Genomic DNA, 72,089 nt, shown 5'->3' with positions numbered 1-72,089 from the left:
GACTCATGCAGAACTAATTTTCAGTTACACAAATTAGAGAGGGAGAAAAGGGAAAAAAAAACCCTTAAATGTTGTTCATTTCTTTTGGCCATTTCTTTGATCCATGTTTTTTATCTGAGAGGAAAGTGGTGTGTCTAATAGGGAACTGTAATATATTATGAAACAGTGAGACTTAAAAATCTTGTTAGGCAATCACTACTTCAGCAGAATGAAATGCTATTGCAACTGGAGGAAAATTATACACCAATTATTTATCCAGTCAAGAAAAATTATGCCCCATAACATCAAAGGCTTCCATTTGTGAAATAATAGAAAGAGGGTGATTCCTATTCTTTTAGCAAGCCAGGGAATTTTTATTCATCTGAAATGCAGCAAGCCAAGGGTTTGGGACCTTATTTAAGATTATAATCCCACAGCATCACATGTAGCCTACGTGACTGGTTCTAGGAACAGTCATGAAAAAAATAGCTGTGTAATGTTTATGCAGATTTAAATGAGTTATTATAAGTAATTAACTCATCCTGTTTCTTATTATCCTTTAAATAATGTTTTCCTCATTATTGGAAAAATATTTTTTCAGGCTGCCTATTCCCAGTTCATATATTTGTTTGTTTTCTGTACTTTTCCTAATCTTCAAGAATTCTCCTTATTTTGATAAACTTTGGAACTCTCCCCTAATATTTACCCTTGCATTGGTTTCTTTTTTTGAAAATTCCTCAACATTTGTATCTAACCCGAACAAAGATTCAGAGCAAAGTGACTGAGATGGTGGCAATTTTAAACGTCTTTTTTTTAACAGTAGGTAGGATTAACAGTCTTCTGTATGTATCAGGTTTACTGAATCTTGAAAATTAAGTCTTCTCTGTTTTATCTTTGGCACAAGTTTCAAGGGAATGAATATGCAGAGTTAGCACGTCAGAAATGTTAAAATCTGAATCATCTCTTATTCCAACAAGTACTTTATGCAAAAGGCTAGGACATGAGAAAATGGTTTAACAAGGAAAGGTTACCTGGAAATGAAGTAACCTTGAAGAGCTCTTCCAGCAAAAAAGCCTGGGAATGTGTAACGGGGAGGAGAGGGGAATTCTTTCCAAGCACAGAAAACCCACAAAGACTCCCAAGGGAAAAATCGAATTAGTGAAAGGCACTGTATTGAATGTATTAGCTGTCTTGTAAAAGTGCTCTCTTTTTATGTCTTGTTTTGCTTTGTTTTGTTTTTGACAGAAAGCCTGTGTAAAGCTTGCAGTGCTTTGTGTTTGTCTACACCATGTTTGGTGCATGACAGCCACTGCATGCCCTTGCAAGTATAACTTGTGAACTAGGATGTAATCCTAGCCAATGTGGGAGCCTAGGAAAAAAAAAAAATAGTAGTTCCAGGCTCTGAGCAACTCTGTTAGAGATTCATACTGAGAGCTTACCCCTAAATTCCCTAAATTCCTCTGGCTGTACAAACTAAGGGCAACTGGGATTCAGTTGATATTCCTTTAATGTAATGGGTGTCCAACAGGGGCAGTTCAGTCAGGTATGTCACATGGAGTCTAAAACACTTTAAGCAAACTAATTTTTTAGCTCTGGATGCAGGTAGGTAGGATATAGGCGTTATTTCACAAGATGGGGTTTTTATCTGTAATAATTTGACATCTTACATCTGCCATTCTAATCCTCCATTTCTTATATATGTCTGAAACAAAAACAACTGATGGTAAAGAAAAACTGAGATTTATTTTCAGAATTTCCAGAAAAGAAGTATTATTTTTAAATGATTGGGCTGGAATAAGAAATGGATTCTACATGAAGACAGCATCAAAAGAAAATCTTGTTTCATTACTTAGTTCCTCCAGCAGTCTTCCTCCCTTCCCTAATGAAATGGAACAGTCTATGCCTTTATCAGTTCTTCCATTTAATCTCGTTAATACAGTCTGTTAAGACTCTACTTTTGCAACAGCACAGGTGTAACCGTTAATAAGTAGGGTAGTAGGAAGAATACTGTTCTGCTCCTAGGAGTCTTATTTATTTACGACAAGATGTGTGATATTCAACGTAGAATAAAAACTGATGCAACTGGTGAGTTGAATCATTTTTCTTCTTCACTTCCTTAACAATATGAGGTATTCCAATGAAGAATAAATAGGGAAATACTAATCATGCTGTACCAAATCTATCCTTGAGACAACCGCACTTGGAGTTTTACTAAAGATTAATTCTTCCTACTGTGTAAAAAGATGGCAGATTAAATTGGTAAGTAAGTAGACAGTTGGGAAGTATAACATTTTTCAGACAGCAACAGATGCAAATCCAAGAATATCTCCAGCTGATTTGATTGCTTTTCAGAAGATGGGGCAAAGATTTTAAATAAAAATGTGCAAAAGTGAAAATCGATAGTGATGATCAAAAATATGACCAAATTCAAAAAGCTCTAAGAAGGGAACAACAGAAGGATTTCAGAATCATTTCAGGCTGAAATCACTTTTATTATTTGTTTGTTGTTGCCTATGTCTCCTCTCATTTTGCCTTGTAGGAGTTATATTGTGCCTAACAAATGGGGTAAGGTATTGTAAGGAAAGTGATCCAGGAAAGTGGATGGGAAGTTATTCCATTAACTGTGATGACAGTTACATAAAGTCCCAGACAATGCAAGTTAGATCCTCTTTTTTGCTGCACTGCTATAATTCTACTTGAGTGTGTTGAATTACTCCAGATTTACTTAGTGCAACTCAGAACCAAAATCTGTACCAGCAGAAACACATTTCCCCATCCCTTCTTTCCCTTGGGCAGCCAGCTTGATTATTTTCTATATTAAAAGGAAAAAGAAAAAAAAAAAAAAAAAAAAAAAGAAAAAAAAAAGCAACTCCCATTTTTAAGAAGGCTTGTGCTACTGAATCATGCTCATTAACAAAGATAAAGGCATAAACTATGCTTATGTATTCTTCCCTCTCAACTTTTCCTTGAGCATTACAGTAAGTTATTTTGGCAAGAAGCTTTAAGCTGTAAAACATTTAACATTAAAAGCTGCATTAATTAGTGGTTTATCAGCACTGCAAATATACAATATATTTAGCTTACTAAAATGCTTTGGGTTTTTAAGTTGCATTATGCCCTGTCATTCACCAAAGCATTGTTACTCAAAGTATATGGTTGTAATAGTCAAATCAGCTAAAATTTTCCTGACGATACCTTGCATAAGACAGTCAGAAAAGAGTATAATTAAGCATTTTTAATTGTAATGGACAAATAGATTTACAGAGATTCCAGGAATGAGAAATATTCCAAAAAATATGCGTGTTGAGGGTCGGGAGGGGAAAACGCAGTGATGTTGACAAGAATTTTGCTTATCAATGTGCAAAATACACCTTTGTACTCCCCTATTATGCCATTCCCACACCTTCGTTCATGGTCCACACTCTGTGGTTCTTGATATTCTGTGTGCAGGACTTCCTGAAAGTCCTTTGACTTTTCTGTAATTAAATGTATGTATTCAGATGACTCAGTGTATATTCTTCACTGGTTAGTGCTGTGCCACCTTTTGTGCTTAATTTTCAGTATTAAATAAAAGAAAACTCCCAGGACTAAACTTCCAGAAATGTAACTACTGTGACATTTGCTTGCTACAATAAGTGATACAACTGTAAAAATTCATACTGGGGATGTAATATTTGGGGGAATTTGAGGATATGATCAATTAATGTAATTAAATGTTTAAACAGTCTTGCAGGCATGCATATTCAAATAAATGTAAAGAGGGGTGTTTTGCTAATAACAGTGATGTGGTATAGGTAATCAGTTATGTTAGTCTGACAAATAAGGTATTGGGCTAATTGATAAAACAAAAGAAACATTATTTAATCCTATATGTGATTTCCACAGCAGAATATTTACCATATGAAACATAACCTTGTTATACACCATTGTTAGATGTGAAAGTTTTTTTCTATATCTTCTCTATAACATAATATATGTAGCAGAGAGAGAAAAGTTGGAAAATAATGTTTTTCAAAGTTTGCAAAAGCCATTAGTAACCACTGAGTATGCTTTAACATTGTCTTTAAGTCATTTTAAGTCACATTTTCATAACTTGTAAAGTAAGATGCCATCTTTGGGTACAGTATCCTGAGAGGTAATGTTTAAGGTAGCTGTAACAATGGTTAAGAAGAAAATCACACTTGAACGTGCACACAGGATACAAAATTATTAGACTTCTTATGTATAGTACCATATGTATTGATTTCTGGACTTTGAAGTGGTTTTCTGTTCCTACTATGGTTGACATTTTAGACATAGCTTTTTCCTACGAAGTCTTAAAATTGGCACTAGTCGTTCCTGTTGGGTGTGTATTAGGTTGGGACTTTTTCAGCTCTCAATGTCCCTTCTTTCCTTTTCCAATATTTTGTTTATAAAAAGTAGAACATACTGAGACCTCAATAAAAATCAGTATGGATTTCCACAGAAATGGAAGAATATAAAAGATGAATATCCAGTTATTAGAATGGTGAGCTCACTTACTTATATGAAGGTAAAGTACTTTTTCATTCTAAGTATAACTTAGTGATTTTCCTATCGTATTTTAAATTGTATTTATTTCTATCAGGGTATAACTTACTTATTTTCAAAAGCAAAGATTTAGATGATTTGATTCTTCTGTTATCTCACATGTTTCCAAAAGAAGAAAGCATTAATAGCATAAATACTCTCTGAGTATTTAATAATTTGCAGACAATTTTTGCATGAAGTATAAATACTGAAAAAAATAAATATTTGAGAGGTGGGACAATAGAAGAAGGTTCTGACCCAGTTGTTACTTCCTCCGAAGCTTCATTCTTTGTAGGTCCAGCAACTCTATTTTGTGTGTATCCACAGATTGAACAAACTTCCTAAATCCTTAATCATTCACAGTGCACTGTAACATTGCACTGCTAACCCCCATCCCACATGATGTTGTTTCTTATGGCTGTCCATCCCAGGTGTTTATGCAGCCTTTCTTCCCTTTATCAGAGCAAGTGCTTGAGAAGCAGTTCAGAAAATAAACAGTTGTAGAAGAGGAGTTAAATAGGATTATACTTGAAGCCTCCGGTTATACAGAGGCTGGCTTCAGGCCCTGTTCAGTTAGTGGCATCTGAGTTATGAACACTCGAATTGCTGAGTGTCAGCTTGTTCTGTGTGGAGGCCTGAACTGTGCAATGGTCCTCATTTCCGTTGATGATTTTGCATGGCTTCACATTCTGGCTTTGAGTGTTACTGGAAGCGTAGGAAACTGGGGACATTTGAACAACACAATGCAGGTGGAGAGGAGGAGAGGAGGGGTGCAAAGATTGTGAGTGTGCTGCAGCTGCAGTCCAGTAGCAAAGAGCTGGAGAAGAGGCTGCTGCCACAGACAGAGCTAAGAAAAAACACTACACCTTCCGTCCACTGCAAGCTGAAGTAAGTTTTAAGTTCATTTCCACCCCACTCCAGCAAGCAGTAACACTGGCTGGGTGTGAGGAAAGATAAGGTCATGTGTGATCCCACAGCCTTGAAACCAAAAGGTCTTCAGACCTTGTTCCTGCAACATCTCTCTTTGTGCTACCGGGCTTTGTAACTGTACAGCAATGATCTATGCATATCTAACATAAAGAATTCCCATTAAGGTGCTGAATACTATATGACAATTTCAGCCAGTTCTCAACAGGCAAAATGGACTGTAAATATCTATCATGCCATCTGGGCTCTTCACTTGCAAAGTTCATTAGTCCGTTTATCCAGAAGAAAAAAAAAAAATAGCCATGGATTGTTGTCTATCAGAAAACAGTAATTCAGAAAAACTGGGTACACTCTGAGCAGTTTTCTGAGTAAAGACAAGTTAGGAGGGAAAAGAATTTGTCCTGCTAAATGCCTGCTATATTATAAACCATTTAAATGAAACATCCACAAATTATGACAAATAGGTTGGCAGAGTAAATACTAAACATACTTCTCATAGGAAAGAACTTTGCATGTGCAATGTATTTTCTGTATAGGCTGCTATTTTTTGAGCAAGTGCACAGTTACTGTGTAGAGAATTGCATAGAAAACATGGTCATCACTGCTTAAATAGCCATCCTGACCAGCTTATATAAACACTAGCTAAAGCTGCTAGAGATTATATGCAGAACATTGGATCTGATGAGCTCAAATATAAGATAGCTTGGGTAGTATAATATTTGGGATTACCATAATAATCTCTTTAGGGAAAGTGTGCAGTATCAGCAGAACCATTGCTTGAGTCTTTGAGGGAAGTAGAAACTGTACAGTAATAATTCTGCATTTATTATACACTTAAATCTTTCCCTGTGAATAAAGCAAGTTTCTGAGCTCTTTATGGGGCCCAGGCTAAGGCTTTGAGAATTTAATTAAATATCTCTGATTTGAACTCACCTATGGAGCCCAAATCATCGGTTTGGCAACCTGTTTTTGTTGTGTGGTAACTTGTTTTACTGTAGCACCATCCTTTGAAGTTACACACATAATTTCCATGCATATGAGTTACCAGGGAAAAGAGTTCATAGATTAATATAGAGAAGTCCATGCTGAGAGGCAATAAAAAAAGAATGCTTCTACACAGATTTACAGAGTGCTAGGTGAGTTGTCAAAGTTTACTGATCCTTTGACCCTTTCTGACCTCTTTGAGCACAGCCTTTCAGGGGTCAAGCTTTGAGCCATAGATTCTGACAAGGAAGCCAATTTTCAACTTTTTGGACCTGGACAGTGGGCTGTACTTGTCTGTGTTAGCTATCACCACCCTGCAGAGGATACAGGCAGCTCTGCTTCTCTTCTGCTGCCTTCCCTGTCTGTAAACCATCTCACAAAAGTCCAGGGTAGCCTTAAACACTTGTGTTTCTTATGCACTTCAACCACTCTGTCTTGTCCAAAATAAAGAAACAAACAAGCTGCTAGGCAGCAATTTCTGTGCCTTTGACATCTTCCTAGCCTTTTGGTGTTGCATTGAGTGTTACTCTGCCATTCCTGGCAAAAAAAAAGCTGCAAGGCTTTTATTTGGAGTCCAGGAAACAGCATCGCCACCACTGTCTTGTAATAACCCCATGGAAATCCAGATCTTCTGTTAATTTACATATGTTTTTAACTCATTAAAATCATCACTTCTGCAGAAAAAAAGACTGGCAATCCAAAATAAGTATATATCAATTATCTCACAACATTGTGTCACTGCTCTTAAGATTTTTATGGTTCTCTTGCTGACAACTAGCTTTGTTCCACAGAGAATCATCCAACCTTGCAAATCTTGCAGGTTTTCTAATTGATTAGCATAATGAAATTCAGCTCTGAGTAATTATCCTTAACCTGTTTTAAGCTTGAAGTGCTTTGCTCCTATCTAAGGTGTGATAAAAAGCTAGGGGTCCAAAAGCATTTCTTTTTAAAAGAATGTATCCCTTGGTCTAATAAAAGCTATTACATCTATCTGAAAATCTCATGTCATCTATATCCTTGGACTGTCACAAGCATAGCAACTTTTTACTATTCATAAGTTTTTAAATAACACTGCTAGATCCATTATAATTACACTCAGGAAAGGAAAGAAAGGGCATTTGAACAAAAACATTTTTTCTTATTTCTGTTCTTATTGTGATGGGAAAAGGTTGTTCTGCTGTGCTCATTTTTTTCCATATGATTTCACCTTCTCTGCTGTATGTAAAGGCAAGTAATCTGTGCAGATCGTTCCTTGCAGACTTGTTCAGGATGTAACACTAAGAAACAAAAAAGTCAGGTAATCTGAGCACTTTGGAGATTACCTTTAGCTCTGGAGCAGCAATCATCATTTGAACTCATATTATTTCATCTATTTCAAAGCATTTGACAATGGTCTGTAAACATTATTATGGCCATGAAACAGGTAAAAAAGTCTTCCAAAGTATATATCTACAGTGCAGATATAAACATATTTCCTTCATATGCAAAACCTGCAAAAAGGCTAATATATAGCATGTAATTTTGAAACTTTTTATCAGTCTACAGACATTGTCATGCACATTTCAAATGTTTGATCTTACATTTTCTTTTAAAAAATAAATTTTAAATGCATACAATAAGGATGCACGGGGAACTACATAAAGACCTTTTTTTGCATCAAAAAGACTTGAAGTTTTAAAAGTTTCTTTTCCAATAGTCTTTAGAATAGCCATGCAATAAAGGACAGACTTGATCTGTAAGAAGAGTTGACATAGAATTCAGTGGTTTTTCTCTTTTTTTTTTTTTCCCCACTGGAAAATCAAAAAAGAGGAAGGGCAAAAGAAAACATGTCACTAAAAAAACCTTCCAGCTGACATTGGTTATAAGCTAAAAAGCTTTGGCTAAGAGTGTGAGACCATGAAAGAAATCAGACCTGACAATTGCATGGATTTATGGGAAAAACAATCTTTTTAGCAGTAATCTATCACTCTTCTATTTCGAGCAATGATCTATCAGATTTCTCAATATCCAACTTCCAGGACTACCACTTACCTTGAAATTCATGAAAAGTTTTTACAGATCATGTACAGATCAAATCTAGTGTGTGTGCCCAGTGAGACAGACGGATACACAAGAACTGCTGCTTCTGGGGAATTTGTACATCTCTGCACATGAGCTGTAGGGCTGGCATATTTGGGAATCATCAGCCTTGCTGTACATGCAGACAGGGCCCTGGGCAGACCAGACCTGACAGTCTTTATAGCTCTAACAAAGTCCAGTGTCCAGACTCATAGTCAGTTGTGTGTATCACTGTGCAAAAATGTTAATATTTCATGAAAACGTTATTTTCCTGGGTGAATTCCATCATATCTGCTTACTCTAGCGGCTCTTTTGGGGTATGGCTGACAGCAAATGTATCTACAGATACATTAATTAACATTAGCTGGCATTAATTAGCTTGCTGAGATATTGCTAACTATGTAGCTCTCACTGTATGAGGTACGACAGAGGCTGGAAAACATAACTAGTATCCTCAGCTGTATATTTTCAAATTATTAAATACAAATGCAAAGAGCCTGAAGTCTTGCTGTGAAGCCACAGAATATCTAATCCAGTGGCAAAGGGGATACCAAGATCTAGTTGGCAGCCTAACTTACAGTGGAAACTTCTATTGATGGTAACATGCTAGGAAAAAAGCCTGTCTTACTCACAGAGGTTAGGATAAAAAAAGCAGAGTTAGCAACTAGATGAAAATGCTGAATATATTTAATTTGAAATCACTTAGGGATACAAACATGAAAGTGAACTGGGCCAATCTACTAACATTTTTCAAAGAACTCCAGCTTAAGGATGATGGGAATTCTTGGAAGGTGAAGGAGCTGCTTTTTTTGATATCAGTTCTCTGATTAGCCTTGATGTTTCCAAGTGCAATCCCTCCTGGATCAACAAATTAGAGAGAGGACTTCCTCTTCAAAGTTCATGCCCAGCATGCTTTAGTATCCTCTTTTGATCAAGAACTAAATATTGAAAACTCTAGTCTTTTTTCCCCTTGGAACCAAAAATACAGGTCTGGGAGATTATAGTCCTGTCTCTCCTGAATGAAGTTCCTCAGATGTTAAACTGAGATTATATAAAACATGAGCTTTGCTTTTTTCTTGTTAGACAGCCTATGCATGTGAGTGGCAGTCCTCACAAATACACAATGGACACATTAGCTGCCTTGTTGACTCTTATCTTTGTTTCAAGAGGAATTCAGCAAATTAACTGTGTATCTCTTTCCAGGTTTATTCCTAATTTCACCAATATAACAATTCTTGAAACCTGATTATTGCCCTACTTTTAGGATAATGAATTTTGTGCCCGTGAGTAAATTTTTTGCTGGTAAAATAAAAAAGAGAAAAAAAGCAGCTCAGTGTACTTTTTTATTCCTCTTGGGGCAGCATTTGAGAAAATAGCTAATGCTTAGTTTGAAGATGGGTTTAAGTACATATTTGTTTTTATCCAAGTGTTCATTTCAAATGTGTGAGATGATTTTGTATTTGCTTCCTTAATAGAATTCCACCCTTCTTCCTGTTGTCCTGAGAGAATGAATTAGGTTCCAGGTGGTAAACCCAGCATCTGTTCATTATTATTACTAGTCATGTAGAATTAATTAATTTCCATTGTGGCATTCTAATTTGTAGGGTGCCCTATAAAGCTAGAGGCAGTTCCCAGCCCCAAAGAACTTTAAACTTAAGTATAAAATACGAGATGAATACCGCAAAGAGACAAGATGACCACGTGGTACTGATGAGAGAAGCTACAGTTGGTCATTAGCAATCACAATGCAGCACTTATCCAAACATTGTAAACATCGTGTTAGACATCATGGTGATGGTGGTTTTGCAGGCTTTTATCAAATGATACATCTCAAGACAGGATGAAAACTGAATGTGCTTGTTGAAAGACTGGACAAATGGACAGTTGAGACCTGTGTTATTCCTTGAAAAGAGGCAGGAGCCATTATTCTTATTCACCTTATTAAAGTCGATGGATGAGAAGGCAAGTGGAAGGACTTTAAAAGTGGAGATAAGTAGTTTTGTTCTTACATCCTTTCTCATGTTTACTACATTGGGAGAAAGTAAGTTCTGTTCCTGTGCTGCTGAAAGTTATCGTTGCGGCAACTCCACTATTATTAGCTCATTCCATTTTTGCCTCAATATTCAGGAAGTGGTACTGAATCAGTGCATTTTATACTTGTAAGGAATTCAGAAGCGAGCTGCTTATTTTATAATAGCTATAAAGAGAGGTAGGATATACAGGTCCCTAAACTGTTTGTTGGTCTAAGAGGAGAAGGGAAGAAGAAAAAAACCATAAAATTACAGGTGGCTGAACAAAGATACAATGTGAAAAAGGTGTAGTAGCCTCTGACAATCATTAAATCTGCAAAAGAAACCTGGTACAGTGGGTGTTAATTACAGTAATTCAAGAGGTTTCTGGGAATACAGTGGCTTCTTTTTCATGTGGTCTGTACAATTAATGACTCAAGCTTTCTGTTACGAATCCTTAAATCATTCTGCTGTCTTATGAACAAAAAGAAATGCCTAGGAGACAGTAGCGGAGACTACTTTTCCAAACTTCTTCAAATGCCTTCTGTGTTCTAAAGATGCTGCTTTTTCTGTGAGCTCTCTAAGGAGCCATGGTAGCAATTTCCTAGACATCCTGTATTTACTAATTTATAGAATGGTTAGTTTTGAATAAGGGTTTGAATTAACTGATGAGTTGCAAGTGTGAAGTATTTATTTCATATTAATTGAAACCCAGAGCCTTAGCATTTAGTGACCTGGTCCACAAATATTTACCATGAATGTAACGCTTATAGTTGCAAGTTATGAAGGAATTATTGATTCCTCACAGTAACAAGTACTGTGCTAAATGCAACGAGTGTCACAGGATCAATTCTTCTGTCTCTGTTTCTATCGCAGTTACAAATTGTATATGCAAGTCACATTAAAAGTACCTTCCTATTGTTTCGGGGTTTTTTTTCTTTCTTTGTCTTATCTTTTCTTGAAGATCTCCTCACATTCCCACTGTAGCGCCTGCCTCTGACATTGACATATGTCTTTGAGGCTTGTCAACATAAAGCAGCGTGTGGTCCCAGAGCTGAGCCTTGCTTCCTCCATATGACTCTCAAGCAGAGACCTGTGAGCAATTAGTCAAACTAACCTCTCAAACAGCAGTACCTGGAGGTGCATGTTTAAATGTTTTAATTATCTCAATGGGGATAAGGCATAGGAATTTTTGAGCAGGATCAACCTGGCAAAATTGCCAAGGAACAACAGATGCTTTTCTGTAAGGAATTGCCTTCTTTTTCATGTGGCTATCATGCCAGAATGGCTAAGGAGTGTTAGTTTCTTAAGAGGGGAAAGAAACTACTACCACCTAGTTCATGAAAACAAAACAGGATACAGAAGTTAACGCAAAAATTGTGGATGGCATAGGAAATTGTATTTCTAGATATAAACTTTCTTAAGTACAAAGAGAGGCAAGATTTTGGTTCTGAGTTGTCTCCATCCAGAACATATTAACAACAAATTGCTAATTTCTACAGTAAAATTACATCTATTGATCCTGGATTAGGAGTAGTTTCAAAACTGGTTTGCTTGCCTAAGCCTTGACTAAAAATGTGCTTGATCAGAGACAGCATCTCAGGAAACTGAGCTGACAGTAGAGAACTAAAGTCTCTTTAGCCATCCATGAACATCCCTCTTCCCTCATTCCTTTGGGACATGGTGTCCCAAGGGAATAGTTACTTAACTTTCCAGAGAAGAGGGTCAGCTAGCATTGACCTTGTGGAGTGGCAAGAAGGTAACTCTTAGGAAACTCTTGTCTTCTCCTAAGAGTGATAAATGATAACCATAGGTAGAAATGGGGCAAAATCCAGACTACATCATTACATTGTCACAGCATCCACTGTACAAGCATGCTTAGTGCTTAGCTTACAATGTGCAGCCATTTTTAAGTACCTTTTCTCCAGCATTTATAACCTTTTCAACTGCCCACAGGTTTGAAATGGGATGCTCTTCTTGCAGTTAGCATCTGGACAATAATCTTGTTTCCCTGTCTCCCAATCCATTTTGAAGTTGAACGTGTCCTTTTAAAGTACTAGCAGTTAGCAATCCTTGTGCTCAGGGTAGCCGTACTACACAAGCTCTCAGCTTTGCTAACCAAGGATTTGATGAGTGACGTGTTGCAGAGAACTGCTGCTATTGCTGCCCTGGGAATGGAGGAAGGACATTTACCAGGAGCACTGATCCTTACCAAGTGTGATGCTACTTCCAAGTGGCAGGAGAATTGCAGGGAGGCATGCGTCCCACATAGGAAAACAAATGAAAGGGAAAGAAAATAGGTTTTCTATTTCTTCTCAATGCATCTGACTAGAATAAAGGCACAACCCCTGCCTGCATTTCAGAGTATGCACTTTTACAGCATCGTCAAAGAAAACACACACAGGATTCAGAGAAGCTGGGGGAAGCAAATGGCTATGTTAGCAAAAGAAAAAATACATGGAAGATAATGAAATATGTTTTCCTCCCCTGAATTAAATGACCATTATGTTTATAAAAGGATCTGAAGCATACCCATATTCAAACATTTTCAGATTGTACTTGCCTCTCTCAGCACACAGCTGCTGACTACTTAAACTCAGGCTGTGGGCCTTGCCTGCCTGGACTTGGTGCTGAAACAAATAGCTTAAAGAGACAGAGGTGTTAAGCAATCATTCGTAAGCCCATCTCTGCCAGTGGGACTGGTATCTTTGTGTGTCTTGAAGCCATAATCTGAAGGATATGAAAACTTCATCACCTCTACTGCTTTGAAAAATGCATCAAAATATGCCACATAATTCTACCTCAGCAAAATGAAAAGTCGTGAATATTTGAAATGTGTAACCAAGAACAATCTAGATAATTATTTAGGACCCCAATGACTGTCATTAGCAATAATGATGATGAAGTTAACCAGTAAAAGCAAAAACAGAGAGTATGAGGAAAAACTTGCTAATCGTGAGATATCTTAAATTTTTAAAGAGTTTTGTGGGGTATGGTAGAAACTACATAACGTGAAGCAATTAAAATTTGTGCAATCAAAGCATTCAGAAACAAACAGTACAATACAAAGCAGTTCTGTATTGTCAGGGGGGTGAACAGGTTATCTACTGTCTAGCTCTAGTTTTTAAGATCTTCATTTGAGAAAGAAAGAAGTGAAACAGAATTATGTACTCAAAATATTTGTCTTCTTTTTCAGCGCAAATTGAAGTGATACCATGCAAAATTTGTGGTGATAAGTCCTCTGGAATACACTATGGAGTCATCACATGTGAAGGCTGCAAGGTATGAGATTTAATACAGCATAGTCATCAGCATCTGCATTAGCCTCAGGCATCTGTGCACCATAATACACTCTAACATGCTTTCAAGCAAGTGGTGCCAAAGGCTGTAAAACCTGCTGTTAATACAAATGCATTTCATGCCTAGTTTTACTAGTTGCTCTCTTTTTTATCAAATAGTCTTTAGAGTTACTTCCTCGTTTGAAACATGAATTAATCACATCTGATGCAGTGTAAGTGCTGATACAGAGGCTAGCAACTGTAAGTCACACCTGTTCTACCTTGAATCAGCTTGAGAGATGGATTTCTTATCTTGTTTCCTATACAATCACTGTAACATTAAAAGTTGGTGCGGTATCTCAGTTCAACATCTTAAAAGCTTACAGGTGTCTGTTTAGTCCTATTTTATCCCCTTTGTATTCTCTGCAGGCCAAATTGTATCTCCAAAAGAAAAAATGCCTTACATTATGAGTAGCGTAAAAGGATCCTTTGTCTTCTTCCTTATAGGCTCCAGCACAGGGCAATTGCTGGGAATTGGAGGTTAAAAAAAAAAAAAAGGACAAAAATCCCTCCCATCGCGCTTAGTCATATTAATATATTATACCCGGCATTATTTCAAATAACATGAATCAGACCCCAAGCCAAGAGGAGAAAGGCTTCGGTTTTCAACTTTAAAAATACTCTGTGATTTTGTTATCTAAGGAATTATATCATTACTCATGGAAAACTAGAATTCCATACTACATGTTGGTATTTTAGCTTTGACTGTAAATGTGAAATTGTAAAGATGGAGAGGCAGCATCTCTGATTTCTTCTATGTGGAAACACACAAACTGGTACATTTGAAAGCGGGTGCATGTTTGTAGAGTGAAATAGCAAGTCTGTATTTACTTAATACTTTACAAAATTTTAGAACATCTGAAAAATCTGAAAATTTGAGTGAACTCATTCCCAAAAGAAAGTTTTTAATGCCAATACACTGAGAAGCATTATAGTGTCAAAGATCAGATTTCCTTCAGAAACGTTAGCAGTTGTAAACAGAACAACTCACAGTGTGTCACTGTCTTATTTTGACACTGGACTAGAAATAAGCATCTTCTTATGATGATCACATGAAACAGGATTAGACTAAATGATCTGATACTTCAAAATTGGCCCAAAAGCTACAGGAGAAAAATGCTTTAAGCAGAAAACAGTGTCTTGTCTTGGTACTCAGCGCCCACAGAGCAGTTAGGGGTAGAGTCTCCTGTAGATGTGATTAGGGTTAATTCTGGCCCTTGTGTCTGCCTCAAGGGGAGATGATACCCCTCAGTGCTGTGTGTAGACTGCTTATTGAGATAAAGAGCTTCTCATCCTCTTACAACAGTTTTAACGGTATTGTTTTTTCTGCCAGTTTTGCAGTATCAGATCAATTAGTCTAATCTTGTTTTGTGAGCCTGTTGTGAAAAAAAAGATATTAGTTTTCACATTGGGTCCAATGGGAGGCATCTCAGTCTGTCAGAGCTCTCTGAAAGTAAGCGCTGTCTCGGGCAGTGCAACTCTGCTCTTCATTGCCCAGCGATTAAGTAAGTATTTGTTCAGCCCACATACTAATAACTTGTCATTTCTGGCTCCTTTTGTCTGAATGCGTTAGAAATCTGAATTAATTAAGAGGGAGACCATGTGTGGAAGGAAGAGGGGAGAACTGTTCCACACACATTGAGCCAGGCACCAGAGAACCTCAGCATTTCAGGACACAGCATCCGAGGATTGTACTGCCAGTGGCAGTGCTACAAACTTCAAGGGACAGGAAATCCTTTAACTCTGTGTCCCTACATTAGCTATGCCACTGCAAATGCATATTATAAGTCCTTAAGGGGCATGATAAATATTACTGCTCTTTCATGTGCATGCCTGCATATGCTGAATAACGTGCTGGACCCAATGAAGAAAATGGTGGCTCAGCCACTATTGTCACTGAAGGGGTGAAACCTAAAGACAGGTTTCCATCCCATCTGTCTTTGTGGCTTCTTCTTTTGCTGAGAAGCCTTCTATCATCTCTCTTGGCTACCCCCAGAGCAAAGTGTTTGCTACCATTCTTTTGTCATGATTTAGAAAGTAGTTTGCGTGACCATTTCCCTTCTCAGACTGACTGTCGGTGATGGATAAAGTAACTTGTTTAAGATGCAGAAAGACTTGTTGTCAGTGTTGGGAATATTGGGAAACTTACCTTTAAGTCCATACCTCCTCAGTAATGAACTGCATCCTCCTTCCCTCAAATGGAATTATTCTCAGTAAATATAGCCAACATTATATAAAGATCCTCTAAAAATGAAATGAAAGGATTGTCTGTACCTTGTAAGACAACATGTAGATCTTATGCAGGAGAAACTGCAAAAGTCTCCCTGGAAAAATAAACTACCTGCTGCAGATTAATTTTATTATGTAACCCTTGATTTTTTCCTAAGAGGGGCAAAGAAGGAACAAACAAATTCTTCTGAGATGAGATCAACTTTAATGGAAAAAACAACACTACAGGATAAGGCACAGTCAATGCTAGATGGTTGTGTGGGGTTTTATAATGTTATTTAATTCATTTTTTCTCTCAAATCCATATCCACATAGGAGCTGCTAAAATCTAAACCTTTAAACCAGAAAATCCTTTGCATGTCAAAAACAAAACTGGCTGTAAAGTTCAGCAAATAGAGTAGAAATGTCTGCAATTAGCATCCATTTAGCCTTAAATTAAACTCACCTCCACAGTTTCAGGGAAGTTTTGGTCAGCCAGGATCAGGTAAGTCCCCACCAGTTTTTTCTGAGAGTTTCCCTAAAGGATATCCATGTTCTCAAAACTGCAAGTCATAAAACTTAGTTTAGTTTTTAGATATACTATAATCACTGATAAAACCAGCATGGGCCAGATGTGATGCCTAGGGACATGGTTTAGTGGTGGGCTTGGCATTGCTAGGTTAACAGGTGGACTTGATGATCTTAAAGGTCTTTTATAACCTAAACGATTCTATGATTCTGTGACTCTAAATGAGTCACTTTACGCTCACTCTCAGGAACTAGCACTGCTGGTGTCCTTGGTGGGATATCATGCCTGTCACCTGTTGTTACTGACACGCCACACTATCCTTACTGCGTTCACCAGGACTTGAATGAAAATTCAGGCACTACCTGTAGCAAGCGAATTGAGCCCTGTGACACTGTCCCCTTGTTGCCTCCCCACTCTCATTTCCCCAAAACACATGGCTGTCGTGATTTTCATTGCTCAGTATTACTGTCTGTCAGCCTGTGCAGAGATAACACTGGTTTTGCCTGGTAAATGAAGTCAGCTCTTACTTTTTGGCTCCATTCAGAGCTGTTTGCAAACCAGCCCAGAAAGGCATAATCACTTTGGCATCACTTCTGGTGACTAGTGTAACTGCAGTAATGATGTTTTCTGCCCTTTTTCTCCTCATGGCTTCCTGCGGTGGCTAGTCTGTCTTTCAGCTCTCCTGCTAGACAACCCTGCAGCTGCCTGTGTCTAAAGATGCCAAAGTGGCTAAGGAACTTTTCTTTGTTTCTCTCTCTCTGGACTTGCGGTTCCTCCTGTCCTTTATTTTACAGAAAAGAAAAGAATATCACAAAATGCCTTCTCCCTCTCTCTTTCTCTCTCTAATCCTCATCCCCTGGTTTCGTTCCTCTTGTCACCTCTGCCACTTCATGTCACTTCTACCATAACGGTACCTCTCGGTGTCATTCATAGCAGCTGGGAGCTCATAAGGCCTTAGGTATGGGTTAATACTCTCCTTCTAGCCCTCTGATCTTCAGCTAAATAACCACAACTGGCCAGAAGAACCTTCTAGGAGATAGAATAACTACACATTTTTACATAGATAAAATGGATAATGTTATATTCCGTTGAAATGGAAAATGTCATTACTTTCTCATGGTAGTGTCTAAAGGTGTTGCTTTCTCCTTTGTGTGTTGGCTTTACTTGATACAGTCATGAAATCCTAGTGCTTTTGTGATGTTTGAATTTGAATTACTTTTCACTCCTGAAGTGTGTGGTCCCTCCAGATCAGATCAACATTTGCCAGATTAAACTCAACAGCAGACTTCAGCTTCTAATGCTATGCATAGCCAGTGCTGGTTATTACCAGGCCCTTTCATTAAAGGAAGAAAATAGTCAGAACAAGTACTTTTAAGTCATCTGTTTACAAATGCTGACAAGCTTTTCCTCTATCAGGAGGAAGCATTAGATGATACATGGTCATTATTGCACAACAAGAATGCATTCTGTAACATTATTGTTTGCGTTTTAACAAAGTAGAATTACATTCTTTACAGAATAAAGCACAATTCTCCTTATTATAAATAAATGTTCTTTAATTTCACTATACAAGGCCAACACATCTGCAAAGCCATAGCACAAGTAGCATTGCACTAAATAAGAGTTTATTGTGGTCATTTACATGGTTCTCTGTGTGTGTGTGTGTGTGTGTGTGCGTGCACATATATGCACATGGTAACACTGTCTCTCTTGCTCTCTTGCCCCTAGGGATTCTTTCGGAGGAGTCAGCAGAACAATGCCTCCTACTCCTGCCCAAGGCAGAGAAACTGTTTAATTGACAGAACCAACAGAAATCGTTGCCAACACTGCCGGCTGCAGAAATGTCTTGCCCTGGGAATGTCTCGAGACGGTAAGGAGTCAGATTCCTGCTTAACGCCTAAACCCTTTGAAACTCTTCTTCACTGCTGACTTACTTAAACTCCCTGTAGATTTCTGGAAAATGAAGAGGAGAAGCTCCTTGCTTTGTAATGCGTGCACTGTGAGACACGGATCTTTGCCATTCAGTTAACAAAGGAGGCTATTTTCATGGGGAGGTTGGGGAAATCACAAAATGGAGAGCAGTATTAGTTTGAAACAGAAAGAGTCGGAAGTGAAATGTGTTGTTCTGACCAAAAGCACAAAAAGGTCACCTCTGGAGAGGTGGATTTATATTCCAGCTTGTATAACCTCTTATATTAAACATTAACATTTATCTTAACATTAAATATTGATGTGTGAAAGCATCCCTTTCCTTGAGATCTCTAAAGGCCTGTGACAGTAAATAGGCAGTTAAGAAGAAATTTACACCTTGATAGCATTACAGGTTTCTGTTTGTTTTATTCAGAGCACTTGACCAAATATTTTGCATTGCTAAAAAAACATTTCTTTTACCTGTGCATTGCCCCCTGTCCCTGTCTGGGTCTATAGTTTCATAGTTTAGCACTGAAAATGGACATTACACCAGAGGAAAACTCAACAGTGTATCTGATAGCTGTCCTTTGGTCCCTGTGGAGCTCTGGTACACCTTCCAAGCCGTGGTGTGACGAGCCGTGATCGGCAGGCTGAGAACGTGCACCACACCAGAGCTACGGGCAGAGTGAGAGTCTTGGGCAAGGCTACCTGCAGCTGACCTGCCCCAATCACCACTGCTCATGCAGGGGGTTTCCAGCTCACAGACACAGTTTAAATTGTCAGGAAGTATGAGAAGAAAATGTTCTATTTTTGAAGGCAGGTTATATTAATTTCAATTGCCTGGCAGCAGTTTTCTGTCTTAGAAAGTTTACACAAAACATGTCATTTGAAATTAACAGTCATTGAAGGAGAAGTTACTTAAAGAACTATTTCTTTAGATGGTCCACAGATTATAAACATGTTTGAAATTTGGACTGTAATAGGTGTTTTCCTTCCTCACTGAACCAGCTTGCTCATCAGTGTCACCAGTCTGGGAGGGTTCTTGCAGTCTAGCCTTTAATCTGTGAACTCTTTTTGGTCCTAGCATGCAGCTTACTTGATGCCTTAGCTCCCAATTCTTCCTGAAGGAGATTAAAGTAGTAACATTTCAGTAATTTAACAGCACATGCTTTCCTCCTAGAAGTAATATCTTCCAATGATTTGAGGTACCACAGGGGCATTTTAATGTGACTGACAGCACAGTTTTCCCAGCCTATAATTCAGGGACCACTGAGTACAGACAAAGGGAGTGATTCTTCTGACAGCATCACTTTCTTCTCTCATTGTTTATGTAAGGGTGTTTATACTTAACAATATTAAGAGCTCTTGCAAGTTTAAAATAGGCTGTATGGATTTTTTTTAACAGAGAAATTAAATGTGATTTTTACCTCTCAGCCATGTAACAGATTCATTTTTATCATGCGGAGGCAGGATGCTAATTGACAGCAGCTGGAGAATCCAATTAATGAATATATAATGAGAATAAACAGTGGGTGTTTGTTTTTATTACTGAGGCTCTAAATTTGAAGAAAATACACAGTTGCATTTTTCAAAATGCAGTCATTGTATATGGTCCGTAAGAGTGTGCAGCGCACTGTGGACTGATTCCAAGGGCAGGCTGTGTTCATATGAGGTAGCTTGCAGCCTGTGTGAAGGGCTGCAAGTAAGCTGAGGTTGGCAACAAGAAAAAGAATTCTTACTGTAAAAAAGTGCAAATAAATTGAAGAGGCTGCCATCTCCTTGGTATTCTGGCACTGCCTTTTCATATTTCGCTCTTCCTTTTCTATTCTTTCTCCTGACTGAAGATTTTCACATTCATCCACACGTGTAGGCTCAGGTTCTTCTGGAAGGCTATAGCTGAACTATAGGGCAGCTAAAATGAGAGCCAAGCCCATCCTGTGCTAATAAATGTGATGATTCTGAATTGATCCCAATTACAGATGGACTGAATATACTCAGCATTGGAAAACACACCTCATAATACATAGAAATTAGTATTTCCAGAGCAATGTCCTCTTATCTGTGCTCTGATAAATTCTGCTGAACTTATCCCTCATTTGTTTTAGAGCACAATGAACAACAACCTCTGCTCTGAGATTCCAAGATCTAGCCCAGCAGAAAGCCAGAAGTTATAGAGAGATTGGGGGGGAGGGGACAGGGGGGGAAGATAATCAGCTATGGCCCGCTGTATATGCAGGCTGTGGATTTACTCCTCCTAGTTCCACAGCAATCAGCCTGTCATTTTTGAAAATTTCAATCTCAGTGTAATGAACCCTGTTCCTGGGGAGAGTGGTTTGCACTCTGATGTTTTCCTCCCTTTCTCATCAGAAGGAATGCATGGATTTGTGCATGGAGATTATGTAAATTGATTGTGTAAATCCCTGAATCTTTCCTCTGTGCAAAAAGACGACATTCATTTGTGCTGTTTACCTTCAAGTTTGTTATTTTCCTCTAGGTTCTAACTCTAACCTGTAAGGTTGTTTTTAAAAAGTGTGAAGATAACACCTTATTGAAAGGATGCTATGATAGGGCTTTAGGGCTTGTTTTCATCCAGAGTACTAATCCTGTTAGTGCACTGTTTAAACGTTTGTGAAAAGTTGGTAAATCATATGGGATATGAATCTACAGACTGTACATTTCATACAGCTCTGGGTTGTTGTTCAGAGAGCACAGAGATGTAAAATGATGCATGGTCTTTTTAATATTCACAGTGTGAAGTGAGTTCCTTGACTGAGGCCCTCCTGTCAAATAGGAGTCATTGTCATCACCTGGTAAATTCAAGCACACAATACATTTTCCTTTGAGAGATGCATATGGTGTAAAGCCTTGCATCCTCTCTCATTTCCACAGAAAAAGACAAGTTTCCACAGCAAAAGTAATGCTGAAAGTAAATATCAAAAGAGCGGTGGGGTTGAGGGGAATCAACAAAAAATGAAAGACGACAATGGTTCGCGTTGTGCTTTCTTTTCAGCTGTGAAGTTTGGAAGAATGTCCAAAAAGCAGAGGGATAGCTTGTATGCTGAAGTGCAGAAGCACCAGCAGCGACTGCAGGAACAGCGGCAGCAGCAGAGCGGCGAGGCAGAAGCCCTCGCCAGGGTTTACAGCAACAGCATCAGCAACGGTTTGAGCAACCTGAATAACGAAACTGGCAGCACCTACTCAAATGGGCACGTCATCGACCTGCCGAAGTCTGAGGCTTATTATAACGTGGATTCTGCCCAGCCTTCCCCAGACCAGTCTGGGTTAGACATGACTGGAATCAAACAGATAAAGCAGGAACCTATCTATGACCTCACCTCTGTACCAAACTTGTTTACCTATAGCTCTTTCAACAATGGGCAATTAGCTCCGGGGATATCCATGACTGAAATAGGTAAGGAAAATTCTTATTTCTCTAGTGTAATATATATATAATGTGTCTTTATTAAAACATTATATGGGCATTCCCTACAGAGGTACACAATAATTACATATTGACACGTGCATATATCTGCAGACACATACAAGGAGTAAAGAAAATCAGTCTGGCAGTAATCGACACAATATCGAGGCAGTTCTGTTTTTACCAAAACCTGCAAATTATGCAGTTTCTTAAACTCAGCGGTTCATGTTCTGTTTATGAAATAGGAGCACCAAAGCAGGTGATGAATCAATCAGAACCAAGTGATAATTACTATCAGGGAGCTTGTTTCAAATGAGCTCATTACTAGCAGGGTTAAATGATCTCTTCAGCCAGCGATCCGTATTCTTGTCAACACCAGAATCCCCATGGCAGCTAATTCTAGGGTATTTATTGTCAAAAATCAGCAGCTCACTACTTCTGGTGTGTGGATGTACATGCAGAGCAAGTTCACTGAATTCAGGAGGTGCACAAACTCTGAATGTAGTTGCATGGATACCCCTGCTCCTCTGCTTGAATGCTTGGAGAACCTGTCCCTTGATTTCTTCTTTGAAAAATAGCAAAGAGAACTCTCTGTGAGATGAGACAGTTTGAAAGGCAACAGCTAACAGTGATTCTTCTCTAAGGAGGATTTCTGTTCATCTAATGCCTGTAGTCATACCTCTCCAACGCAACTGGAAGTACTACTTCTATTATAAAGAAATAACATGAGAGAAGATTGGCATCCTAATTAGGTACTTCCCACCTCAACAAATGAAGTATGCTGAGTCAGTTGTGGTTGAGAATATAATCAAAGGATAACAGTTTGTTAATGAAATTTAATTAAAAAGAAAGAAGGAAAAAAAAAAAAGATGGTATTCAAAAGCACCCATAACAAATGAATTAATGTCACATCATAAAAAACCTCTATAGTTCTGGCCTGGCCTTGCTGCCTCATGGCTGTACACTGAGATGTGTAAATGTATGTGTATACTCAGACCTACTGAGGCCCTGGAGATGTGGCATGCGCTTGATGTATATTGCAGAAAGGGTGTATGTAGTAATTATTGTCTGATAAAAAAAATGAAGGTACAGCTAGAATCTGTAGCATGTTTTCTACCCATGGATGCTCATGTGCAGGAAAATGTGTAACAAATTATGTGCTCACTGAAGACTTTCTACCAGATTCAAATTTCTGGTCTTAGTTTTCTTCTGGTCTCTATATTCTTCAAATATATGTATTTTTTAAGCACAACCTCACTTGCCACTTGCCTGATCTTGAGTGCAACCCTCTTAGTTTTTTCCCCATAAGTGAATGCATGAGAATCCTTCCATCCTTGCGCTCCTAAAAGTTGCCATAAGCTCTCCAGGGGACAGACTTCTTCACAGGCAGCCCGGAATCAAAGTAGTCTTTGCAGCTTCTGCATCATATGCCAACCAATATCCAGTTCACTTATTCCTTCAGTTTTACTGCTTTGCTTGTTTCTCACTCGATTCTCTCCTGTACAGGGCAGTTTTTATTAAGATAACTCTAACCACACATTTCCGATTTGAATCTTATTCTCTCTTTCTTATTTTTCTAACTTTTTCAATCCTGTTACCTTTTGTCTCAGTCCTCATTGATGCTTTGTGACTTCTTTCAGTTTAAAATTTTCTCTTCATTTAATTAGCATGCTGTGAACCCTCTCTTGCAGATTATTAATGAAAATGTTAAATGCTTGTAAAACAAGTTATAACAATGGTCCCTGCTGCACCTGACTAAACAACTTGCTGCAATTGCATAAATTACTTTAGTATTTACTTTTTGCTTGCTATTCAACAGTAAGGTTCTCTGAAAAATCCATATAACAAGTCTTCATTTCCCTCTCAGTTTCATTCAGTTATAAAAATAATGTTTTCTAAGATACTCTATGACATAATTTACACATCATTTACATTCTTTTCTTCACATGTTAATTTTCTAATTCTACCAAAAAGGAATAGAAATGGTCAGGCCTACTTTGATCTTTATCAGCTCTATGCTTTATTTTGAATGTGAAAGTGCCCTTTTTCCTGAACATACCTTCATCTACAGTAGATTTTGCAGTGGAAATGGAAAATGTTCAACTTAACAGTTTTGAAATTCAAAATTTTTACACAGCAAATGTTTCAACACATAGTATTAGAACGGCACAGGAAGCAAAATATAGCTTATCCTGCATTGCATGCTTACTAGTATCTCTAAATACTGTAGCAGGAAATAGGTGTTGATGAAAGAGATGCTGACAAATTAAAATTGTATAAGGCTCCTTCAGACGTATTTAGTACTAATATATTCCTCCAAATGAGTTGAATAGTCCAGGGTACAACTGCACATTATCTGATCACTATGAGAAGCAGGATAGGTAATGTCTCCTACAGAAGAAAAGGCTAAGTGTAAGAAAGAGCAGTTTCAGATACAGACACAAATTTCTCATGTAACTGCCAGAGCTTACAATGGAGAAAAGCTGGATAAAATCAGATAGCTCCCCATTAGGCAGAACTGTGCCTTAGGCTCAGCCCTGGTCAGTATTCCAGTTCCTGTTACAAAAAGAAACTCAAAGCATAAAGAAATCAGTCCAAAGCTCATAAATAAGCACACAGGAGCAGAGGCTTAGCTTAGCATCAGCTGCATTTCCAGGCCAGCTCCTTTTTCTTTTAAGGGAAGTATTTTTATTGTTAACTCAAGGCATCTTACTGGAGACTTGATCTGGATTTGTAGCCAAGTGGACAGAGCACAAAGTAGGTCAGATGCAGCCACCAGTTGAGTTGGGCAGGCTCTTTCTCTACCTGTGCTGCTGTCCACAAATGGCATGACCCAGGTGTGTCCCGCCAGCCAGCGATGCTGCCAGCACAGGAAGCACCCAAGGCCTGAGGGTGCATGCTGCCAGGGACTCCACAGTACGGTCCTGTTTATCCCTGACCAGGGCACAATCTTCACATCTGGGAATGCAGAAATTCCTCATGCTGTGGTGGGAGCTCAAACCATGGGGTGAAATCTGCTTGTGGTGTAGAAAGTGAGAATTTAGTCACTCGTAGAATGGTTTTCTCCTCACAGAGAGAGTTGCAGAGGTCAGCTAGTGCATGGGAAATCCTAAAGGGAGAAGGGAGCTCCATTTCCTGACCCTGGTAGCCTCACAGAAGGACAGCAACACTTGCTCCCAAGTGTGATTTTAAATTAGCAGGTATTAAAGGCTTGTTTTTAGACTTGGTCAAATTAAAGACCATCTTGTTTAAATATATGTGCATAACATTATCTATCAGTGAGCTGAGTATTGCATTTTTCTCACAAAATATGTGGCTCAGACCTTGGTCTATAAAAGTTAATGGAAAGGTTTCCCTGCCTTGACTGCAGTTGAGGTTACCAGCCTATGATTTCTTAAAGAAGAGAAAAAATTATTAGCGAACAGTGTTGTGGAGAAAACAGATCGGTTAAGTGTTCACTCCAGGTCAAATTGAAGAGTGCCCTATAGCTGTGTGTATTTAGGTAGTCAATAAGGCACCACTAGAGTGTACAGGAGGTCACATAGTCCAGCCTCTATAATTACAGAAAAAAAGTGTTGTTTGTGTATATTTACATAGCATTTCTTCAACATCAGCGCTATTTGAAGGTACCCAATGGCTTGGAGAGATTACATTTCTACCAAAATTAAAGTCAAATAGTAAGTAAGGTTCGTAGGCTCAGGCTTGATCTTCCCTTTCCCCAGCCCCTCTGACCCTGCTCTGCTGTGTGCATCTTAAGGTGGGCAATAGCTCACTAGGGCAGCCACGTGGTGAGAACTGGAGGAGGCATCACCTGCCCTACTCACCAAATCCACCAGAACATACAGCTCTTTTGACTCTGACCCATTGACTGGAAAATGACAGTAAATAAAACCTTCAAAATGTTTTAAAGACTGGCTCAGGATGGGTATGTAAAAGAAAAGCCCCACTGCTAACTGCAAATGACACCCTGTGCATATGTAAGCCTTAATTTAGCTGGATTCATACATTCATCTCAGGACCTACAGCGAACAACTTGATGTACTGTAAAGTTACTAAATTTCCATTGCTGCAATATCATATAAGCAGGAGCTTAGCATTTAGTTCATTCACTATCCCATCCTGAGAGGAGATCTTCACCTGGAAATATTCTCAGCCCCTCTACTGAGGATATATTTCAAAGCCAGTCCCACACCTTTCTCCTTTCAGTAGAAATCTTCCCATTAACTTTAGAAGAATTTAGTTTATTCCTCCATGCCTGCACTGTTCATGGATGTCTGCAGCCCTGTATGTTGCATATGCAATATGCATACCAGCTTCAGACAGATGTCTTAAAAAGTATGCTGTGCCTTGCTGTTGAAGGCTGCAAAAGCATTTCTCCAATGTGATAAGCATTTTTTATTATTATTCTTTAACTGTCTTCTTTATATCTCCAGGATTCATTCCATGGGCCAAATCAAGTGTTAATGGACAGCTTACTGAACATGTATTGATCAGTTTGATGTTATTTGAAGGGACACTGGAGGGACCAGCACACTCAAAATGCAATGAACACTAAAACCCATAATAAGGTGACGTTAACAACGTCTGTGTTGATGTTCCCTTTACAAGGCCACTACCCACTGAAGCAGAAATTATTGTTTTGTGACTGTAGTCCTGCATAATGTTTCTTCACCTGTTTTTCTAAGCCATAGTTTAATATCCCTTCTATCGAGGTGACAGTCAAATTTTGCAGGGCAGGTGTCTACAGCCTTGCACCTGTATTTCAGCAGAGCAATGTTGCCATCTAGTGAGCAATTAAAAATGTGCAGCGTGTGCATTTCTGCACAATAGCCTTAGGGCACTATATCTTACCGTCATTACCTATTTAAAGGTGACAATCAGAATAAATTAATATTTCAGTTCTGTACTCATTTCAGTTCATGTGACAAAACTTAGAACTTCTACTATTTTTTTAACTAATTATTTTTTTCCTCTTTCTGTACGCTTACGAAGAGAACAGAGAATGGCAAGATTTAAAACTAATTTGACAGCATTGCTTAGTTAGAAAACGCTTCAACTTCATAAAAAATGGACAGAAAAGTGAAGGAATAAATTAGAGCATTATGATGCTGAAGTATTCTAGCTGAACTGATGCTGGAGTGAAGGGTGATTTTTTATAATTATAAATTCTGATTTTTTAAAGTATATCTTTAGAAATAAATTTAACCAGTAAAATCAACACATAATTTGGCAGAAATGTTTGGAAAAATGTAATATTTTTGAAAGTTTGTAAAATTTTCTAGTTTTGTCTTTTCCCACCTCCAAATTAGTAATCTCTCTTTATTTTCAATTTTAGATCAACACCAGCCTAATTACAGATTTACATAAAGGCTTTAATGAGTTTATGTTGCGCAACCCAGTAGTTTAAATGATCCAAATGTTCATAAATAACTGATTTTATTGTTATCTTTTACGAAATGCGTATTTTAGCACTTACTGGTTTAAGAAGACTTAGGGAGGGCAGAGTTTATGTTAAAACTTTTGATGTAGATTTAGAAAATAAAGGCTGTTTTCTAGAAGGTACTGTATTTAAGCACCATTTTTTTCACCCTATGATTTTTAAATCAATGAGCATCCACTGTCTCACAGCAACTGCAGTGGACTTTGGATCAGTCACATGTTGGTTCTGGCAGTCCTGCTTGACCACACTTAACACAAATTATAGCAGTTCAATAAGCACAATGCAATGTGCCTTTTTACTAACTCTAGTTCAAATGTATACAGTAAAGCAATTCATCTAAAACTATTTGAAAATGTGGTAGATATAGCCTGAAAGTATACCTCAGACTGGGCTTCCCTGCAAATTATAAAGATTTTTGGCTATTTCTGAAAGCAATTTAACTTCTGTTTCAGTTAAGTCAATTAATATATCAAATGCAGGCCAACTAGTAATGTCACAATAATTTTACCAATGATGATGACCATTGGCAGCGCTTCTAGCTGGGGTTTTATCACCCTACAGAACCATGTACTACAGATGCTGGAGAAAATGCCATATTAAATATTGCCCTTTATGTTTATTGTGGGGATAAGTGTTGCAAGTGGGAATACAATCAAGAGTTCTGTTCACAGAGAGGTAAAGTTTATTTGCCTCTGGCATATGATCCATATTTTCAAGAAACAAAAATTTTCTACTGACTGTGGTTTTCTGCAGCACCCAAGACAATGAGGTCCCATCTTAATTGTGGTTATGACTATTTGAATAATATAAGCAGCTGGATTAAGCAATTAAATTAATAAAATCAGTGACATCTTTTAACTGAGATTGAGAATGGGAAATATTTTGTGATCTTTTGTTCTGTTTTACTTACTTTTCAGATTGTTTTACAAATGAATTAAAAAGATGCATTAAATGGTATTTAAAACAACCTTATCTATAGCTTACATTTCTAAACCATGATAATATAGTTCTTTAAAGTGGGTACATTTCTAGTCCATTAAAGTAAGTATATAAAATTCCTCCTTTTCTCAAAAGATATGAATATTTTCTTGCATAACCAAACTTGACAAAATATGTTCATTCTATTGAGAATCCAAAAAGCAGATAGAAAGCAACCATTTGTAGCAGTCAAAATATGTAAAATACCATATCATACATCCCATATATTACCATATATCATGACAATCTTCTCAGGAATAACACTGTGCTGTGAATATTGTCAGATTAGAAATCACATGTAAAGTTAATGGTATAACGAGTACTGAGGTGTGCTGTTGCTGCCAGTCATAGGAAGAGACTGATTCCCTATCATATGCTTCAGAGCAGCAATGTCAATAGCAGAAGAAATGGTAACTAGCTTTCTGCAAGAAACCCTCAAAAAGAGAATGCTGGAGCAGGCACCAGAGCCTGGAGGACTTGGGCCATGTGAAGGATGTTGTCTGGCAGGGTTGTGTCATACACACAACCCACGAGGAGGCAAACATACCACTGCAGATGAGAATCAAGAGGGCAAGGCAGTGATGACTTAGGAACCACTGTAGTATATGGAAGTGGCATACTATCTGCAAAAATCAGTGTGGTTTGAATTAGTAGTGATATGTTGCTTACTTCCTCATCTGAGCAACCTCTTTACTTCCATGTCAATGCTCCCTGTCCTTAATGTTTGTATGCGTTGTTTCTGGGCAGTCAGCACCGACAATATGCATACTTACCTTGTGCTTTCTGACAGCTTAATCTGGGGTCCATACTGTATTTCTTTGTCATCCTGGACAACATTGTTTGATTGTTCTTTAACCCTCAGGCACAAGGAAGCCAACAGAAGCTTGGTTTTACAATTTTTTTTCTTTGTCAGTAGACATGCAACATCGTAAGTTTGACTTCCTGAGGCCATAGTTCGCTTTTTCATACTGTGTGCCTTCTGTCTGGCAGATTTCATCACTCACTCCGTGCTTTTCACTACTTTCCACCTTATTCTTGAGAATAATGTAATTCTGCTTGTTACACAGTTTGTGATGTTGTTCCCGGCTCTGTAGGTAATGATGTCGTTCTTCAGTCCATTCAGTTTTGATATTTTATTTCACAGAATAGTGACAATTCTTTTATACAAGAGTGAAAAGATATGAGAAAAAGTTGGAGTGAAAAACAGGAGAGGCACGTGGATGTGTTTAGTAGAAAAATGCAATGCAACAAGACACAGCGCTCAGACAAATGCTGAAACTGATTATCAGAACACAGTTTTTATAGTGCAGTAGTCTTGTAGGCATGAAAGTCACGTGTAAATTGGAATGGTTAAAGCAAGATATTAAGCCATGGAGTGCTGTCTTGTGTTCCTTTTTGACTGTATGGACATCTTTTCTTTTGATCAGTGAATCTCTGGCATTGCTTATGATAACCAAATTGTTTCACTTTCTGACACTATACACTGACACCACTTTGATCCAACTCAGTTTCCACACTGCCGGAAAACAGAACCATTGTAGAATGTTTTGTCATTACTTTTTAAAGCATTTCTATACCTAGATTGCTTAAAATCTTTATAAAAATCTAAATGTAAGCCTGTGACAGTGAAAGAAGTGCTAAAATGTATGTCTAACCTCCCCCAGCCTTTTGCAGACTATGACAGGGTAAACTCTTCCAGCCTAAGTTAAAAACCCTTAATATTCCAATTGTTCCATGCATACTTCTAGGTTTCATAGTGGAAAATGTCCACTCCAAGCAATGTGTGCTTAATTGTAATAAATAAAACCACATTCTTTTTTCAGAACAGTCTCAATTTTAATATAAAGATTTCTTTGTGTAAGCTATGCTGGAAGAAGTTAGGAAACAGCTCATCTCAATAAATTTGTGATAATTATATGGTGCCTGTAGAGTCCATGTCCCGTAAGCTCTAGCTATTGCCTTGGTTAGTGCTTTTGCTGCCAGCTAAATGATTTCTAATTAGTACAAAATATACGTTTTTTACTAAATTGGCTGAGACCCAGGAAAAGCATTATTAAGTGGAGACCTTTAAGCATTTATAAAGATCCTCTAGGATTTAACAGATTTCTGGTCCATCCTCTAAGTTCCTCCAGATTAGGACTTCATTCAATTGTATTGTCATTTCTTGTAATTTATTAACATTTTTTTGAAAGGCAAATGAAACACTGATTTATTTCGAAGGGAGAGAGAGGAAATACAGAATTCACACACATAACATTGCCTCAGTGTGCAATCTGTTCATGACAGTAAGCATTCAATAACTTGAACACAAGGGAGGGTTATTCCTGAACTAAATTCAAGCACTTCTAGTTTCATATGACTGTTTTAATGTTTCATATCATCTTCCTAGGCTGCATATTGTGTAGTGTTACAAATTTATTAAACAAATGGGGGTTATGAAACTTGCTAGTCTATCTATAACAGTTTTTGAAAGGGAAATCTTTTGTGCATTATGACATTGAGAAAGCCAGGGACAGATGAAAAATGGGATGAGCTTTTTGCGACCACATTTAGCAAAAAGCATTCTTGCTTTTCTGTGAAAAAAGTTCAGACTTTTCAGCCAGTTCATTTAAAAAAATTGGGACCCATTATTCATGTTTGACAGCAACCACAAGACATACTTTTTCTTTATTCCCTGCATCACTGCCTCTACTACTGTCTAAGAATTGCTTGAGGTCATCTGTGTAGTGAAACCAGTTTGCAAAACTTTTCAATTTGCAGTCATAATACTCTTGAATAACGTTACAGAAGAGTGTTGGTCTGATACTAGCTTGCCATTATTTTGGGTCCTAGAACAGAGATTTTATTTAGAATGTCTAGCTGGAGCTTTGGTAGTTGTACGAACTGATATGCATCCTTACAGCAGCCAGCCAAAGCTGTGGTGTTATTGCAGCATTAATTCAACGTGGATCCCTGCGAGAGCTCAACTTAGGATATAAGCTGAGATGAGCTCTTAGCTACTCAACTGGATCCTAAGGGTAAGTGGCAAATTAAAAATTCATTATTCATTTTAATTGAGAATGATTATCAGTGTTTTAGGAGGCACACTTCAAAGTTCTTCAGTTCCCAGTGCAAAAGAAGGGAATGCTGAGAAAAACTAGAGTCTCTCCTGAGAGAGAGACGAATGAAAGAACTAAAGAGCCTGTAGGAAACAGACACTTCCGAGTACTGTGGATAATTTCCACTTGGCAGGCCAAATTCACAGCTGGTGAATGTTGTGTGCAGTCCATGGAGTTATTACACCCATTCCCACCAGCATTGTTCTTGACCCCAAGTTGGAGTTTTTCCTCAGTATTGTAGTTTGAGCTCTCTGAATATTACAACGAAATGTCTGAAAAAGGCAGGACTGACTCATCAGCTGATGATAGACCCCCACAGGTCTGTGCTATGCTGATTTATATTATCTAGGTTGCAATGTTCAGTTTTCCATATGTACTTAGGATTTAAGCAGCTCGTAACCTGCTGGTGCAATACATGTTTGAGCTGTCATAACCTTTGGAGAATGCCTTTTGTGAGGTGTCTACTGAAATCTAAAATAAGAAATTACAGTAGGGGAAAAAAAAAAGAAAGGAAAAAAAAAAAAAGAAGAGCCCAGCAGAATAACTAAAACTGGGAACAGAAAAGGTCACTTGCTGTTCTGGAAGTTGTGAGCTGCAGTCCCAAGTTTATGTGAGAGGTGTGTAGCTTGTGCACTGTTGCTCTTCCCTTGCAACATATGATTTTGGCCTGTTTTGCTGATGGAATAGGGCTTTTGCAGTCTTGCTGTCTGCCCAGTCCTTCTATCAGGACTATCCAATACTTCTGTAGCTACTGCCAGCTTCAACAAAGGGAAGCAGAGGTCTCAGACACTTGGGTTCCCACCAGCTTTGGAAAAGAGGCTACTCGGCAGGTGAAGGAGACAAACAATCTTAGGGGAAGGCAGAAGCCATGACCCAGGCCCATGCTTACTCCAAAAGGTGATAGCTGCTTGCCAATCGGCCTGAGCAGGCCAGCGCCTCATACACGTTCATGGTGCCTCTTACCCAGCCAAACACAGGGGATGGGAGGTCAGAGAGGGGATGGCAAGCAACATTCAACACATCTGTAAGAAACCAGGATGGGTTTGTTGCATTAATTGTGGTGTAGCTTACTTCACTCTTCCCTGGGCCATCCTCATAGAATCATGTCTTTGAGCTCTCTCTGTAGTTTTAGGTAGGACAGGCCAAATTTAAAAGCCATTTCTTTTGCTAAAAAAACATTGATCTCTCATGGTCCTCTTCATTCTTATCTTGTCTATGTCCTATATTCCACGTTTCACCCTTCAGATGCTGCTTTTCCCTGATAGCTTCATTTAACTCTGATAGCACCAGTGAGATCCCCCATTATGCTTCAGGACAGTTCCCATCATTATTTGCGCGTGGCCTCGTTCAGGTATTGACCTCAACAGTCTAATTCATAACCACTGAGCCACCAGCCCAGGAGCATGTTCTGTAGATGTTTATTTATTCTGTTACCATGTTCCCTTGCACGTTGTACACCCTTTGTTTCACCCACAGTACATGTACATCTTTCTGTTACACTTTTGTTGCTTCATCTAGTCAGAGGCATTGGGGCCATCTTGTCGGAAAAGTTGTATGTTACAGGCCATGTACATACATGTACACAGTATTTCTTTCCAGAAACCCACATTTTTTTCTCTGAATAAGACCAAATCTTTTTGACAGGTAATCTTTCCGTTTCCTGATGTACAATTTTCAGCTGCTTCTGGACTTTTTGTTTACACTGCTGCATTGCAAAATCCCAATTAATTTATCTCCCCATCTACTTGGCACCTTTCAGGGTCCCACCAGCAGTGCCAAAGCTGCTGTGACAGGAAGGGCAGCGTTCCTACCCGCTGCGGGGCGTGGAGGCCAGCCCAACCTCTCAGGTTTCTGCTCTCTGGCCACACCAACCAACAATATGTAGGTTTCCTTGTCACCACTAAGAATGGATTTTACAGCTAGTGTAGTGTGGATTATAGAAAACCAGTCAGATATATGCAGGACAGAAAGGAAATATAAGTGGTCATTCCAGAATATATCTTTTTTGAGTATTTCTGATTTTTCAAGACCTCATATTGGTTACAACTATTGACTGTTTGCTTGATTGAGTATGTTGTTTCCAATTTATCTCTCTGGAAGCAAATACTTTTTTCTAGACTTTTTTTTTTTTTAATGAAACATAGCATTTGTACAAAAACCATCTTCTTTCCATGAAAAATTTCAAGGTACCAATACTAAGAAATCTTCAAATTTAGAACCAAACTATCTAATGTAAATAATTCCATGCCCCAGTGCATGCTGGAGTTCAGACACTGGGAATATGTTAATTTCTGTGGGCCATGTTTCCCAGACAGAGTTAATCTGCTAGAATATGCTGTGGCTTTCAGATTCCCCGTGGTATCATGTTGTATCAAGTGATCATGATGCATGGTAAGAGATATAGCCCTAATATAATAAAACCAGCATATAAACAAAAGGGGAGGAGCGAAGCACCTAGTCTACATTTGTGTTTACATGGTATGGCAGATAAGCTTTACAAATCCTGCAGTTTACAACTGTAGTTATTATAATGCTGGTGGTGTACTGTCATGCAGGCTCTGTAATTCTTTTGATTGGAATTATTAATTTTCACTCAACACTCGCAGCAGTTGGTGATTGTAAAATAAAATGTTGCAGACTTTGATTCTCACACCTGAGTGGCCAGCATCGTCTCTTTTGTTTTCCTTTTCATAAAGCAAACCTTGCAAACCTGCTGTAACTTATGTAAAATGGAGGCTGACAACATTTCAAGCAGAAATGCAGTTCACACTGAGGTCACAAAAATGGAGTTGTCTTTCATAGTCCTTGCAGGCCAAACAAACAGGATTCCTAGTTGTGTCCATGAGCTTCCCAGTGTAAGGGGACCCTTGAAATTTCTGGCTCAAGATTTTTGAAAACAAAATGAACAAAAGTCAAGACTTGATGCGTGGAGTAACTCTAGTGGACTCCTCCGGCCTGGAGAACAGGAGGGACATAACTGTTGAGCATCACTCCAGCAGGGTACCTCCATAGGGTTGAGGCCACAGCCTCTGTATCAAGGCAATACCTCTCTTCCCGCTGTACAAAGATGTTTGCTTTCTTTTCTCATTGTCCCTTTCTTTCTAGTTCTAATACAAGAATTAATCTGTTGAACTCAGTTGCCAGCAGTGACTTCTTTCTGCATGGGATTTGCCGAGATGAGTACTGATTCCAACTTCATTAGCAAAAAGATGCTAAAATCTGAAAATGTCAGAAAAAAAGGCTATAGTCTTTGAAACGCTTTGAGAGTGATATTCTTTGCTCTGCTGGCATTGGATCTTCTGTTGCTGGACCATCTGAGAAGCCAAGACAAGCTTATACTTCTTCTACTTTTTGCATCATGTCAGCTCTGCACACCCAGTGTATGCTGTATTTCCATAAAGCTCCTTCCAGGGACTCCAGCATTCATAGAATCATAGAATCATTAAGGTTGGAAAAGACCCTTAAGATCATTGAGTCCAACCGTTAAACTATCATCGCTGCCAAGTCCACCACTAAACCATGTCCACAAGCACCACGTCTACCCGTCTTTTAAATACCTCCAGGGATGCAGACTCAACCACTTCCCTTAACAGCCTGTTCCAATGCCTGACTACCCTTTCAGTGAAGAAGTTTTTCCTAATATCCAACCTAAACTTCCCCTGGCACAGACTGAGGCTGTTCCCTCTCGTCCCATCGCTTGTTAGTAGGGAGAAGAGACTGAACCCCACCTCATTACAACCTCCTTTCACGTAGTTGTAGAGAGCAATAAGGTCTCCCCTCAGCCTCCTTTTCTCCAGACTAAACAACCCCGGCTCCCTCAACTGCTCCTCATAAGACTTGTGCTCTAGACCCTTCACCAACTTCGTTGCCGTTCTTTGCACATGCTCCAGCACCTCCATGTCCTTCTTGCAGTGAGGAGTCCAAAACTGAACCCAGTACTCGAGGTGCGGCCTCACCAGGGCCGAGTACAGGGGCACTATCACCTCCCTGGTCCTGCGGGCCACACTATTCCTGATACAAGCCAGGATGCCATTGGCCCTCTTGGCCACCTGAGCACACTGCTGGCTCATGTTCAGGTGGCTGTCAACCAACACCCCCAGGTCCTTTTCTGCCAGGCAGCTCTCCAGCCACTCCTTCCCAAGCCTGTAGCGTTGCATGGGGTTGTTGTGACCCAATTGCAGGACGCGACACTTAGCCTTGTTGAATCTCATACAGTTGGCACCGGCCCAGTGATCCAGCCTGTCCAGGTCCCTCTGTAGGGCCTTCCTACCCTCTAGCAGATCGACACTTCCACCCAACTTGGTGTCATCTGCAAACTTACTGGGGGTGCACTCAATCCCCTCATCCAGATCATCAATCAAGATATTGAGCAAGACCGGCCCCAACACTGAGCCCTGAGGAACACAACACCACTCGTGACCGGCCGCCAACTGGATTTGACTCCATTCACCACCACTCTCTGCACTCGGCCATGCAGCCAGTTTTTAACCCAGCGCAGAGTGCACTGATCCAAGCTGTGAGCAGCCAGCTTCCCCAGGAGAATGCTGTGGGAGACAGTGTCAAAGGCCTTACTAAAGTCCAAGTAGACAACATCCACAGCCTTCCCCTCATCCACTAAGCGGGTCACCTTGTCATAGAAGGAGACCAGGTTAGTGAAGCAAGACCTCCTTTTCATAAACACATGCTGGCTGAGTCTGATCCCCTGATTGTCCTGCACGTGCCATGTAATGGCACTCAAGATGATCTGCTCCATGACCTTTCCCAGCACCGAGGTCAGGCTGACAGGACTGTGTTCCCTGGATCCTCCTTCCGACCCTTCTTGTAGAGGGGTGTCACATTAGCTGACTTCCAGTCATCTGGGACCTCCCCGGTTGACCAGGACTGCTGATAAATGATGGAGAGTGGCTTGGCAGGCTCCTCTGCCAGCTCCCTCAGTATCCTCGGCTGGATCCCATCTGGCCCCATGGACTTGTGAGCATTCAGGTGGAGGAGCAGGTCAGTGACTGCCACCTCTTTGACAGCTGCGGCGTCATTCTGCATCCTATCTCCATCTCCCAGCTCAGGGGCCTGAAAACCCCAAGGATGACCAGTCTGGCTATTAAAGACTGAGGCAAAGAAGGCATTAAGTACCTCAGCCTTCTCCTCATCCTTCGTGGCAATGTTTCCCTCCACATCCAACAAAAGATGGAGATTCTCCCTGGCCCTCCTTTTGTCGCTGATATATTTGGAAAAACATTTTTTGTTATCTTGAACGGCGGTGGCCAGTTTAAGTTCTAGCTGGGCCTTTGCCTTTCTGATCCCCTCCCTGCATAACCTCACAACATCCTTGTAGTCCTCCTGAGTCACCTGCCCCTTCTTCCAAAGGCAGTAGGCTCTCCTTTTTTTCCTGAGTTCCAGCCAAAGCTCTCTGTTCAGCCAGGCCAGTCTTCTTCCCCGCCTGCTCGACTTAAGGCACATGGGGACGGCCTGCTCCTGTGCTTTTAAGACTTCCTTCTTGAATAACATCCAGCCTTCCTGGACTCCTTTGCCCTTCAGGACTGCCTCCCAAGGGACTTTCTTAACCAGACTCCTAAACAATCCAAAGTCTGCCCTTCTGATGTTCAGGGTAGTGGTTTTGCTGACCCCTTCCTTCTCCAAGAACTGAAAACTCTATCATTTCATGGTCGCTGAGCCCAAGACAACCTCCGACCACCACATCACCCACGAGGCTTTCTCTGTTCGTAAACAGCAGGTCCAGCAGGGCACCTCCCCTGGTTGGCTCGCTTACCAGCTGCATCAGGAAGTTCTCTCCCACACACTCCAGGAATCTCCGAGACTGCTTCCTCTCTGCTGTGTTGCATTTCCAGCAGATATCTGCTAAGTTGAAGTCTTCCACGAGAACAAGGGCTAGAGATTGTGAGACTTCAGCCAACCACTTGAAGAATACTTCATCTGTTTCCTCATCCTCATTGGGTGGTCTATAACAGACTCCCACCAGGATATCTGCCTTATTAGCCTTCCCTCTCATCTTTACCCATAAGCACTCAACCTTATCATTACCATCATTGAGTTCTAGACAGTCAGAACACTCTCTAACATACAAGGCTACCCCACCACCTCTCCTTCCTTGCCTATCCCTTCTGAAGAGCTTGTAGCTGTCCATTGCAGCACTCCAGTTGTGTGAGTCATCCCACCATGTTTCCATGATGGTGACTACATCATAGTTTTCCTGTCGCGCAATGGCTTCCAGCTCCTCCTGCTTATTGCCCATGCTGCGTGCATTGGTGTAAATGCACTTCAGTTGGGCTATCAATGTCTTCTCCAACACAGGCATGCCACCCCTAGGCTCATGTCTAGCAAGCCTGGTTTTGAGTGTAAGCAAGCAGCCTCCTCTGCCGCTTATGCCGAATGAGCAGTCCCTTCCTCCCCTGAGACCCAGTGTACCCTTTCCATCACACGCTCAGCCTTGCCTAGCCTGCGGCGCAAGAGTTTCACGTCTGTCTTGCACCTGATTCCTCTTTGGATGTCAGCATTCAGAGCTGCTGCTTGCTACGATTGCCCTAGGCCTTCACACATCTAAATGAGTTTTAATGTCAGCTCAACATAAGGACAAGTATCTAAGGAAAGGATGTATGGGGGTAAAACACAGGGTGCCATCCCTACAAAACCCTGAAGAGTTTGTCAGGTCTTCAGTCCTAAGGTAAATACATAAATGGTAGGAAAAGGAGTGGGGCTGAGAATCTTTACAGTAATGTAGAACTGCTAATCAAGTATATTTTGACGTTAGAGAAATGAAAGTTCTTGTTTTCAGATTGTTGGCATCCGGTCACCTTATCTGATTCAAAATCTGTCTATGCAGTAATATTAAAATATTTGAGGTATTTATTGTAAGCGTTTTCTTTATGTCAAGAAGGTGAATAGTTCCAGCTTTTATAACAAATGGTGAGGCTAGGAGAGCTGGGCTAGGATGCACAAGAGAGAAAAGACCATCTAGTGGGTGCAGAGAGCAAAATCCTTCACCATTCAGGCTGCAGAAGTGTAACACAAGTTGAAATCATACTTCTTTCATTGGTGTTTTAGATACAAGGCCTAAATGTTCCTTTGACCATACCTCAGTTCTGCCTGGTTAAGTCCTTCCAGGAACATAAATGAAAAAACCTATAGCTTGAATTTAATTTCTGCAGTCAGATTTACTGTGGCTACAGATGTTTCCAGAAAGATGATGTTGTTAAAACTGTACTTCAAATAGAGCAATAGGGGGGTAAACATCTGAAATTTGATTTTTCTAAAGAAGGTGGCTTTACTTGCTTTTCTTCATTAAAGAAATGCAAATAAACCTTTGCTGATCTTTTAAAAAAAATTATTTAAATTCATTATCCCTTTATTCCAGCATGCGCATTTATCTGTAAGGTTTTTACTATAAAATGCAACCGCTTACCACCATGGGTTACAACTTGCATCCAGCCTTCCATAAAAGAACAATGGATAGGTCCCTGTACTCACTAATATACACTTTTAGTTATCTTTATGCCTGAGTCAATTCTTCCATCAGGTAACCTAAAGATAGTGTTGACCTTTAAAGAGATACCTGTAAAGGTTGAATTGAGCAGGTTTTATTGTTCCTACAAAAATGTGGAACTCTTTTGTGTTTTCCTCACCACCTTTCCACCGAATCTCAGCTTATTAACTGTGACAGTAGTGCAGGCATCTCTTCTTTAAATAACACTCCTATAGCAGTGATTGCAGGGAGCATATACCTGTTTACATTCATTTTTCAGCTTTCCTTCTTTCTGGTGTTTTTAAATTCAGTCAACATTTGGCCAAAGAAACAGTTTCATTTTGGGAGTCCGGCCACCAAATCCACCCACTGTATGCAAACTGTTGAGGATGTGAATGAATAAATGATGACATGCCTAGTTGTTTCTACTTCCCATGCTCAGGTTTGGCTAATACATTGTCAATGTCCTTTCCTTTTTGATAATCATGCTTTCTGCGAAATGCCAGTTCTGCCACAAGGGCTTCAGTTCAGTTGTGTGACTTTGACTTTGTTCTGTTGTTTAAAAGGTATTCAGCTTAAGCAATGTCGTCAGGCTGAAGCACTGAGCTTCATTAGACATATAGGTCTCAAAGCTGCAAAATAAGAAATCATCACATTTCTATACCATGTTTTATCAAGACATTTAAACATCCAGTGCTAATGAATTCATGTTGGAAGTTTTTGTGAAAATCTTTTTAATCCACTCAAGTGGCTTAAAGGGCAAAGATCTACTTTAAAATACTTCCTTTAGAAGTTTACTCTTAGTTTCAGTGGGATCTCAGGCCAGCACTGAATGCTTCCTTTTCCCCTTGCATCCTGTATTCCATGTTACGCAGTAGTTTCTAAAGCTGCAACTTCAGAATAACTTTAAGGTAACTTAATCCTGCATGTGAAATCTATTCCCTCCATCTCTCCTTCTAAAACACAGGATACTAGTTCTAGTTTTCACCCCTTGTTAGCACCAGTCTCCGTGTCCATGTTCATTGAGCTAAATCAGAAATTAATCCAGCTGAAAGCTAACTGGAGAAAAAAGAAGAGAGACCTGTTTCCTCTTTCTCTGATTTGAGTCACCCCAAGGTAATGCAAGTGTCTATGTCAGGATTGAGCAGCCAGAGCTGGGCAGCTGCACAGGCTTGGGGCAGACAGAAGTGATGGAGTAACCAGGGTCTCCAAATGGCATTTGTTTAAACACAGAAAAGAAAAAATCACTTCCAGAACGAAAAGAGTCTAAACAGTTTCACAAGATTCATTGTTATTTTCATGTGCAGATCCACTGTTGGTCAAGCATCCTTTGGTTTTGAGTTGAATACTGAAACATTTTGCAACAGTCAACTTCAGAAATAAAATAATGAGAAAAGATTGGAAAAATTTTTTTTAAATCTGCGTTTTGCAACAACTTTAATGTTTTCAACATTTCGCTATTGCAAATCACTGTTCACTGTTTCATGCAAGCTATTTTTTTATTCTCCTTTTCACAGATCGAATTGCACAGAATATCATTAAATCTCATTTGGAGACATGTCAATATACAATGGAGGAACTACACCAGCTAGCGTGGCAGACTCACACATATGAAGAAATTAAGGTTTACCAGAGCAAGGTACAATCCTGTAATATGCTTTTTCTTCTGCTCCCTATGGTTTGAAATTGTTAACAGTGTAATGTATTTGGCAAGGATATGCCTTATGATATAGGTCAAAATAGGCTTTTAAATATCTTTGAGCAGCTGGTTACTGAAAGAAAAGAAGTGACACTTCATAAAAAGAAGCAGCAGCTAAACATTAGCAGTTTGCTAATGTCAAAAGCTCAGGCTTGGTTATGGAATCCAGCTTTCCATGCTTTGCTTGTTATCACAGGTCTAAACTTCACGCAGGCATTTAGTTGATTTTATTGTGATCAGGATTGGATCCTCTGTTGTAAGGATTTTGAGAAAATAAGACAACCTAACATTGTTTCCTTATCATTTTGAAAACACATCCCCTTTTGATGTGAATAACAAATATCTGTCACTTATAGACGATAGATAATGACAAACTGAAAGTACTCCTTAAATTAAAGTTGTTCAAAACTGTGTGGAAAAATAACCTCATTACACTACATTTTTGTTCTACCTCTGAGATTGTCAGGTTGAGTTCAGACTGTTTCCCACTGGCACCTCTTCAGATGTAGTCCAGTCAACAGAAATCTTTGTGCCTCTTGTGCCGGCATCACTAGCAATGATTCTTCAATAAGATTTCAGTTGGCACATTAGCTGATCACGCAAGAGACGGAAGAGACTCCACCTTGTTCTTTGAAAGCTGAGGGGCCATGCAGTACTAGCAAGAATAAAAATACACCACAGCTTGCGGAGCTGTGGCATGCAAACTGAGAGCATCAGTTTACATTTGCACACTTATGTGTGTGCAACTAAAAAAAAAAGGAGACAAAATTTTGACACAATCAGTGTACAGATTGCAATGACACTTTAATTATATATTATTTTAAGTTTCAAACTAGCAAAAACATTCTGTCGGATAACTTAATAGCACTGTGTCCCTTCTTCCCTAAGAATACTCTGGGATGTTTACGTTGTTTGTGCCACTGTTTTTCTATCTATCTATCTTGCACGAAAGCTGACATTAGAATCACATTTTGACATTGGACAATGCATTCTTCCCCTTTGAAGAGGCAATGCCAGGGTTCGGATCACTGGGGCAATTGGCTTGTGAAGACAGACTTCTAATGAAAAGTACCAGATACCTTGAGAAGCAGAGCTGCTGCTAGCTCTGCCTGGGGATGGGGGGAGAGTCTGAGGAGTGTGCCTTTCTGTAAGGCCACCTGAAGAACTTAATGCACTGATGAACCTGCTTGCTCACTGTTTTGCATTTCCGTGTGTGTTTTCCTGGAAGACCAGAGAAGCTCTGTGGCAGCAGTGTGCCATTCAGATCACCCACGCTATCCAGTATGTGGTGGAGTTTGCGAAGCGCATAACAGGCTTCATGGAGCTCTGCCAGAATGACCAAATTCTTCTCCTTAAGTCAGGTGGGTAAACACCAGAGGCTCGAGACTGGTTTAGCACCCAGCACGTTAGAAATGTGCTCTGCTGTCTTCTTCTACAAATCATTTTAATTTTGAAGGAGCCCTAATTTCAGTCTGTTTCATTAGCTACATTAACCCTTCCCTATTTTTCCACATTAATCATGTTACTACCTTCTGATCCCCTTCCCTCTGCAGTCAGTTGTGGTTGTTAAGTACACACATGCACACAATCGTTGCAGAAACTTCAGTCTCCAACCTGACATGTGGTGGAAGGACCCCGCGAATTGAGCTGGTTGAATCAGTCATCTGCCACCCTGTAAAATCCCCAATTGTCATTAGTGAAACAAATGCAGGCTCACCGGGGCCTGCCTCTGTGGTCATCTCTAATCTTTTTAATGAGACTACAGAAATACCCTCCAGCCAGTGCACAGGAGGGAAAATCCCTGCTGGCGCCAGTTAGTTTCAGAATAAATGAGAGCGGATTACAGTGGTGTGCTCCAGCCATGCTCTCTGTGCGTGCCTGGGTGTGCACGTGTATGCATAAGGGCAAGGGGGAAAAGGGTTTCCGTCCCTGTCGTGGGACTCGGTAATTTCTGCCTTCCGGAAGAATCATGACAAGATTTATCGTGACTATGTAGTAACACCACCAAACTCAGGAGGACAAAATGTGATCAAGTGAACTGCTACTGGTAATTAACTGCATTTATCCTGTCATATCAGTTTCTTGCTCCCTCCACATGTAAAAGGCGGGATGCTTTGTGAGTCAGCTCATTGAAGCATAAGAAGTGCTTCCTATTTCAAGAGAGACCTCTTCATTAAGGCTGAAAGCCAGTCTGATTCAGTGCTCTGCACACAGAGGACTGTGGCTCAGTGTGGGGCTGGACTGCAACAGTGGGCACAGGTGCAAAGGGATGGGATACAGAGACCCTGGGAACATGCAGGCAACCTCCTGGAAAAACAGAGTCATAGCATGAGAACTATTTTTTTAAAGCTCGTACTAATTTCAAAAATTCTGCAGATGCCAGTGCACTCCAAGTGACTTCCTTCATTTGGCTGGCAAAGCTAACAACACAACTGCACCTTCAGCAAAAGATATAGTTATATTGGACCATACTGTCAGACAACTCTGTTTAGCTTCAGCATGTATAAATATCAGGGTTTATTTTCTGTTTTGCTGTTAATGCTGAGCAAGAGCTAGAAAATCAGGACTTTTCACTCAAAATCATGTCTGCAAAAGAATCCTCAGATTCAGAATTCCTCTTACAGGAGATCTGGATTTAGTTAAGGGATGGTTAAAATTTTTCCCTTTTTCCCAAACTGTCTATTTTTGCAGTTAGGAAATAATAGGGAAAGATAAGGAGAAAAAAAGACAGGTTGCTTTGACTATTCCCCAGCCTGAAAGAAAAACAAGGGAAACAAAAATAAAACCCAATTTAGGGGTGTTTCTGACAGTATTTTAGCTTTTATTTTCTCTCTAAAAACTCTTCATGATGTTCTCCCCCTCCAGCCAAATGAAGGTGCAATTTGTATACACGTTGAATGAAGCTGCTTTTTTATATAAAAAAGGTTTAATTATTAAAAAGGAGTTTCAATAAATGCCCAATTTTCAGGATAAAATATTTCAAATGGAAAATATTTGCCCAGGTCTAAATTCAGATTAAGTCCAAGCTGCCAGTTTGCTGCAATGGGGGAAAAATCAACCTAAAGATAAGGTGGTTAGACTGGACCAGAAATTACCCCTTTCTATACTCAAAGCAGACAGAAATATTTTTTCTCTCGTTCAGAAACATATCATCTAGATGCCTTTAAAGAGTGTCTGTCCCTGCTGATATTTCTAATGACTGATATCTTTCTAAATATTTTCTTTAAATTTCCCATATTCTGATGTTTTGCAGTAACGTGTGGTACTTTGCTCTTTTTCATGTCTGATAGGCTGCTTGGAAGTGGTTTTGGTGAGAATGTGCCGTGCCTTCAACCCACTCAACAATACTGTTCTGTTTGAAGGAAAATATGGAGGGATGCAAATGTTTAAAGCCTTGGGTATATGTTGCTCTTCTTCTTTTCAACCAGTTACATTGAGCCACATACTGACAGATTTGTCTTTCTGAAAATAGTGACCCACAATGAAAATGTCCAGTAAATATTGAATCCCCAAACCTCCAAATATCTGGGCTGGAACTGAAAAAAAAAAAGTGACTCCACTAGCTGCTAGCAGTGATAGGTGTTTTTTCTCTAATAAAAAAGAGCAGCATGAGGGTTTTTCAGATAGATTTCTTACTCTGCTATTTGAAATTTTGATAAAACATGAGTTTATGGTAGGAGCCAAGCAGTTTATCTTCACGGTTCGATTATGCTTGATATATCAAATCACTCCCACTAATTGTGTCTTGCAGAAGGCAATTTTAGCCGCAGCAATGAGGGGACTAAAATGATGAACTACAACAAAGTATAGACAAGGACTTACCTAAAATACTGTTTTGCCTAAACTTTTAAGCTCATTTACATTCACGTATTGAAACAATTGCTTCATTATCAACATGATATTGAGTGCTACCTGAAATGTAAATAGCTAAATGGATGTCTTTTACTCATCAATGAGACTGATACATTATCAGAAATTTATTCAGGACCAAAATCAAAGAGAGATATTTGCTTCAAATGCATATATTTATCATATAGGTATATATTTTTCTTATTTGCATATGGATAAACATAACATTACTTTACAAGTTTAAAGTATTTATAAGTGTGCATTAGTTGATTCATTTTAGTCTTTGTGACATTTTCACAAATTTCACATAAATATTTGTACTGTTAGTTAATAAAATTATATATGTGAAAGTTATTTAGGACTTGTCATTCATACCTCTTAGATTTAATATCTGTTTAGGAATAGTATTTATTTCCACATTGGGAAAAGAAAACCCTCTTCTAAGATGTCTGTGTAATTTTTTCGTGCGCTCACAACTTTTTTTGACACCAAAACAATCCACTTTTCATGGCAGGTTAAATAGCTGATAAATTTCTAGCATTGATTTTGTCCTCTATGGTCTGCAGGTTCTGATGATCTGGTGAATGAAGCCTTTGACTTTGCAAAGAATTTATGTTCCTTACAGCTGACTGAGGAGGAGATTGCCTTGTTTTCATCTGCTGTTCTGATATCACCAGGTAATTACTCACTCCAAACATCACAATGATTTTTTTTTCATCCTTGTCCACCTCTATTTCTACCTACTTAAACAGCTGTTTAAGCTGTATTAAGCAATATTAAGCAATGTATTAAGCAATGGAAGAATACCTGAATTACCCAAATATACTTCACTCTCTTTTTAGTAGACTGTCTGCTATTACACAAACTGGAAATAGATCCAACGTGTGGGGATAACAGACATGGAGCAGGATTGTGCAGGCATGCGGTGCAGGCTGGCATTGCTCCAGACCACGTACAGAGAAGCATGGTACTGAAGGAGGTGCATGTTCCTCCTAGCATTTTCAGGGAGCTCAGACCTCGCAGCCCTGAGCAGGTTATAGAGTCTCTAGCTATGATGGGCTTTTTCTGTGGGGATAAGAACACGAGCAGTAAAAATCTGTATGAGGTCCTGTCTGAATTTATCTCCAGGTGAGAGGTGGTGATTCCAGGGGCAACATGGTTTTTTTCATATATTCATATATCATAAATCTGCACAGGCAAGCATGTATTCAGTGAGTGCTGGCTGTCTAACCATAGAAAAGAGGTTTGGTGTGATTGAATTGACTCAGAAGGTGAATCTGGTAGGAAAGCTTATAGTTTAGCATGGGATTTTTAAACATGCCTCAGGGGAGATAGGCCCCCAGTTTCCGCTAAGAGTAACCTCTTGAAAGGCCTTTACAAAAAATCCCACCATGAATTATTTTTCCAGCCTGTTCTGCTGGAGACTTCCTCTAGGGCACTTTGCCCTTTTGCACATCTGTGGTGGAGATTATGTTAGGCAGAATTAGACTAGCACAGATGGTGTCAACATGTTCATTCTCATCATTAATGACACTTAGTGAAAGGACTCTGCTCCTTTTATTTTCCCTTTGAGCAGTTATTGCGATCATCTGGTCAGAGGTGAAATGGTTGAGCTGGTGGCTCTTCATGGTGTTAGGCCAGGATGTTCCAGAGAGGACCCTCCAAACAGCCACCATCTCCACCTCAGAGGTGTCCCAACTGTACACAGGGGTGAGAGTTGCCTGTGCGCTGTTCCCCAGATGCCCTGACTTCCTCTGGGACAGGGCACTTGCAGTGTCCTGATGGGTCCCTGTCCATCAGCCCTCCCTCAGTCTGAAAAGACCAAAGCTGTGAGCATGACAGCGATGTGCAGTCAGTGCTTGCTCCCGGTTAGCATTAGTGGCCTGTTCAGCAGACTGACTCAATGCAAAGCTGAAGACAACCTGGAAATTTATTTGGGGTCTGGGCTGTGAAGTTCTTCAGTAAGATGTTAACAGAGGCTGCAGAAGATCGTTTCAGTGTTTCCAGCTGACTTCACATTATGAAGCCAAGAGAACCAGGAAGAGGGTGGTGGGATCCTTGTAAGCAGGATCTGTATTTCTCTTTTGTAATAGCTGGAGGTTTTTTTACTCTTCAGCTTATTTTCTTACAGTTAGGAACAGGAAAATTAGGAGTTAGCTGAACAGACAGAAAAAATAAAATTATTTCGAAGCTGACTTCAAAGCACTTTGGATCAGGTGGGGGCATGTCATCTGTAGGAAGAAAGAGAATTCAGTTATGTAATTTCTAGCCAAAATGAAAAGAAGCCATGCTTCTGTTTCCCAGGTAATCTTGGAAAGGAGAACAAGTTATAGCCTTATTCAAAAAAATCTGGTAGCAGAAGCTTTCTAGAGTCTCAGAGTATCCTGTGCCTTAGGCCTGGGCAAAACCTATTTAAGTAATGAAAAATTTTCCATTGATTTTAATGGATTTTGGATCAAGTAATTTATGAGATGTGCTTAGCTGCAGGTACGCATTAGGTGTACATCAAAATTCTGATTCAGCTCTGCAGTTCTACATATGTCCCTTTAGTTTGCAAAGCACCAAAATCTCTTGCAGTCTGCCAGCATTTCATGTTGCCTGAGTATCCGCTCTCATTTCTACTTCTTGCAGCTGTACTAAGTACTTGAAAAAGCTAGCAACTCAGCACTGGCTTTGAGCCAGCTGTATTGCAGGCATGTGTTGTAAAAGCTTCTCCGTTAACCCTAGTAAAGCATTTAAGTCCTGATATACATCAGTCCTGATACAGACTTTCAGAGCTGGATGTATGCTGAGTAGCAGCTTCTGTTTCTGCTAAGTAGCAGAGATAATCAAGTTTTAGGGTTGAAGGTGGTGGTATGAGATGAAATATTTCAATAATCCACAGTTCCTCATTTCACATCCAAGTTGTTTTTTTCCTACTTGCAAGCAAGAGGACACATACAGTGTCTCCTATTCCTTTAACAAAAAAAAAAAAAAAAAAGTGAAAGTGCTTGATGCATGATGACTGCTTATTTCTGTAATCTGTAAGCATGTGTATCTCTAGTCATAGAAGATGCAATAAGAAAAATTACAAGCCACAACAGCATGTACATGAGTGAAAGCAATCTCTCTTCCATAAAAAGACTGCAAATTTGGATTGTGCAAATAATTCCCATTTCAGCTGGGATGCTAAGTTTGGGAGCAGGAAGGCAGGAAAAATCAGTACAGATTGAAATGACATTTAAATTTGCCATTTATTTTCTTACAAAAATGATAACAGTAAACAATAAAGAAAGAAATAATTTCCTTCCACGCTAGATGTTCTAGTTTCTTCACAATAAATCGTTTCATCTTGGGAACATATGTAAAAATTAAAAAAATTTAAAAAAAATTTAAAAAAAATTAAAAATTTAAAAAATGCACCAGTCCTTCCATCCACTAATATAGGTACACAGAGATTCCCTATGGGCAGTACTCATGCAAGTTTCTTTTCTACAGAAGCCACCATCCTGAAAGGTGATTCTTGTGCCCTTGATCTCAGTGTTTAGGTTGTTTACAGGAAACGGAGTGGTCCCATCGGGAGTAAGGGGACCTAAGAACACCCATTAATACAATTGCTAAGGTTGCAAAGCCCTGTGTCAGACCCATTATCCATCTGATTCAGAGCACAAATCCAGATTTTTCACTTTAGGGTGGACCTAACCACTCTGCTTGGAGGTGATCCTTTAACTTGATTTCTGATTTCAAAGGTTAAAGCATTGTAGAAGGATTCCAGTAAAGGTTGCAGAGGCATCTCCACGTGCAAACATGCCAGACGCAGGTGGTAAGACACTAACCTGGCTGCCCCCTGGTTGCCAGTCCCTCTTCTGAAATTCTGACTGGCCATGTTCCTTTTTTCCATCTTCCTTTTTGCAAAAGGAGATCTTGTAAGTTGTCCCTCATCTTCTTTCCTACACTATTCTCTAGCCTAGTGGCCTGTGCACTCTTTAAAGATACACAAGTTCAAAACCCAAAAGAAAAAATACAGAATTGAACCACTGCTTCTTATATCCTGTATGGGTAGCCACTGATCTAGTGACTTTTTCCTGCACTTTTGTGATTATAACCAGAGGTATCTGGGGAATTCCAGCCAAATTTGCAGATGGTTTTCAGGTGGTAGAAACCACATTTGGGGAGATTAACTTAATATCCATTGTAAAAGTTTCATCTAGCTCTTGTCATGAATTTAAGAACTCTTGTGTTATATACAACATGCTCCATGACAGATAAGTGATTAAACCTGTCCTCCAACAGCCTCAGTCTATTTTTAAGCTTATTCTTGTGACAAATAAGATAAATCTTTAAGGATTGCTCTCTATGATAAATCTTTTTAGCTCCAGTCTGCCACAATAGGCCTTAATTTAACACTATTGAAAGGCATGTTTTTGCAATAGCATAAAATTTGGCACCTAACCTGTGAAGTCTAAATATTACTGTGTGCTTATTTGTGTAGATGCTGTGTGTGCTTTCAGCTAATTCTGTTTCTATGGCCACTGGTGGCACAAGATCCATCAGCTTACCTTCTGGGAGCATGATTCTCTAAGCTTTGCAAAAAGATTATTTTCTTTTCCTGATCATCTGTTAAGTAGCTAGAGTTTTGGTTTTGTCTATTTTCACAGTACTTGCTGATGGACATTTTTCATACACCCCACTCCACAGACAGTCAGACAAATGACAGAATCCTGCTCCTCCTGTGATGAGATACGATTCAGCTCCAGTGTCTGTGGCATGTGTGCTCATTGAAATGTTTGATTTATATTATTTCTATGGATTATTTTAGTGACTGGGAGTGGGTGAAAGAGTTCTGAAAGTGAAAGGGATGTTCCTGCGTTTTTCAATTTGTACATGAAGATTCATGCCCGGTGATAAAATAGATTTTCTTATTTCCTGTTTGAAAGCTAAAATTTATACCCAAGAATTGGTCTGGATTGAGGAAGAGAGGGAGCAAGAAACAAGTGTGCAGCATGGGAAAACAGAAGGTTTAATGGTGCTGTAAACAGACTGTATTAATGGTTTTGGGATTGTCATGGGGTCTGATACTTCTCTTTCTGTGTGTTTCTATGACTTGTGAGAGTATAGATCTTAAGGAAGACCTCTTATACTTGGGGTTTGCGTTCAGTAGAAGCCATAAAGGTTTCCAAACAACTGTGTCTGTAACTGTTATTCTCCCAGATAATCTTTTATTTTGTGTTGTTTAAAAAGAGAACATTTTTAAATAATGAGAAATTTGCACTTCAAGACATTGCAACAACTCATAATTCTTTTGAATTATTAAAGAAATTCTTTTGAAGGAAACCATTTCTTTTCATTCAGAATATAATATTTGGTCCCAAAATGTTAGCCTAGTAAATAATGATATATATTTTATTTTAATTTTTAAATAATTATATTTTATTATTTTCAAAGAACTGTTTTGATCAATATGTTTATTATTTATATATTAAGATGCTGAGATAACATGACATGTTTTTCACCTAGCCAGTATGAAGTTAGAAGAGCACTGATTGTGCCAACACAGAATAAGACGACGGTTGGGCCTTGTTTCATTTCCACTCCCACCTTTATCTCTAACATCCTGGTTTAAACAAAGAAATGCAGAGTCAACATTGTGTTCCTGTACACTTTGTATCTGTCAATTAAACTCTCAGGTGATCCTTTAACGGATTAAGATACTTTGCCTCTGAAACCATGTCTTAATTATCATGCAGTCCTTCCTCATGGGAATCATGATTGCTGTGAACGCTTGCCAGCATGGGACACTGTGTTCATCCATGAGCATGCCCCACATCTCTGCATTCTTGACCTTAGCTCTTACTTTCCTTTTTCTCAGATCGAGCCTGGTTAATAGAGCCAAGGAAGGTCCAGAAGCTTCAGGAAAAGATTTACTTTGCACTTCAACATGTGATCCAGAAGAACCACCTCGATGACGAGACTTTGACAAAGGTAAACTGTTAAAATGAAGAGGCAAATACTCCTTGATTGTGACTGGTTTTGGTAGCCATTTCTCCATGTATTGTCACATTAATGTAATGTAAAAGCAGCCACTAAGTGCTTGCAATGCATAGGAGAAGTAAGGCTTGTTTTACTCTTGTCCCTAGTTCCTCTTACTCCATTTTTTGTTCAATCTACTGATCTTTTTATTGGTACCCTAGCAAGGATGAGTCTGCCTTAAAAAAATACCTCTGGAGGCAGTTACTTGTTAAATGTATTTTTGACACTTCGCTAAAATTTCCAGGACAATTGTTTTTAGCCTCTTACAGTAAGAACAATGTCTGGTCCTTTGGATAGGTAGTTTTGATGGAGTTCAGAGTATTGCATTCAGTTACCCAACATGATGTTAATGTAGTTCATTTTGGAAACTAATTTATACTAAATTTGCTTCCTCCCTCTTCCTTTTTATTTTAATGTCTCACAGTTAATAGCCAAGATACCAACCATTACTGCACTTTGCAACTTGCACGGAGAGAAACTACAGGTATTTAAGCAATCTCATCCAGATATAGTGAACACACTGTTTCCTCCATTATACAAGGAGCTTTTCAATCCAGACTCAACCACTGGCTGCAAGTGAAGGGGATAATAGAATTTTCACGTAGTCATGGAATGCGTCACTATTAAGACAAAAAGAAATGTTTTCATGAAGAACTTATTAAAAATGTCACTACTGCAACACTAGGAATGTCCTGCACTTAATAGAATTATTTTTCACCGCTACAGTTTGAAGAATGTAAATATGCAACTCTGAGTGGGGATGTCTTTTTTCTCTTTTCTTTGTTACTTTTTTTTTTTCTTTTGAACTGACAATGAATATACAAATATAGGACACTGGGTGTTACCTTTTTTTTTATTTTATTTTATTTTATTGGGGGATGTTTTGGGAGACAACTGTTCCTAGAATTTTATTGTAGATATACATGAGAATAGAGCAGTACTTTGCAGTATTACTCTTGCTGTTTATTGTTCAAATATAATTTAAGAAAATTCCACTTATTAGACTTGCCTATTTCTATGTTTTTAGATAGTTTAATGCATGTGGAAATTTGTAGCTGTCTTGGCAATTATGGTGCATGTATGGAATACACATATATATATATATGCGCTATATACTTTTTCATATATATATATATATATAGGTATTATATGCATACATGCTGTAGCTTAAAAATCCCATGCCTACTTTTAAAGGATGCTCAGCCTGGCTGTCATGCATTTCTTACTCTCCAAGTAATGTATTAGATTTACTTTGGGCAATCAAGATTTGCGTTTCCAGTCAGAGTTAAATTATCAGCTGCCAATGTGTAATGACAGGATCACTTCTGAGATATGTGTAATGTAGTGCATGTGTGCAGTCTGTAAACAAAACATCAGGAATGTATCAATGGTGCAAAAGCCTTGTCTGGATGGTTTTAATGGAGAGAGGAAAAGTTTTTTTGGAATTTTCTCCCTGTTACAGGGATAGAACATATATAAAAGTGAACATTGTAGGACCTGATGTCAGTAAAGTATCTGAAACACGGAGTAAAATTGTAGACTATCCCACACATACATTTTTTTGATTCCACACATAATCTTATTATATATATATATATATATACTGCTTTGAAAAGTAGTTGCAAGGCTTGGTTTGTTTTTTGCTGAACTCAATGGAAAGACATACAGTGAACTCAGTGAAAACCATAGGAAGCCTAAAATGTAGCTCTGAAGAGTAGCAGCAGAGGGAGGAAGGGAGGAAAGGAGGAGGAAAGTCAAAGCGAGCAATGTCCATGGTTATGAAGGCGAATATAACTATCACTGTTTCTGACATAGCCATCATCTAGATGGGACTGATGGTTTCCATTACATACATACATATATGAATGTTACATTCACATGCATATACGTATGTATATATCTGTATGTATATAACTGTATATATATACATATATAGGGTTGATTTTAGATGCACTTCAGGAGGGGAGCAAAGGATTTGGGCTTTCTTTTGTCTGTCTCTAAATTGACTTTATGTTCATTTGCTTGCAAAACCAAAGGCAAACACAGAGGGGAGTGGAAGACTGCCATGGACTTAATCTTGTGGATTAATTAAGTTTAATTAGCAGTCATGATTAATGTATTTGGATTCTGCCAGAGATACAAAACGTAGACCTTTTAGCTATGGAATAGGGATTCAGTTTCTGCTACGGCTCTGTCCTTACCGCCACTTTTACCCATTGTGAGCTTTTTCAGAGAAGTCTCCTCTGGGGATTCCAGTGGAGGGAGTACAGCAGAAGTAAGAGGAAGCAGGCAGTAGAGAAGAAATGAAGTGAAGGCAGGATCGCAAGCAGATACATTTCTTTATTTCAAATCACATAGAAGTCAGTGCGTCTGAGGCAAGGCAAGGAGGAGCATGCTGGCAGGGAGGCTGAAGAACCCACCATCTGCCAGGCTGCATGGCAGAGCAGTGTCACAGGGAGCCCACAGAGACATAGCTGGGCCCCGGGGTCGATGCAGAAACTTGGTTTGTTGCAGTGATAACTTAAGGCCTCCAGCTTTTCCAGCAGACTCGCACAGGTCTGGTCTCAATCTTCTGTTCTCTTTTCTGCATGACCAAATGAATTCACAGGCTATTTCAAGTACTTTGTCGAGTTTTCCCTTGCCGTCCATCAGCCGGTTTGCAAGTCTACATACATGTTTCATGACAGAATCCAGTCTAGACAACATCAATGTTTGCTTGCTGTGTTATAGCAATGCCAGATCAGGTACAAGAGCAGTTACAAATTCTCAGCTAATAAATGTTTCACTGTAGGTCCATTATAACTTCAAAAAGAGAAAAGAAAAAACCTGCACAGTGAAGTTAGTTATGCTGAGAATTTTGTTGCAAACATGACATACTCTTCAAAATTACTTAGTCCTATAGAACAGCAATTTCTATAATACCTTTTTTGCTCCAAATTCAGAGCACGTTTTCTGATCTCTACTGATTACATCAAAATGTCTTTAATTAACATAATAAAGCATTGCTCTTGATGCTTCTTTATACCACTTAAACCCAAAAACTGGCATTCCTTTATAAGGTGATTTATCTGTTTGCAGCTCCTTTTACATGGCAAATCCATGAAAAGGACACCAAACTCCAACTCTTTCTAATATCAAAAAAATTAATTAACTTTATTTATGTAATGCTTGTGTGAATTTATTTGGAAAAAAAAACTAAAGCCTATAAGTGCTGTTTTAACTGCAGGGGATTCATGTTTTCCTTGTCTTTTCCAACACAAGAACACACACATATATATTTGTTTGAATCCTTTATAAACTTGTTTTCAGCATACCAAAAGTAACATATTTAGCCAACTCACAGAAATATAGAATATGTGATAAATATTACTGTTCTTAGTGCTGATAAATAAAGAGGTTTGTTATGTTTGTAAATAGTCCTTCACAATTATGTGTTACATCTTGAAAATGTTTTGGTTTTTTTCAGATAAGCTAATCAGTCCTTGGGATTTTTTACTTATGTCTTAGGCAAGATAACCAAATAACCCCAAATTTTTATCTTCAAATAAGGTTAATTATCAACAGCTTGCTCTATTTTTGTTACTACTTTTACAGAATTTGAGCAAATAACCTTGTTGTTTATTTGGAAAATAAAAATTAATTCTCATACATTATTTATTTGTGGTAACTAAGGCTGAGAAATTTTATTTAATTTTCTGTGATTTGGGATTGGTTACAGGTGAAGTAGTACCTCTTTTGCCTTTCATTGACTGAGATTAGAACGACAAATAGCAATCACATGCTACAGGCTGGATTTTTGTTGTTGGTTTTGATACATAGTCATTTATACTCAAAATTTCAAATTCTTGATATTTGATTTCATATGTTCAAGTTATCCATAGACTTTAAATAATAAAATAGCATGAATTTGAGTAAATAACTGCATAATCCACTCACAAAATGCATTTCAGAAAATATTAGTGCTGCACTTTATTTCTTCTTGGCTTTCATTAGTCCACAGTAGTATCTGAAGCCCTTCAATTAAATCTCTAAAACTAGGATTCGTCACATCTGCTCTCTGTAGTAATTGGTTGTGTTTGTTGATTTTTTTAGTGACAAGCTTTTCAAATGGGACACATTTTTTAATGATTGATTAACCCCAGATCTTTGACAAAAGGATATTTAAAGTATGTATTGAGTCTTATAATTCTAGCATTGCTTTCAGATAATTCAACCACATTGATCTGAATTATCCTTGGCATCAAGGAAGCAGATGTAGGCTGTTCGTTACACTACCACAGAGACTTGATTTTGGTGTAAATGTCACTCTTGCCAGCTCTTTGTATACAGAATTAATTCCAAGAGTCATATTTCCTTCTAATGGAAAGATTGCTTTAGCAATTGCTAGAAAAAAAAACAGGGCAATAGAAGGCACTCAGTTGAGCAACTTGTTTCCAAAAGCAATGTATATTTTTTTATTGGTTTGTGATAGGCAGCATTTAGGAATTGATTCTGCAAGTTGCGAGGCTCCCTTAGCTCTAACTAGAGCCACTAAAACTGGAGGCATCTCAGCACCACACAGAAGGTGTTCAACCCCTCATAAAGTCAGAGGTCCCTGGTGTTAAGAGGTCCCCTTTGAGCTTCACAGAGCACAAGTCAGATGTTATCCTCGTACTTGCTTTTTAATGTTTTTACTTCACAATTCCCGTTGTTCATTTCAGCTCCGTTTTACAGGGATCAGTTTATTCCTCCTGTTGCGCCTTGGGTGCCAATGCTGTCTCGATGCCTGTGCCAGGTTATGGTGCTCCAGGTGGAGCAGCTAGCAGACTTGTCCATGAAGATGAGCTTTATTATGTGATTTTCTTTGTTCGTTTTCATGGTGGCAGCTTGCACAGGTGTACATTTCCCCTGGGGACAGTTTTCAGGGATTTCTGGTGTAACAAGTTCTACACAAAGAGGGTGCAAAGCTGCTCCTGTGTGCTGGCCTCTCAGCCTCCCACCACTGGGCTGTGGGAGCTGCTCCAAGGCTGCAGCAGTCTCAGAAATCAGTCAGGCAGAACAGTTAGAGATGTGCAGCTGATGGATCCTTTTTCCTGCTGTCTTTTTCACCCCCTCTAAAGCTGTGCTACAAAGCACATTTGAAAGATGTTCAGGCTCCCCTCATCCTCCTTCCTCCTGACTCCACATTGATTGTGCTGTTTCCAGAAGAGCCAAGGTCCAGCCTGGAAGCTGGTTCTTATTTTCAGGGTCATTGTCTGTTGGACATCGCAGGAATATAGCACTGGGCAATAAGATCAAACTGAAACATGAAAGAGTTTTTTGTCCAAATATGTTATGTCTAAGCACATATGAAATGGAAACCTGAGACAGAACAACTTACTTTTCTCTGGCAATAAAAAAATAGTGTATTTACACCTACCAACCTGTCCCAGCACTTTCTGCCTCCACTCTAGAAACTAACTCCTATCTCTGACATCCATTAGGAACAGTGTGTTGGAGACCCAGTCCTCTTCTTTCCTTTTCAAGTTTCACGCTTTGTAAATGACAATCACTTCTTGATGCAGATGTTGCACTGTATGCCACTCAGGGATGTTTCATTACTAAAAATAGCTATATAAATATAACTGATAATATGGAAGAGAATGTTAGAGGCTTTGAAGGGCATGGGTTGAGCTGCCCAAATGAACACGACCCAGACAAGGCTTTCAAGCCAGTGATTAGAAGTAACATTGGTATAAACTGAATTCACTGTCAGCATTTCCTCAGCTTGATGCAGGACTCATTTCACCCATTGTTTCACAGTCAGTGGAGCCCTACTGACCAATCAGTTTGTGATGTTAAAGTCCTTTTGGAAACAAAACGCAAGCGAGCTTTGTATGAGTTACTGAATTTAGACAACTGACAAAAGAAAGTGGAGTTTAAAGGTACTGAGTTTAGGTACCATTAATGTGAGCTCATATTCAGAATTGTTGCAGGCATGTAAGAAGAAAGGTTAAGATGTGGAATAAATGATTTTACATCAGCAATGACAGCAACAGTTATGCCAAGCTACCAAATGGAGAAATGACTATAAAAAGCAAGTAGTATAAAGTGGCTAACAGCTACCCTTTCCTCTCAAGGATGCACAAAATCATAGCTACCCCCAGGCCTCTATAGCAATGCTCTTCCATGGTATGACCAGTTCTTTTCTCACCTCAAGCAAACATGACCCCATTTTATACTGCACTAGTGAAAAATACTCTCATTTCCTAGAATTTTGAAATGTGCTTCTGCTTATCCCTAGCTTTACACCACATGTTTTCTATAGACCTATCATTACAAGAACACACACAGAAAGACAAATTGCAGTGGATTATATTGCCAGTCATTGAGTTAATTCCAGGTCTCCAACCAAGGGGTTTTCCTCAGCTCTGAGTATGATCTTTGCTCCTGTTCTCACAGTGACTATGTATGTGTTTTGACTCCCTCCATCTTCTGAATTCCCTACACCTAGAAGATGACAACTTCAGGAGGTGGAAAGGAGAGGTCAACACCCCTATGCATCAAGGTTTTCATAATCATATTCTTCGCCAACTGTCCCGTTGCAATTTGAATTTTATTCTTTCACGTTGCTGAGATCCATGTCCAAGCAACTGAAATTCTTGTTAGCATGATAACTGGCCATTAAAAAGAATGGTCTTCTGGCCAGAAGAGCTTGCCTCTCTTTCCTTTTCCTTTTACTCCTAGCTCCTAATGAATGAGGCCTCGAGTGGTAAATGATTCATCTTTGCTCTTTCTCAAAGCTTATCCTTACCTACAGCCTGCAAGGGAGGCTCCACCCAGGAGGTAGGAAGCAGGCTCCTTCCTCCTCTTCCTCCTAGTCTCCATGTCCTCACTTAGCTGTATTGTCCCTGCATGTATTGTCCATGCAAGTAAGGCTGGGTGACAATGAGCCCAACACCTCAGTAATTTACCATCCCAAAAGTGGTTTGCAGCAGATCGCTTAACTATAAAAGCCACTTGTGTATGCAGTCTGCAGACAAAAGCTATTGTGAAAAGAAGAGACCTAAAATTTCTACAGTGGTAGCTCACAGATCAGTAACTCTCCTAAAAAGGTAGCCTGAATGTCCAGTGGCATGATGGATGTGTCAGTGTCCTCCAAACGATCCTTGCATTTCATTTGTGCTGAGACAATAAGGCAATGCACAAAATGCTCTGGGAAAGGAGAGATATTTCCCGGGTGTTACTGCAGGCAGCGAGGATAATACTGCTCACAGTGAGTTCAGTAACATGATGTGCTACATTTACATAATTTCATCATCCTCACAATTCAAGCACAGCACGTAAGGAGAGTGAAAGAAAACATCATTGGATATAGCAGCAATAAATAAATTATAAGTGTTTCTTTGTAACTGTACTTGCAGAAATTGTTTGCTTTGCACGTGGTCTTCTGTACAATAACATAAAGAAAAAAACTTCATCTAATGTAGATATCACAGTGTTTTTGCATATTTCTTGGATTCATTGGATGGAGCTGCTAATTTGTAATCGAAGATACTGCTGTTGAGAAAAATGTATGTGCTTCAAAAAAAGGCTGAGGCCCTTATTTATGGCTATACATTGACAGCAGTAAAGTATGTTCAACATAAAACTCTGTCTGGACAGAATTTAAAAAATGTCTCCTAGTTTTTAATATTATGATCATGTTGGTCCCTTATTTGGGCAACAAGAACGCAACTGCATTGAAAAACAAGCAGGGCCAGATGGTCAACCACAAAGAACAGGAAAGAACAGGCTTTGCCTTGAAGACTGTTCCAGATAAAACCAGCTTATTTAAAAAAAAAAAATAAAAAAATAAAAAAAAAAAAAAAGCACTTATACTTGTCTTGATTAGACACACAGCTTAATAAGTCAAAGTAACTACATTAGGCTGTTGACTTTGGGGATTCAGATTCAGATGCACTACATTTGTGTTTTTTTAATGTGTCACTTCAGTGTCAGAATCAGGCAAAAAAGGTGTTTTGTTGTTAGTAAGAAATGCTAATAATCATTTAACCATATGGAGTGTGGACCACACATTCTCGTGCAGTAGATGGGGATTTATTTGTGCACTTATTCTTAAAAAGCCACTGAGTAGCATAGCAAGTGAACCAGCCGTGATAGTCTTTGCTTCTTGCATGACTGCAATGTGACCTCTGGTAGGCTACAGGGAGCGGCTCTGTGATTGTACTTGTGGCCACAAATAAAGCACAACCGAATTCTAAGCTGTTATCAACACCCAGCTAAGTCAAATGCATGGGGTATTTTGAGATTTATGCTAGTTGCTGTGAGATAATTCCCATGTTAAACTAATTACTCTGGTTGTAATGAATGGACGGTATAAATAAAATAAAAATCAGAATAGCAACAAAATCCCTTATTTTACAGCTGCACTCTCTGCCTCATCTGATTAACACTAAAGAAAGTTACTTAAAAACTAAACAAACAAAACAAGAAGAAAGAAACCTGAGTATGTATTGTAGAAATGTAGAAGACAAATAAAATATTTTTTCAAATGTAATTACTTTTAATATATGCTTGTGGAAGGTCTGATACTATGTATGCTGTCTCTGTAATTTTTGCTGTAAATAACTTGGGACAGTGAATACACTGATTTTTTCTATGTCTCTGTTTAAGCATAAGACTTTGTAATGATTTTTTTTAAAGAGGAAAAACATCAAAGAGCAAATTATGTACTTGCTTCCTGTAAGTGTAATGTACTTTTCAGTTTTTATGGAAACTGATTGTAATAGATAAAACCTTTTGACCAGCCGTTGATGTTTCGTGTATACTTCTGTTTTTAATGGGGAAAAAAAAAGATGGGACTGTCAATGAAACATGATCCCAGTGAGTCTGTACAGTGAGTATTGTATTAATACCTGCAGACTGCATTTGACTAATATAATTTGAAGAAAGGTTGCTCAAGCAAATAATGTTTCCTTACAGCATATGGCTTTTATGAAACCTTCTGGCATGAATTATATTAATAGAAACATTTCTTTCTTTCCAATGAGCAAAATATTTTTGTATGCCTTTAATTTCTTATTCAAATTAGAGGTCAGGTCACTCATTAGCTGTAATCTGAAGCCATAACTGACCTTCACCAAATACATGTTTTAAAGATCATAAGAGAAAAAGAAATTATGTCCAGTTTATCAACAGCTATAATAACACAGGCAGGAGCATAAATAACACGCAAAGTATTTGGATGCTTTTCTGGCATCCAATATGACTTTAATGGCTAGTATTTTATGATTACCAATTTATAAAAAAAGAAAAACATAATTAAAATAGATGTTTAGATTTAAATGAAACTTTCTAATATTTTTGAAATATCCCTGAAAATGCTTCCTTGCTTTTAGGATTATGAGACAAACTGATTTTTCATGTACTTCCCACTTTCAAATATCTAATGTTTTTATTCTATTTCCAGTTCATTTTGTTAGACTGAAATGAGATGTTAAGGCCCAGATCTCCAAGCCCTGAGCTCTTTGGTGCTTGGCTGTAGCTATATTGTTGTAAATCAATTTGATTTGAATTTTGGGGGTGTGTTGTTTGCTACTTGATAAGCATACATGCCACTGTTGGTAACACACATGAGTTGCATTGCCTGTCAAGAAGTATGATAAAAACCAATCAAATAAAACACTCAAAATGAATCACTCTCAAAAGCTGAATAAAATTTCCTTTCTAAAATCAAATGCCTCATAGAGTCAACAGTGATTTTTTTTTTTTTTTTGAAGCTTAATTGTAAAATAATTATGATGTATCTTAACTGGCTTGTAGGTGCAAAAAGCAAAACCACAAATGAACCATGACATACTGGGTAAAAATCTGGCTCCACTGAAACCGATGGCAAAACCCCTCACTGATTCCCATGGAGCCAGGAGTTCATCCAGCATTTTTTCATCTGCAATTTCCTTCTGATCTCTCTCCCTTGTTTAATATAACTGACCTAATTTATGTGTATGTGAGTAAAAATACAGCCTGATTCATTTAGAAAGTGACCGTTGAGGGTTTTATTTTTTATCATGAATTTCGTAGGACCAGCATCCCTGTCAAATGAAAAGGTTCTATATTACTTTAGAATGTAATAGATTTTTGTCTTATTTTATGTCCTGTAAATTATTAGTTCAATACTGTTAGCATTCCATAATAATGCACACATGATTTTTGAATGTTTTCTGTAAATGACAATCAATGTTGATGAAGTTCCTTTCTTTAATGCAAAATTAAAAAAAAAAAAAGTATAAGAAAATAAATTCTGTTGTGTGACTTTTTTACCCCATCCCTTTAAATTACCTGGATCTGTCAGGAAAAGGTACGGTGTGTGCGTTTCTAAAACAGAAGGGTAAAGATAAAAACTAAACATCAGGAGTCTATACTTATTTTCAGGGTTTCTCTTAACCTATTGAATAAGTATAGCATGTTGCTCCATCAATGCACCAAAAGTGGCTCTGTTTTGCAATTTAAATTAGAGCTGCAACTTTTGAATATGCAAATTATTAGATTTATTCATTTATTTCTCTATTTATTTTGGGGAAAGCCTCAGCTGGTAGAAAAGCAAAACAACACAAGAAACACTTGCATGAAGGCAAACTGCACAGTAATGTAACAGAAGGTTATCTTATTTAAAAAATACTGTATTTAAAATAAATTATAAATATATCAAATATTTTTTAAGTTTGTGTATGTCTAATAATTATTACACAAGGATGGAACAGAAAATGCTAGCTGTCGAAGCTGAAGACAGAACCTTTCAAAGATACTATCTTTTTGTTTTTAGGACCCTAAATTTAAAGCAGGAGTAAATTTAAAAAAACAATATCTAAAGGCCTCATTTTGCAAACTGTTAAGCACATGTTTATAGTGTTACTGACTTCAGCAGGATTAATGCATACACTTAAAGCCAGCTGTATGTTAAATGTTTCTTGCATCACAATGCAAGCAAGAAAGTTTGGGTTCTGAGATGTAGTAAGTACAGCTTAGCATGATTAGATTTTCAGCTCCTAGATATTTAAGATTCATTTGGAGATTTCACATCCATCTGAAATAATTTCAGATAAATGTAATAAGGAGTTCATGTATAAACATTTATATTTCAGATATCATGAAGCTGAACAGTTTAGTAGCCATAAGAAATAAATGAACTGTTGTATTTACATGTTGTGAAACAGGGAATACTGCAAATATGCTGTTGGTATTTAAATGTGTAGTGTCACAGTGTCAGAGGTACTAATTTTATACTAACCTGTATTTTTCTCAGTTAGAAAATCAGAAGCAGTGTTTTTTAAAACAATATCAACAGAGTTTGTGTAGTTCATGTTTCCTTACTGGTTTTTTGTCTTTGATATTTTAAGACTGACTTATCTTTCTAGTCTGTCTGGGAAAAAAAAGTTTTAGTAAAATATCCACTTTTCCTGAAAGACAGAAACCTTCATAGGTTCTGACTGCCAAATAGCACAGCGATCAACACTTTGTGAGAAGGCGAGTAGAACATTATTTTGAAACACAGTTATATGAAAATCTTACAGGGCATTGCTTACTACTCTGTTGTACCAGTTAAATGTCAGTATAAATGTCAGTGTGCCCAGGCGAACAATAGATTTACTCCTACGTGTATGAACTATTGTATACATTTTGCACATTACAGTTTCTCAAAGATAGATGGATTAATATAAGCCTTCAAGAAAGACAATGCTGAAATGCATTAGACAAAACAACACGAAATAACAATAGCTGTTAGTTCCAGAAGGATTATATACTTACAGGTGTTCACTTAATTAGAAACCCATGCAAATTCAGCCTTCTGGATCATGATGTATTGTGGATGTATTCGACCAGAACTTACCATGCACTCTGAGCAATATCTTCGTAACAGGAACTGTCTCATGAAATGTGATCAACATCCTAAAAATAGTCCAACATTTGTACTGGATAAATCAAAATCTGGCTAAGCAATTTTTCTGCCTCTCTCCCTTCTTACTCCTCCACTGTTCACCTCACTTCCCACCCCCATCCCCAAGAGAAATCTTAAAAAAAATCCCTTGAAACTGGATTGCAGGTTGCTTTGGGAGGACAAAGACTGATTTGTTCTGCTGCAGGTGTGAAATACCTCTTCATTATGGAAGGCAGCTGTGATTTTGGTGTTACAGGCCATGCTTCTGTTACTGGAAAATGTTTGCTTACCTTCCTATTTATGCAGGAGTTTTGTTGTAGCTTTAATGGTCTGTGTGTATGAGAGAAGTGAGATTTACAGAAGACTTAAGAGCTTCAATTAGTCCTGATGAAGGGACTCCGATCCCAGAAGGGTTTTATTCCAATTATATTGAACAGGCTAATAAAAATATTATCTCCCCTTACAGACATGCATTAAAACTGTGTGTGTAGCTATGATTCTAAAAAAATCTGAGCAAATCTTTAATCTGGGTGTTCTACCTGTAGGGGCTCAATTCAGTTGGCCAGAGAGGTGTGTTGGTCCTGTTTGCATTGCTCTTGGGTACCTTGCTTGACCTCCGCCTGCTGCTCCACAAGCTCTCGGGTCTCTCATAGCTCTCCCTAGTACATGGTCATTTTGGATAACACAGGGCAACTCCAGCATAACTATGTGCTGATGTTCAGGTGTTCATAGAGATTTTAAGCATGTAACATACATACTTCATATGAAAGCCTGGAATTTTGCATTTATGAAAGTAAACAGATTAGGCATTATCAGTGATTTAGAAATAATTGTTGTAATTTCCTTTCAAAATCCGCACAACAGTAACTGCAGTAAGGAGCTTAAGAGACTACTTCCATGATCAGCAGATTCAGTCCAGTCCTAATAAAGCTGGTATGTAAGATGCTTCCATTTCAACTAATAAAAATTTTGAGCAAATGCTGCACTTGCCTGGAATTTCTTCAGATTAATAAAAGCCTTTATCAGAAGGCTTTAAAAATTGCATCCTCTATCCCGCTGTTTTTGTTGCATTTTGGCATTCAAAAATGCATTCAGTTACAAAGATGGCATCACTAAAATTGCAGTAGTGGTTGATAAGCTTTGCAACACTCGTCTAAATGACTCAGTGACTGACATAGGCAAGGTTTAGCATATCCTTTGGTTCCTTGTGACAGCTGATGACCATACACTGTGAAGTTTTAGCAAATATATGTTGGTATTACTCTCTTACCAATAAAAATTTCCTGTTGGCTTAGAAGTTAGATTTCTCATTTACTGGGCTTGTAATTGGCCTCCCAGTTTTTTCTTGAGGCAGTGCACTCAGGAGCACTGTGATATCAAATGGGAGGTAAGAGGGCTGGCGGAGAGGTGATGATATTAGGAGACAGCTCATCCTACCTTCGTCTTCTTTAAAAGGCCATGCTGCCCTAACCAGCATGCCCATCTTCTTGCTACAAAAGGAAGAGGAAATTTAATTTTATTTTTCCAGGTTACAAAATAGTTTTGTGCACAGTGCTTCATACTAGATGTTTCTGGAGGCGCTCCCAGCAGGTGTGGAGGGGAATAGCAGATTTCTTCCTTTTGTTCCTCAGCCCAAGTATTTGCCTGCTATGAATGCTGGACTTCCATGACTTGCTCTTCAGGGTCATTTAAAAAGGGAAGTACATTTCAGGGGCAAACCCCAATTTCTGTCTCTATTTAAAGGTCCTTTGCCACCATATTATTCATTTTCTTCTCTACCCTCCCTGCCTTATAACAGAGGTTGAAGGTCATGCTTTTGAGGATTCCCTGGAGGGTCAGCAGCATTAGCTTGTGTGTGCATTTTAAGCTCATACTCTATCCAGAGAAATCAATACCTCCTCCATGAGCTTAAAGCTAGATGTGTGCTTAAATAACTGTCTGAATGTAGCTATCCATGCAGCTTCAGGAAGTGCAGAACATTTTGCCAGCCAAAAGCTTTGCAGAAAAATGCTGCTTCAAGAAATTAATGTTTTCTGTCCACAAACTAAATTGTAATACCATTATATAGCTAATTGAGAGGTCTACTAGAAAATGAGCACAACATCAAGTTTAAACACTATGTTTTGGGGATGCTGGCTCTGATCGTTGACTACTGTCATTTTAGGCAAGTAGGTGATTTGGCATCTCTATCTGTTTATCTATTTCTTGGCACTTTTAAGGTATAAACACTGTCTTCATCTTTACTGTAAGGTTTCCAGATGTTACCAAATAAACCCATACTGTCTTGGCAATAACTACCTCATTCTCTTGCTGCCATCTGTGTTACTAATTAAATCCACTCTGCCTCTCTCCAAGGTGAGTTATCATTCCAGTGTCTCAGAGTGACTTGTTCTGTGCAAGTTAGTCTGAACTGTAACAACATTTTCCTCCTTAAGGGAAAATCCTGCAATCCTGTCATATCACTGAAACAGCATGCTGAGAAGCTGCAGCTATTTGCAAATCAGGATTTAAAGTTATCGCTCCTAACCTCCAATGCTGCATGCTAAAGGATATCCAGCTCTACTAAAATGTGCACTGTTTACACATTCTCCAAACACTAGCAAAGCATAGGTACCTTTTACACATCACTGAACCAAACCAATAGACTTCAAAATCTTTGTATGAAATATGAAGTCCAAATTTGTTATTTTTCTTTTAGTTTGAAAACATTCAGTGAGTACAATCAAAATATGCTTTGCACTTTCAAAGGTATTGAACCTTTAGCCCCCAGGCAGAGATGTTATCCACCAAAAACTGTTTGGGGGCATTTGTGACTGATACTAATAAAGGCATACACAGTCAAAAGTGTAAAAAAAAAATGTAATTAGAATTAAATCTAGTGGTTTTTCAGTGAAAAATAAAATTGTGTCCTGTGGGCACAGTTTTCCTATGAGGAATATTGCATTGAAAGGTAATAGAAAATGATATAAACTTGATGCATTTTTTCATTAAATTTAAAAGAAAATAGTATGTCTTTTTATGGTAGTCCATAGAAAGACTAGGAATTAGAACACACACCACAAAAGATCGACAACAGAAGTTCCATTTAAACTTCTTCAGTCATTTAATATACAAGTCATGAGTTATTATCAAATGTGACCAAAAATGTGTCCATCAAGTGCCTGCATCAAAAGAACAGATAATAACTCTGATTCTTCTGTTTTAAATTTACGGACTCAATCCACTTGAGCTAATGGCTGGTCTCTGTTAGCTGAGTTTGGGACATTAAAATCTTTTGCCAGTATCTTTTTTACGCTGTTTCCCAAGAGCTTCTCTTTCCAATACTGTGTTGAACTTGGATCTCTGAGCTGCTGCAATGTTCTTTCCAATACGGAGCAGTGTTGCAACATAGAGAGTTACTCACACGTTATCCTCTGTTGGAAAGATCAATTTATAGTAAAAATATTTATTTAATCCTGTTGCCAGCAAACAGGAGTTGGAGGGCAGGAGTCCTTCACATTGGACTGAACTGTTTTGTTCCATTAGAAATTGTGTTTTTCCAGTATCAAGCAAAGTACCCATGCAATCAGATGCTTCAAATGCCGCCATCATGTTATTTTTATATAGAGTTTTAAAAATAATAATAATAATTTATTTACTGGTCACTAGGATTCCCTTGGAAAACATTTGTAAGTAAACTGCAGAAAAATAGGAGCACATGAAACAAGGAAGTGTTGACGTATTTGACAGTCAAGAGCTCCTTTTATAGGAGTATTAATCCATAGTTACTCTGAAATCTGCAGTATTACTTGACAGTGATGGAACTGTGGGCAGAAAATCATCATACGAGTATAAAATTTACATGAATAAATGCATACAGAAACTACGTATTTTTAAGTGTGAAATAAAATAATGGCAGACTAGAAGTGTTTATAGCTGCTACCAAACACTCTAGATTTTCTGCATAAATTCAGTCTGTTTAAGCTAAAAAAACTCCCACTGAAGTCCAGACTCCAGACATTGGCTGCACAAACACACAGAGTGAACAAAAGAATACCTCTGTCCTATGAAGGTTGTTTGCTGAATTTTGTTTCTCATCTGCCTGTGGCCAAACGGCTTGCAGATTGGTATGATGCCAAGAAAACATTCAGAGCAGGTGGGAAACTTTTTATCTCATTATCTTTCATCATCACATATGCTGGTCCTTTGTCACTGATCTTAGTTATTGAGAACTCCAGCTTAAGCAGGAATTTCCAGCCCATAGGTCAAACACAAGCCATGCAGTGTGTTGGTCTGTGTTGTTGCCCCTGTGGCAGTGCTTTTTAGCCTTGGAAGGGAGCCGTAAACAGAAGGCTTTGAAATAGCATTCACTGGAAGTGAGTTAAATTCTACTCCTTATGAAATTTAGATGACATCATTAAGTAATTTTCATAGTCATCTACTTCTAACTGCAGCCCTGATAGCCGTAAAGATGGGGTTGTATAGCACCACTCACCTGAAATTAAAAGAAACATTAGAAGAAACATTCTCTCCATCACTTCTGGCTGAATACCTCTATGCGCATGCTGCAGCCCCAGCAGCTAGGTAGTACGGGTGGATCCCCATGGAAATGTCTGGGTACGTTCTAAAATTAACACTTTAATCTCAGAGCCCAGCAATTTGAGTGTGCCATGTAACTCAGTCAGCTCCAAGCTCGGCTCATCAATGCCCCTGGGAGACTGTGCAATATTCCTGAATAAGTCACAACACTATTCTTCCTTCCCTGTGTTTTTCATGTCCTTTTTTGGGTAATCACAATGCTAACCAACTCAATATGGGTGAAATGAATCAGAGCCTGTGTTCCTGCAAAATCTTGTGTGTGACTGAGCTCATTTCTGCATGCAGAGTTGTCATTTGGAGAGCTGCTCTGCTGAAATATGTTGATGAGAAATAGAGGATGCAGTGAAAGTACCAAGTTTCTGTAACAAATGTTTGACGTAGGGAGACACTAAAGTTTAGGGGAACATGGAAGAGGTGAAGCAGTGTGAAGGTGTCAGTGTCAAACAGGGAGATAATGAAGTTCAGTAAGAAAATGGAGCCTGCTCTCTAGTTCAGATGCTACAGTAATCCAAATACTCCAGAAGAGTTTCCAGTTTCCCCTCTCAGTGAAATCTGGTCTAACTCTTTGTGGTTCTTCTTCACTTCAGTTTGAATTTGAAGCTCCTTGAAACAATGAGTTCTGCCCATTTAACTCCAACAGGAGCAGATAACCATCAAGTCCACTGTAGTGTCCTCATCATATTACCATCCCATCTCCAGCTGCCCTGAGGCTCCTTCTGTGATTCACTGGGACTCATCTGAGTAGCTGCCAAGTGGGAGTAGATACAGATGAGTATTTGCAGAGTTAAGGTCCCACTTGTATTACAAAATGGCCTGAAACAAGCATTGCTGTTTGATAAGAGACAGCAGACTTTTGAGATGTTATTTGTGTATTCCTGCAACAGAGGCCAGAGAGGTGCAAATTTTCTGTGGAAGTTTCTCGTCTTTCTCAACAAAAGCCACCTACTGAGTATTGACACACTACAACTCTGTACTACAGCACATCCCACTGTCAGGCAGAACTCTTAACCAGAGCACATCACTGTGCTAGCAGAGCTACTCAGCTTCTGGGCTAGCATCTAGCTCACAGAAGGAGCAGCGTCTCTCTCCCTCCCCTTAGTAAGACCCAGCCCTCAGAGATGTTCTCCAGCATTCCATGCTCTCTCAGTGGACAAAGATGGACTGTGCTTTTTAGACCAATTTGTCCCAAAGGGTCTTTCATTCTGCTCTTTAATGTAAGAATTATGTCTCTGGTTCTCACCTTCTGGTGAAAACAGCTGCAGGCATTTAAGGTCTCACAGGTCACCAGCAACCACTCTGCTGCTTTGCTGGGTGTTATTGATTGTGGGAATGGCAGCAGTGAATGCATGCTGGTCCCTACACCATATGGTTCACAGGCTGACACATTAACCCAAGCCCCCATCATCTCTCACACTGAGATTTGCTAGGAAATATCAGTCAGAGCTTTTGGATTGCAATATGACAAGAAAGGCTCCTCCTAGAGCATATAGGGTCCCTATAGAGGCCACAGTGAGCACGTAGCTCCTGCTCCATAACCTGGGCAATGTTGGACAGGAGTGTCTGGCTTCTGTTGATCAGAACAGAAGGGTACAACAGCCTCTTCTGACCACATCGGTGGAGGAAGTTGATACCTCTGTCAAAAGCCTTCCATCTGAGAAGGGCCAAGTTATCATAAAGACTGTTAGACTGCTGTTCAGTTTTGTCTTCATCCCATCTCCCAGCTTCTTTCCAAGTCAGAGAGTCAGAAGCAGATAACAACATGAGAGGGCACTCGAAAATAACTGGGAAAGAAAGTAGGCAACATAGCATCCGGAAAGCTGAGGACTCCAGTATGTCCTCCCTGATGTGGAATGAAAAGTTTCACTGACCGGCTCTTATTTCTTTACCTTCCACTGCTAGGAAAAGAAAACTCTCCTCTCACAGCGCCTTCATCAGAAAGGAACAATTGCCTCCATATTTAATGCGGCCCATAATCAAACCAAGTCATCATTGCTCTGCCTGGAGGCAGGAGGGTACAAGGTTTTTAGACTGATGTAGTTGAGTCTTTTCTGGACATCAAAGAATTTCTCAGGAAAAAAAAAAGTTAAAAAAAAAAAAAAAGGCTAAGCCCAGCCTTGGTTAGTAATGAGCTTACAATTAAAAAAGCAATAAATACATCTGGGTGCTTCCCACCTTCAAAAGCCTTGAAAGAAAATAAGCTGCATTGAAAGTGGTATTAATCATGCTCAATCTATTTCCCCTCTCACTGCAAATCAGTGCAGTTTTCAGCTAACAAGAATGGGTGCCCTACTTGAGCCGACAAACCCTATTCCCCCTGGTAGGAGAGGCACTTAGCATGGCATTACCATCATTACATCCCAAGGTTAAAGGCAATGAAACTCCAGGAGTGGCAAAGTCAAATCAGTTCAATTGTCTGATTGTTCATACTCGTGGAGTAGTGAGACTGGCAGGGGTCCAGAATAAAACTTAGGGCTTTCCAGAGGAGCTCCTTTAAGGTAATTCATTGCCCTCTGAAGTAGCTTAAATCAGAAGGGCTAGAATGGTCACAGTAAATGTGGCTCCTGACATATCTTAAGAGCAATATTAGCAGATAGCCAGCTGCTAGGCCAGATGTCAAAGGTGCATTAAGAGCACTTGGTTTTGATCTAACCCATTCCCGAGAAGTAAAATGGATTTGGCTTTGAGCAATGCAATAAAAAAAGATTGTGATTAATGAAGCAGTACAACTTAATAACATAAGTTGACTCCCGCTTCCTTCTCTCCGGCATTTTCACTGTCCACAAAGCAGTTCTTTTACTTACCAGCAGGGACATGTAAAATGTTAATCATCAATCTGTGGGCCATTAAAGAAGTTGCTTTTCCTTTCTCAACTTGAAAACCAAGGGGGAAGGATAATAGGTTTGGTTAACAGAGCTGTTCAGATAATGGAGAAGTTCAAAGAAAAGCTTTCACGGAGCCAGCATGGGAGCTTGGTGCCTTAATCCATCCTTCTTACTAACCTGAGTTCAACATCTAGGTGGGGACTGGAATTTAGGATTGAGATGGAGGAGAAAGAGTCTTTCTCTTTACTGGGATGTTCCAATTCAGCATGGCCTAGAACAGCCAGAATAGATGAAAGAATATTGCTCTTTGTGGTTTATCATTTGAGCAGAGGGCACACTGCCAGAGATACCCAGTTAATGCCTGCATTTTTGGACTTTCCACTAGGTAATGAAGTAAAATGCATGCAATTGCAAATTCAAGAGAGAAAACTAAATAGAACATGGTATCTAATAAACAGTGGATATTTATAGCAAGAAGTGAGCATATAGAGCTCGCTCTGTACTCATTAGACTGGTACAGAGAGCATCATGCACAGAAAACATTTTTGCATAAGCTTGAGCTTGGAAAATTTAAGTGACTGACAATATTTAGAACAGGATTCCTGCAGCTCTATAAGCCATTTTGCAATCTGTGGGTGAAGGGGACACCAGTTCTGCTGTTCCAAGGAGAGGAAGGGGATGTAATTATTCCAAATACCAAGAATTACTGGGAGGCAGCTGCTAAGCTATGACAGTCAGAGGGCCCTGGAGATGCTACCAAAATCAAGAAGCCTGTCAAAAGCCCAGTCCACCTGGGACCTCAGGCTGGATTCAAGCTACAGGTCTGTCCTCACAGGGCATCTAAACTTGCCTTAACTACTGTGTCTGAATCCTCAGCTTCAGTTGTGCTCTACTTTGAGATGCAGGTCCAAAAAAAGAAAAAAATCTTTTCACACTACCAGCTTCTCTTTATAAGTGATTTATTTATTTTGTGTATTGTGCATCACATTTCAGAGCTTATTAGCCAAGCAATAAGCTTGAGCTGCTCCAAAAAAACCTGTAGCCCCACCTTGAAAGTTGCTGCAGTAAATTAATCTGAAAATACAAGTACCTGATTCTTTACACCATTGCAGTAATTGTGTCATTGCTTCAGAAGACTTACCTTAGCATGCCCCTGAATGAAACAACAGGCTTACAGAACAAGAAGAGTTTGAGTTCAGGTGGAGGTTTCTAACTGCAAGGCTGCTCTTCCTAGCATTATAAGGCTGGAAATAGAAGATCTGTTCCTTTCTCCTTCCCGCTCACTTTGCTTTCTTATTATTTATTATTCTATTTCCATATATTTTTGTCTTTTCCTGAATTGGACAGTAAACATCCATAAGGACCTTTACTTCTGTGATGGTTTCAAGGCCTGGAGGGGGGGGGTGGTGTTAGGTTTTTTGTTTGGGTTTTTTTTTAGTAACACAGGTGCTTGCTAAAGGAACTGGTAATTTCTGTCAAATTTTAATTGGAAAGCTGGCACCCACACTGTCTATAATTTCTTCCATGTTGTGGACCCTGCGTGCTGTAATTAGATGTCATTGCCATACCCTTGATTTCAGTTTTCTGAGAAGAGGGGAGGGATCTCTTTGTAAGCCCATATTCCCCTTTCCACAGTTGTACTACAAGCCCTTGAGCCACAGAGTCCCTTGCTGTGCTCAGGCAGGTAGGTGGACTGATCTGTGAGGAAGGGATTTGTACCCAAAAGTGGATGCCGCAAAACACAGGTGCAGATTTTGCAGTTTATAATCTGATTTCCTAACAACAGGTATGACAATCTCCAAAAACCTTGTGACAGGATTTTTTTATTTGTTGTTGCTTTTTTCTTTTTTTTCTTCCCTTTTTTTTATGTGTGCTATTGAGTATGCTTATTTATAAGAAAAGATGAACAACAAAAATCCAAACTTATGTTGTTGGAATAATTGGTTTGCAAAAAAGTAATGCAGATCTCTCACAGTTCAGGCCCAGCCTCACATAAGCAGCAGTATTGGGAAGCCAAGTGCCACTGCTGTTCAAATTATGTGCCTGACCCTAAAAAATAGAACAAAATGTTTTAGCACCCAAATAAACACAGAGCAAATCAAAAGTTTAATCATTGCCAGATAATAGTACATGTTTCTGTTCAAAAATGTGCTTTTTTGCCCTCTGTATAATTTCAACAAACAGGTGGCTGCTTAGTTTGGCTACCCTTAAAGAACAGAGCTATCAACAGAAGACAATTTATTCACTTCATAATATTATAAATGCCTGAGTATAGGAATTGCTTCCCCCAGCACTGAAATGCAATCTGTGATGAACAGCACATCAGATTTT

At 38.9% G+C, this 72,089-nt stretch overlaps 1 protein-coding gene across 1 annotated transcript; it reads left to right on the top strand.

The window, feature by feature from the left end:
- Window positions 1-12,185: 12,185 nt before the first annotated feature.
- RORB (RAR related orphan receptor B) lies at window positions 12,186-51,042 on the top strand (the record flags this gene model as incomplete). The annotated part of the gene is made up of 10 exons (XM_082335409.1): window positions 12,186-12,264; window positions 13,702-13,787; window positions 18,309-18,450; window positions 21,502-21,903; window positions 40,423-40,544; window positions 41,833-41,965; window positions 43,895-44,002; window positions 45,020-45,130; window positions 50,302-50,414; window positions 50,887-51,042. The coding sequence occupies 10 exons, from the start codon at window positions 12,186-12,188 to the stop codon at window positions 51,040-51,042; spliced, it is 1,452 nt and encodes a 483-aa protein (XP_082191535.1).
- Between the last annotated feature and the right edge of the window lie 21,047 nt (window positions 51,043-72,089).

This window comes from Platalea leucorodia, assembly GCF_965183815.1.
Source record: "Platalea leucorodia genome assembly, chromosome: Z".
Taxonomy (NCBI): domain Eukaryota; kingdom Metazoa; phylum Chordata; class Aves; order Pelecaniformes; family Threskiornithidae; genus Platalea; species Platalea leucorodia.
Note: the sequence above shows the minus strand (reverse complement) of the source record. Positions and strands in the feature narration are given on the sequence as shown.